The following is a 72,089-nucleotide window of genomic DNA, read 5'->3' on the forward strand; positions in this document are numbered from 1 at the left end:
TCTAAGTCCATCCATGTTGTTGCAAATGGCAAGATCTCATACTTTTTTATGGCTAATATTCCATAACATAAATATACCACATCTCCTTTATCCAGTCATCTTTCTACAGATACTTGGTTTGCTTCCATATCTTGCTATTATAAGCAATGACACAATAAACATAAGGGTGCATATATCTTTTCAAATTAATGTTTACACTTTCTTTGGGTAAATACCCAGTAGAGGAATTACTGGATCATATGGTATTTCCATTTTTAATTTTTTGAGGACTCTCCATACTGTTTTCTATAGTGGCTGAACCAATTTAATTCCCACCAACAGTGCATGAGCGATCCTTTTTCTCTGCAACCTTGCCAACACATTATTTCTTGTCTTTTCTTTTTTCCCTATCTTTTTGAATCTAGCCATGCTGACGAGTGTGAGGTGCTATCTCATAATGGTTTTTATTTGCATTTCCCTGATGATTAGTGATGTTGAGTGTTTTTTCATGGCTATCTCTATGTCTTTTTTGGAAAAATATCTATTCATGTCCTCTGTCCATTTTCTTTTTAAAGATTTATTTATTTAATTTTTTATTTTTTAAAAATTTCTTATTAACATAATGTATTATTTGTTTCAGGGGTACAGGTCTGTGATTCATCAGTCTTACACAATTTATTTATTTTAGAAGGAGAGAGAGAGAGCACTAGCAGGGGTGGGGAGGGGGGAGAGGAGGGAGAGGGAGAGAGAGAAAGAAGCAGATCCCATGTCCAGCACGGAGCCTGATGCAGGGCTCGATCTCATCACCCTGAGATCATGACCTGAGCTGAAATCAAGAGTCGGAGGCTTAAATGACTAAGCCACACAAGCACCCCTGTCATTTTTAATCAGATATTGTTTGGTATTGAGTTGTATAAGTTTTTTTTTTTATTTCACATATTTTACATATTGACCCCTTATTTATCATTTGCATATATCTTCTCCCATTTAGTAAGTTGGTTTTTCATTTTATGGTTTCCTTTACTGTGCAAAAGCTTTTTATTTTTTTGGAGTCCCAATAATTTATTTTTGTTTGTGTTTCCCTTGTCTTAGGAGACCTACCTATAATGGATATATTTTAAATCAATAAGCTAAGTTAGCTAGAATATGCATTCCTGAAGAAATTCTTATCACTAAAACTTTATCAGGTCTGGATTAATCAATATGTTCAATCATTTCTTAGCTTTTTTTTTTTTTGAGAATTGTACATGTGCTGACATTTCTAAATCCTGAGATAGAGTGAATCAGAGTAGCATTTTTTTTTATTTTTCTTTCAAAAACCTTACAGTCTAGTGGCACAGACATGCAAATAAAATCATGAAGTATCTATGATATAGGATATTTAACACTGTGTAATACAGAGTAGGACATTCTACACATAGTAGAAGGGAATGACAATATCCACCATGTAATGATACACCATTGTTCAATTTTTAAAATATATTTTATTTATTTATTTATTTGAGAGAGAGAGAACGAGTGGAGGGAGGGGCAGAGGGAGAAGCAGATTCCCTGAGGATCAGGGAGCTTGACACAGGACAGGATCTCAGGACTCTGGGATCATGACCTGAGCCAAAGGCAGACGCTTAACTGACTGAGCTACCAAGGCAACTTCCCATTGCTCAATTTTTTTAATAAAAATAAGAATAAGCCAGGAAAGAATGCAGAGCATCCAAAGTATATTCTGGTTACAAGGAAAGGAAGAAGATGAGTTTATAGTTGTTTGGTTTCTCAAAATTATATTGTGGCTGACATAGAATATATAAAACAAAATGCTGGCTGGAGAGGTAGGCAAGGACCATGCCACAGAAGAACACATACACCAGGCTTAAGAGCTAGGAGTTCATTCTAGTGGCTGATGTAAAGAGTTTTAGGGAAGTTCATTGCACCAAGTTTTTACCAAGATACATGTTTTTACCAAGAAATTTCTGAAAATTTAAACAGTATTTATTGCATGCTCCTACTAGCCCAGCACAGATTTCAACATGGCAGTTGGGTTGCCTTCTCTACCTTTAGTTTATCAATATCCTGATTAAATTTATCTTTAAAAATAGTGAAATGGAAAATAAATGGTATTAAATACTAGGCTAGAGAGGCTTCCTACCCTTGGGTAGTTCCAAGGAATAGAACTGTGGTTTTTAATACAAGAACCACGCATTGTAATTCACCATATCAAGAGATTATGAAGAAAAACCATATAGCCATCTTTTGTGATGAACTAAATCTTTTCTCCTAATTTCAGGAATATAGAGGCCAAGAGTAGGCAAGCCTAATGTTTCACTTTGGCATATAGATTATTTTAAATAAAAATTACTTAAGAAACAGCCAGTGCAAAAAGAATACTCTGACAGAAAGCAAGAAATAAATCTTCCATGTGAAAGGTATCCACCTTGTACCAGGAGGTAAAGAGATCCGTATCATCGGAATAAGGAAGTTCCTTAGAGTTCTTTTGTTTAGAGATCCTTATTAATCGAAACTCCCAAACATAAGTTTTCTTTGTTCCTGTCAATTCTTCACAGATTCATTGTTTCTTTGTTTAAAATTCATAAAAACTGCCTGCCTTGGTGATTTCTTTAGGGTCTCAATTTCATTATTTGGCGTCTGTGTGTATGTAATTAAACTTGTTTTTTTCTCTTATAAATCTGTTTCATGTCAATTTAATTCTTAGACCAGCTAGAAGCATCTCAAAGGGTAGAAAAATTCTTCCTTCTTAACAGAAACAAGGTATGTAAGCTACTTTTATGGACCCTATGAAACATGGCAATGGAGGTCTTAGTTTGTGAATTAATTCAAGTAAAAAAAAAATAAATTGTGTGTATAAAATCCATGGTTGTACGCATTAAAAAATAAAAAAAATAATCCACAAAAATTGCTATTGGAACTAATGGGCATATGTAGGATGCTTCAGGGTACTAGGGCAACATACAAAAATACATTTTCAATTCATTTGGAAACTAAAGCTAAAACCAAACCAAACCAAACAGCAACAACAAAATAAGAACAGAAGAAGTTTATTTTCCATAAGCCATGAAAAGCCTGAAATACCAATATAAATAAATCAAACAGGTATGTAGGTAACTTTTACTCTTAAAATTATAAAATAGTAATGAAAGACATCAAAGAAGGTCTAAATAAATGGAAGGATATTCCATGTTCATGTATTGGAAGGCTAATGTTGTTAAGATACTAATTGTCTCTCAAAATTGATCTATATATTAAATAGAGTCTCAATAAAAATAATTTACAGATTTTGGGTTTTTAAGAAATGATGAAATTACTCTAAATTGTAAATAGAAAAGCAAAAGGACTAGAAACTACAAAACTAAGTAAAAAATAAAGTTGAAGGACTTACACTAACTGCTTTTTAAGACAAAACTTGCAGATATCAGGAAAGTGTAGGAATCATGAAAAGATAGACATGTAAGCTATGCAACAGAATAGAAAATCCAACAATAGACCTATGTATATTTGGTCAATTGAATTTTTTTTTTTTAAAGATTTTTTTATTTATTTATTTGACAGAGAGATAGAGAGCACAAGTAGGCAGAGAGGCAGGCAGAGGGAGAGGGAGAAGCAGACTCTCCACTGAGCAGGGAGCCCGACGTGGGGCTCGATCCCAGCACCCTGGGATCATGACCTGAGCCGAAAGCAGCCGCTTAACCGACTGAGCCACCCAGGTGCCCCTGGTCAATTGATTTTTAATGAAAATACAAAAGCAATTCAAAAGAAAAATAATACATTTTTTAACAAATGATGCTGAAACAGTTGGATATTTATATTCAAAAAGAGAAAAAATAGATACCTCTGGAACTATAATAAAAGATCTAACTTTAAGTCATCAGAATTCTGGAGAGGAAAAAGAGGTCAGAGCTGAAGAAGTAGTAGAAGTAATAATAGCTAAAACTTCCCAAATTTGGCAAGAGACATAAACCTGCAGTTTCAAGAAGATAAGAAAATCTCAAAAAGGATAAACCCAATGAAATTCACACCAAAATACATCATAAATAATTAAACATCTGAAAGGTAAAGACACGTGAAAAAGGACTTTGAAAACATCCAGAGAAAAATGACACTTTATCTATAAGGGAAAATCAATTCAAATAACAGTGGATTTCTTATCAGAAATTATGTAGGTCAGAAAGAAATAGGAGACTATCTTTCAAGTGATGAAAGAAAAAGGATTAATTCCTTAAATCGGAAAGTCACAGAGTTTGAGGCAAAGGAAGGAAGGGAGGAAAGAAGAGAAAAAGGAAGAAAGAAGGAAGGAAGGGAAGAAAGAAGAAATAGGAATGTTTAGTATCAATTACTGACTTTTTTTCTATTAGAGTCCAGTAATTATTTATTTTATTAACCCATTTTTAATTTTTACAGGATCTCAACAGTCTTAGAATCAGTTTATCTAAGACTTAGGTCTTCCAGATTGCCATGCTTCTAAATGCCTGGGACACTTTAGATGTGTATTTAATTTAGATTTTATTTTATCATAGTATATTCATATACAAAATTAACATTTATATCCATATAATTCTAAAATATATTACAAAAACACCAATTTCATCCTCATCTCATCTACCTGCAACCAAACTCTGTTTAGTTCTTCAGACCTATTTTCAACTTTCTTTCCAGGTTCTATTGATATTAGTTTTAATATGTAAATAAACTGCTTACATTGCCACCTTATTATTTTTTTTCTAAGTTTCAGATTGTTGAGGATTTAACTTTTTTTTTTTCAAGCTCCTTCGTTTTATACACACATACACCTCCAATTCCCCTTGGTTAGGTCAATATTAACTGCTTCCATTATCATTATGACATAATCCCACTATTTACACTAAGTCAGGCTATAGTATACTGTTATGACTTGAATTGTGTTCTCCCAAAGGATACGTTGAAGTCCTAACCCCCAGTACCTTGGAACATAAACTTATTTGGAAATACAGTTTTTGCAGATGTGGTTAAGTTAAGATGAAGTCATTAGAGTGAGCCTTAAATCAATATGACTGTTGTCCATATAAAAAGCAAATATTTGAACACAGGTAGAAATGTACATAGAGAAGACAAATATGAAGAGACACGGGGAGACAATGGTCATCTACAAGCCAAAATTAAGGAAGAGGCATGGAACAGATTCTTCTCTATTTTCTTCAGTTGGAGCTGGACTTGCATGTACCTTGATTTCTGATTTCTATCTCCCAGAACTATGAATAAATTTCTGTTGTTCTAAATTATCCAGTTTGTGGTACTTTGTTACTGAAGCCCTAGGATACATAATGCATACCTTACAATTATATTTCCTTTCTACAAAATATTTATTTTTCTGGAGTCTCTATAATTATCCTGTCTCATTTACATTTTTTTCTCTTCCTTCATTTTTCTAAATACAAATCACTAAAACAACCCTAAACACAGGTAGTGCATTTTTTTCATAAAGTTCAGACTCAGAATTTAAAATTAGAACTCGTATTTAATAAAAACTGCATTTAGATTGGAAAAGGCAGAGTAGCCACCAGCCAGTAGCAGTGCAATCATCTCAATTTATTTCCATTCACATGGGTACAACCCTAGACCACCAAAGTTTGATTTAGATATAGTAACTAAGGAGCTTCTTACTGACAATCAGGTTGGAGGAAGGAGACCTTCTGATATCTTACAGAAAAGAGGGGCGGGGGGGGGATAGTGCTTACAGTCATTTCAGAAAACTATACAAATGAGGTATAGATGATATCCTTGAAATCCCCTGGTTAGCATAGGCTAAAAAAGATATTTTAGTAATTTCCCAGAAATGCCTATAATTCCACAGATACATATTGCTTTGAGATACCAAATAGTGTTATGGAAAGTCACCAGACTAGAAAACTGACCTGGGGACAATGTGTTGTTCTTGTGAGACCCACATTTATGTTTACAACACATTTATGAATTTTGTTGAGAGTTTAAATTTGTCTACTACACTATAACCTTACCTGAATTTGAAGAAGCTAATTTTTTCATAATATCTGACCTGAAGGTTTACAGACAAAATTTATGTAATGTAACTGATCAAATGTGTGAAAATGTGTGGGGATGATCTTTAAAATTGGTTTATAGAGGAGAAGACAAAAGGACAACCCTTATGTATTAATTAAGATATGCAAAAACTTAAATTTAAGTATGCAATCTAGAGTGGACAATACTATATATATATATATATATATATATATATATATATATATATATATCCATTTTTGCAATATAGCACCAAAACATATCTGATTAAAAAATGGACAGAAGACTTGAATAGACATTTTCCCAAAAAAGACATAGAGATGGCTAACAAACATATGAAAAGTTGTTCAACATCACTAATCAGGGAAATGCATATCAAAACTATAATGAGATATCACTTTACACTTGTCAGCGTGGCTAGATTCAAAAAGACAAGAAATAACAAGTGTTGGCAAGGATGTGGAGAAAAAGGAACCCTTATGCACTATTGGTGGGAATTACATTGGCTCGGCCACTATGAAAAACATTAAGGAGATTCCTCAGAAAATTAAAAATGGAAATGTCATATGATCCAGTGATTCCACTACTGAGTATTTACCTAAAGAAAATGTAACCAATAATTTGAAAAGATATATGTACTCCTATATTTTTTGTGGCATTTTTTACAATAGCCAAATATGGAAGCAACTTGGGTGTCCATGGATAGATGAATGGATAAAGAAGATGTGGTATGTGTGCATGTGTGTGTGTGTGTGTATAATATATATTCACAGAATATCAAAGAAGTCTCTGCTCTCCCATATTCATTACAGCATTATTCACAATAGCCAACATATGAAAACAACCCAAATGTCCATCAATAGATCGATGGGTGAAGAAATATAATAAATCTTATTTAGCCACGAAAAAGAACAGAATCCTGCCATTTACAACAATAATAGAAGTTGAGGGCTTTATGTTAAGTGAAGTAAGCTAGACAGAAAATGATGAATACTGTATGATGTTACTTATTTGTGGAATCTAAAAGAGCTGAACATGTAGTAATAGAGAGTGGAATGGTAGTTATCAAGGAATTAGGAAAGGGGGAAAATAGGGAGAGGTTGGTAAGAAAAAGTAGAAACTTTCAGCTATAAGATAAATGAGGTCTGAGGATTTAATGTATAAGGCACTGCAGGACACAGAGGTGGATAAAGAAAAGTCACTGTACTTACGCAATTTGAATTCTAGTTGGTAATATTGCAGCAATGATGTTCAAATTATTTTTGCAGCTTAAAACTAAATACATAAGAAACATAAAAATAATCTAATTTAAGTTTACTTCTTTTTAAGGATTATAATCCTTTAATATATAACACACTTTAATATTAGATGGTGGATGGGTTAAATAGACATCTTGTATTTATTTTTTTAATCAATAGAATCAGACTTCTTTTTTTCTAAATTTATAGAACCAAGATAGAAAAAGCAGATGCTTGGGCGCCTGGGTGGCTCAGTTGGTTAGGCGACTGTCTTCGGCTCAGGTCATGATCCTGGAGTCCCGGGATTGAGTCCCGCATCGGGCTCCCTGCTCAGCAGGGAGTGTGCTTCTCCCTCTGACCCTCCTCCCTCTCATGCTCTCTGTCTCTCATTCTCTCTCTCTCAAATAAATAAATAAAATCTTTAAAAAAAAAAAAAAGAAAAAGCAGATGCTTTAGATACAATCTTAATATTTTGTTGAGGAAAGGGTTTTTCTTACTTTTGATAACCTTTTACAATTAAATAGCTTTAAAATTAATAAAGCATAGGGTAATATGACCACTAAAGTAAATGACATGCTTCATATCCTGTACGAACTAAGCGTTAAGGAAGAGGGCACAATTTTTCCCTTTATTTTAAAATTATCTGCTTCATTGGGTAAGTGAACAAAATTATTGATCGGATTTCTCAGATGAGCATTTTTACACATGCAAAAATAAATGTAATAAAATATATTCACTTCTATGCAATTATTTTAAATATTATGGGTTTTAGAACTGCATGTTAAAACCATACATATATTAGCTTATGTAATAGCCATGAAAAGAAATTCAAGACCAGAGGCCTCACAGGTATATGAAATAAATGGATCAGGAAGCTCTAATATACAGTAAAGGTTTAAGCAATTGGTAATGTTGATAAAGAGGTTGAAAGGAGACATGAAAGGATTTCTCTGGTTTATCAACCTGTGCGGCAATAGCACTGTGTCTACTTACATTGTTCAAATAATAGTTGTAGGGGGCTAGCAAATAGAGATGAGAGAAGGTGTAAATCTTGCCTCCATCCACCATCTCTCAGACCAGGCAACACCTTTCTATATATAAAATCCTGGGCTTGTGTCTAACTGTAGAGCATTTCTAAACTCTGCTGGTTGTTTTCATCATGGTCCCCAAGCAAGACTGAAAAATACAGTCTTTCTTTGTACCTGGTCCATGTTCATTATGTCTTTCAAGTGTAGACAAGAGTTCAGGTTTCTTTTTACTTTTTTTCTATTAAAAAAATAATAGGATAAGCCAACCACAAATGGGCCAATAAAAGCATGCTTATTTTCTAGAGGAGATATTTACAGAACCATGTTCACTGCAGCATTATTCAAAATAGCCAAGAAATGGAAGCAACCCAAATGTCAACCAACAGATGAATGGATAAAGAAAATGTGGAATATACATACATTGGAATATTATGCAGCATTTAGAATGAAGGAATTTCTGTCACATGCTACAATATGGATTAAGCTCAGGGACATTGTGCTAAGCAAATTAAGCCAGTCACAAAAGGACAAATACTGTATGAATCCATTCATAAGGTATATAGGAAGCAGTCAAAATGTAGAAACAGAAAGTAGAAAAAGGGCTGGGGGGGGAGGGGAAATGGTGATTTACTATTCAATAAGTAGAGAGTGTAGTTTTGCAAGATGAAGTTCTAGAGATCTGTTGCACAATGATGTAAATATTCTTAACACTACTGAACTGTGTAATTAAAAATAGTTAAGATTGTAAATTTAATGTTATTTTTACCACACTAAAAGATGCTTACTTTCTGTAAGAGTAATTATTCTATGATTAATTTAATTACTTCAAAAATTATGTTTTCCAGATTTATTATATTTTTCAGTGATAACCAAAATTGGCAGCCAGAATTCTGTGTATGTCTAGTTTATCTTGTTGTCTGTCCCAAGTTTGCTTTAACAGCTACTATAACAATGAGAATAGAGGGGTTTTACATTTCTGAAACTTCACGTCTGATTCTTAGCCCAACTTATTAAACTTCTTTTCTTTTTTTTAGGGGGGAGGGGTAAAGGGAGAGGGGAGAGAGAATCTTAGGCAGGCTCCACACCCACTGTGGAGCCCAATAGGGAACTCCATCTGATGACCCTGAGATCATGACCTGAGCCAAACTCAAGAGTCAGAGGCTTAATCAACGGAACCACTCAGGCACCCCTCAACTTATTCGACTTCTAATATTATTACCTTGTGCCTGCATTCATGCAACTCCAAGATTGCATTTCACTAAAAATAAATGCTCTCAAAATGATAGGTGCTGCTTTAGCACACAAGTAAAACAAACTATTTTAATTGAAAATTTTTAAATTGTTTAATGAAATCATGAGAAATAATAACATTAACTTGGTAATAAAGAATTTAGCCTCTAGCGCCATCCCAAATCACTTTCTGCAATCTGTGAACCTATAAAGTTACTCCTCCAAATATAAATATTGTCATTTAGAAAGTGGCATAAAAATAAATACAGAAAAATGAGCCAAATGCTTTTTATTCCCAGACAGCTACATCAATATGCTGGAGACAGTATCTGACTTTGAAGAAGAGAATTTCTGGAACACATAGATAGTTATATTTTAAAGAGTAGTGCTTACATTTCCTCTTGGTAAAGGATTGATAAGGAAATCTTAAATGTGTATTGATGGACTAATACTTGATTTTCAGGATATTGGTAAAAGAAAATGTTAAATATTTTGCACACATGATTTCCTTTTCTTAGATTAAATGAAAATAGTGTTCTTATTAAAAATATTATTAAACATGTATTTTTGTAGTACACAATATGCACTTAGATGATAATCATGCACTTAAAAAAAGAAAAAAAATCTTGAAATTTGTATCTCTGAACTCTGCATCTGTAAGTGACAAAAACTCAAAATAAATTTGTTAGGCCAAAATAAAACTGAAAGAGAATTTTCCAGCTTCAGTGGGAGATATGCATCTGGCTTCAGGCATAAATGATATAAGGAGGGGTGCCTGGGTGGCTCAGTCGTTAAGCATCTGCCTTCGGCTCAGGTCATGATCCTGGGGTCCTGGGATCGAGCACTGCATCGGGCTCCCTGCTGGGCGGGAAGCCTGCTTCTCCCTCTCCCTCTGCCCCTGCTTGTGTTCCCTCTTTCGCTGTGTCTCTCTCTGTCGAAAAAATAAATAAAATCTTTAAAAAAATAAAAATAAAAATAAATGATATAAGGAGCTCAAATGGTGTTTATCTATCATCTAACCATCTATCTCTGGTTGAAAAAATATTTGCATTCCCATGTTCAATGTAGCATTATTCACAATAATCAAGATATGAAAACAACCTAAGTGTCCTTCAACACATGAATGAATAAAGAAAATTTGTTGTACAATATACAATGGAATATTATTCACCCAAAAAGAAAAAGAAAAAGAGAGAGAGAGAAGGAAAACACCCTTCAGTGACAATATAGGCAGAACTTAAGGGTATTATTGCTAACTGAACTAAGTAGGGCAGAGAAAGATAAATAATGAAGATTTCACTTATATGTGGAAACTTAAAAAATAGCCAAAGGCATAGAAGCAGAGAGGGGAGCCTGGGTGGCTCAGTCGTTAAGCGTCTGCCTTCAGCTCAGGTCATGACCTGGGATCGAGCCCCGCGTCGGGCTCCCTCCTCAACGGGAAGCCTGCTTCTCCCTCTCCCACCCCCCCCGCTTGTGTTCCCTCTCTCATTGTGTCTCTCTCTGTCAAATAAATAAATAAATTCGTTAAAAAAAAAAGAGTGGTTGCCAGGGGCTAGGGGATAGGGTAATTGGGGAGATGTTGGTCAAAGGGTACAAACTTCCAGGTCGAAGATAAATAAGTTCTGGGCATCTAAAATATAGCATGGTGATTCAGTTAGTTAACAATACTGTATTGTAATCATGAAAGTTGCTAAGAGCATAGATCATAAATGCTCTCACTACAAAAAATCTAGTACTTATGTGAGGTGATGAATGTGTTCGTTAACCTTATTGTGGCACTCACTTTACAATATATGCATGTCAAATCATCACCGTGTCTATCTTAAACTTACACATGTTATGTGTCACTTATACCTCATAAAACTGAAGGAAGAAATGAATAAATAAAAAAGAAATAAGGAAGACCTAAATACATGGAGAAATATACCCACTTAATGCTTTGAAATACTTAACATATTTTTTATTATGTTCAGTTAGCCACTGTATAGGACATAATTAAAATAGCAATTTTCTCCAATTTGATATGTAGCTTCAAAATGTTCCCATTTGAAATTCCAGTGGTTTTCTTTTTATATAAATTAATAAAACTATACAGAATGTACATTGAAATGTAAATGACCTAAATTATCTAAAACAATTTTGGAAAAAAAACACACAATTGGAGGATTTATACAACCTGATTTCAAGGCTTACTTTAATGCTACACTATCAAACCATTGTGGTAGAAGTAAAATTTATGTGATTAAAAAGTGACCAATATCAGGAATGAAGAAAGGTATATCATTGCAGATTCTAAAACTAATAAAAGAATAATAAATAAAAATTATGAACAACTTTATGGCTAATACAATTGATAACATATAATATTGAAAAATTGTTTGAAAGGTAAATTATCAAAACTTATACTGGAAGGAATAGAGAACTGAATAGTCTATATCTTTGTAAAATATTCAATGTGTAGTAAATACATTTCCACAAAGTACACTCCAAGCCAAGGTAGTTTCTGTGGGAAATTCAATTAAACATTTAAGGAAGAAAAAAATAACACTTTTACACACTTTCAGAAAATACAGAAAGGGTTGATACTTTCCAAGTATTTTATAGTGCCACATAATCCCAATACCCAAACAACAACAAAAAAAGAAAATTAATAATAATAATAAAAAATTAAGACAAACAAAACAAAAAACTCCACTAGAGGTAGACAGTTTAAAAAAAAAAATGTCTGCATTCCCCAAAAGTCACAAGCCATAAATATAATCATGATATTGTAAATTATTAAATAAAACTTAGTGGAGAAAGATTAAAAAAATTATGGAATAATATCTCTCAGGAACATATATGCAAAATTCCTTAAAATAATTTAGATACTTGAATCCAGTGATATGCAAAAAAAAAAAAAAAAATGTATCATGACCAAGTAGTATTTATCACAGGATTTCATGTTTATTTTAAAATGGGAAAATATGACAATATTATTCATTGAATTAAGATAATTAAAGGAGAAAAATCATGTGATCATCTCAATAGAAGCAGAAAAAGGTGTTTAAAAATTGTGATAAAAGTCATCATAAATCTTAGAAGAAAATACTTTCGATCTCACAAATAGAAAAAAATAAAATACAGATAACATTTTATTCTAATGTTGCAACTTTAGACACTTTCTCTTGAGAATGGGAACAAGGCAAAAATATCTGCCCTCATCACTTCTGTTCAACATCTCATTGGAGGCCTTAGCAAGTGCAATAAAGCAAAAAATATAAGTAAAAGGTATAATGATTAAAAAGAGAGATATAAAACTGGATTTACAGACTCAATGATTTCATATATAGGAAATCTGAAGAAATCTAGATATCTACTCAGATTATGAGTTAAAATTTTAGGGTTGCAGAATATAAAGTCAATGTATAAAACTATTTTGTTTTTCTATAATCTAGCAAGGAATAATTGGAAATTAAAAATTTTGTATGTTATTTATATTTCACCAAAGAAAAAAATATGTGAAGTATATTTGAGGAAAGATATGCTAGACAGTGACATTACAAATTATAGAACATGGTTGATAGGGATTAATAATAATCTAAAAAAATGGAGAAAAATACCATGATTTTGCATTAAGAAAGGTTTATTTATATTTTTTTAGCTGAGCTTTACACCGAACGTGGGGCTTGAACTCACAACCCTGAGATCAAGGGTCGCATGCTATACTAAGTGAGCTAACTAGGTACCCCCTATTAAGGTAGATTTAATATAAATCAAATCTCTGCTTCCTTTTTTTTTTTTTTTGGTAGAAACTGACAAGTTGTTTATAGCATTGATATAGAAATATAAAATACTTAAAAAGGCAAAATAACTTCATAAAGAGAACAAAATGGTAGTATTTATTTTGTCTAATTTCAAAAGTTAATGTGAGTGTTGGCATAGGAATAGATAAATTGATCTCTGAAACAGAATAGAGTACATAAATAGATCAAAGGCATCTAAGGAATTTAATGAGGAAAGCAAATCTTTTCAACAAACGATACCAGAAAGCTGGATATCTCTATAAGAACAACTAACAAAAATCTTTGATTCCTACCTCACACTACAATTTAAGGTGAATCATAGCCTTATATAAACATTAAAAATATGAAATTTCTTTTTTTTTTAAGATTTTATTTATTTATATGACAGAGAGAGACACAGCGGGAGAGTGGGAGAGGAAGAAGCAGGCTTCCCGCTGAGCAGGGAGCCCTGACCCAGGACCCTGGGATGATGACCTGAGCTGAAGGCAGACGCTTAATGACTAAGCCACCCAGGTGCCCCAAAAATATGAAATTTCTAAAATTAAACTAAGGGAAATATTTTTGTATTGTTAGTGTAGGCAAATACATTCCAGGACACAAAATTAATGAAAAACAGAATGGGAACATCACAGTTTAGGAAATATGTATGTATATGATACAGAACTCATCTGTACTATATAAAAACCTCCTACAACATAATAATGGGAAGGCAGTCCACTAAAGATGGGTGAAATACTTGCACAGATATTTCACTATGGAAAATATATGAAGAGCCAGTAAGCACATGAAACATGTTCAACATACTTAATCATCAGCATATACACAGTGAAAACAAAATCATGTACCACTGTGTACCCAATAGAATAGCTAAAATTTAAGTCTGACAACATCAAATAATAGTTATGTTGTGGATCAACCAATACTCTCATGTATAACTGGTGGGAGTGTAAGACAGTAGAACCACTTTTGAATACTGTTTATCAGTTTCTTATAAAAGTAAACATACTAGAAGAAACTCCACTTCTAGTACTTAACCAAAAGAAATAAAAATGTATACACACACACACACCCTTTAAATTTTTTTCAATTTAAATTCAATTAATTAACATACAGTGTATTATTAGTTTCAGAGGTAGAGTTCAGTGATTCCATCCATGTCATTGTAAATGGCAAGATTTCATTTTTTGTTGGCTGAGTAGTATTCCATTGTGTGTGTGTGTGTGTGTGTGTGTGTGTGTGTACATATTACATCTTCTTTATTCATTCCTCTGTCGATGGACATTTCAGCTCTTTCCATAGTTTGGCTATTATGTACATTGCTGCTATAAAAATTGTGGCGCAGGTGCCCCTTTGGATCACGACGTTCGTATCTTTGGGGTAAATACCTAGTAGTGCAATTGCTGGGTCATAGGGTAGCTCTATTTTCAACTTGTTGAGGAAACTTCATACTGTTTTCCAGAGTGGCTGTACCAGCTTGCATTCCCACCAACAGTCTAAGAGAGCTCCCCTTTCTCTGAATCCTTGCCAACATCTGTTGTTTACTGACTTACTAATTTTAGTAATTCTGACTGGAGTGAGATTGTATCTCATTGTGGTTTTGATTTGTATTTCCCTGATGCCAGATGATGTTGAGCATTTTTTCTTGTGTCTATTGGCCATTTGTATGTCTTCTTTGGAAAAATGTCTGTTTATGTCTTCTGCCCATTTCTTGATTGGATTATTTGTTCTTTTGGTGTTGAGTTTGATAAGTTCTTTATAGATTTTAGATACTAGCCCTTCATCTGATAAGACATTTGCAAATATCTTCTCCCATTCTGTCGGTTGTCTTTTCGTTTTGTTGACTGTTTTCTTTGTTGTGCAAAAGCTTTTTATCTTGATGAAGTCCCAATAGTTCATTTTTGCCTCCTTTCCCTTGCCTTTAGAGACGTGTCTAGCAAGAAGTTGCTGCAGCTGAGGTCGAAGAGGTTGCTGCCTGTGTTCTCCTGTAGGATTTTTTTCATTTTTTAAAATTTTATTTTATTATGTTATGTTAATCACCATACATTAAATCATTAGTTTTTGATGTAGTGTTCCATGATTCATTGTTTGCGTATAACACCCAGTGCTCCATTCAATACGTGCCCTCTTTAATACCCATCACCAGCCTAACCCATCCCCCACCCCCCTCCCCTCAGTTTGTTTCTCAGAGTCCATAGTCTCTCATGGTTCCTCTCCCCCTGGATTCCTATCTCACATTTAGGTTTTTCATCCATTTTGAGTCTATTTTTGAACACACACAGACTTTTACAAGAAAGATCATATCAGCATTATTCATACTAGATCCAATGGAAAAACCATCCAGATATTCTTCGACAGGTGAAGAGGTAAAGAAATCATGGCCTTTTTGTAGGATGAAAAAGTGCTCAACATTAAAGAAGAACAAACTATTGAGTCTCTCTCTCTCTTTTTTTAAAGATTTTATTTATTTGAGAGAGAGAAGGAGAGAAAGAGAGTGAGCATGAGTGGGGGAGGGGCAGAGGGATTAGCAGACTCCCCACTGAGTGGGGAACTCTATGGGGGGGGGCCTTGATCCCAGGACCCTGAGCTCATGACATGAGCCGAAGTCAGATGCTTAACCAACTGACCCACCGAGATGCCCCTACTGAGTCTTGAAACATGGATCAATCTCCAAAACATTATGCTGGGTGAAAAAACTAGACACGCAAAAACATTGAATGATTCAATTTATGTGAAATTCCAGTGAATGATACTGAACTAATTTGATAGAATTCAGAAGAGTGGTCACCTGGGACCAGGTTTGTGATTGGTGGTGATGGGTAGTGAGTAAGGGTAGCTGGAATACAAAAAAAGCGCAAGAGAACTTTGTGGGGTAATGGAAATAGCCCATATGTTGATTGTGATAGTGGTTACACAAGTGTGTATATTTGTCAAAACTCATTGAATATTCCACTTATAATCTGTGCATTTCACTGTATGTAAATAATATCTCAAAAATATGAATAGAAATTTAACATTTTTGAATATAACATATATTCTGTATACCTGTAATGTCTGCCCTTAAATGCTTCCATGGATGAAAGTTGTCTAGTAAATTGTAGTCAATTAAAATAGTATATGACAGTCATATCCTTAAAAAATTTTACTTTACTTTCTTTTCCCTGTTGATGAATTTAAATAGTCGCTATATAAGATAGTGGTTATTTATAATCAGTGACATTCTTTTCATCTCTAAACCTATGAGATTTACACTGATTAATGTTCAAAGATATTTGAATGACTTTGGGCCGACCCTAGCCTATCAGTGGTGATATCCAGTGATCAGCATGATTTCTCAGCCTGTAATCCATCACCTTGAAAAACATAGTACATGATGCAGAGCTGATTTACTGTCACAGCCACTTCAGCACTTCTCCACCATCCCCTAAGTGAAACTTCTGGAAGATTGATAGAATAATATATGTTGAAGCATATGCAAAGCTGAATCTCACAAAACAATTATTTTTAAAAAGAGAAAGTAACTAAATTTTCCATTTTTAAATAAAAATGCCTGATTGAAATTTTTTGGAAATCATCTTAATTTGTTGATACATTGAACTTATTGACATTTTCTCATTGAATATTGACAGTATTCATTTCTCATTGACATTATTCATTTTTTTCTTCTCTGCCTCTATGCATTCATGAAAAAAGTAAAAATGGATAACTCTACTGTCCTGAGGATAAACCAATAAAAATGTATAAACATTTTCTTACACAAAACTTACATGTGGAGGCAGCATAACATAGTGATTAAAGCACAGCATGTAGAGTAGGATTGCCCAGCCATGCCACTTTATGATATGTATGATATTAGTGAACTTACCTAACTTTCTAAACCTAATTTCCATCACACTGAAGAGGTGATAACTGTCTACTTCATAGGGTTGTTGTAAAGAATAAATGAGAAAATGCATACATACTACATCCAGTGTCTAAAAGATTTTTTTTTTAGCAATTCTTTTTTTATTATGTTAATCACCATACATTACATCATTAATTTTTTTTTAAAGATTTTATTTATTTATTTGACAGATAGATAGAGAGCACAAGTAGACAGAGAGGCAGGCAGAGGGAGAGGGAGAAGCAGACTCCCCGCTGAGCAGGGAGCCCCACGCGGGGCTCGATCCCAGGACCCTGGGATCATGACCTGAGCCGAAGGCAGACGCTTAACCAACTGAGCCACCCAGGCGCCCCTACATCATTAATTTTTGATGTAGTGTTCCATGATTCATTGTTTGCATATAACACCCAGTGCTCCATTCAGTACATGCCCTCTTTAAAAGATTTTAAGCACATAACAAACGTTAATGTTTATTATTTTCTGTATCTTTTGTTTGTTTGTTTTTAGGTTTTCAAGAGGTTCCTCTGGTATGTAGCAACACCAGGCAGAATCACAGGCTTCCTGAAAATGTTGATGTTAGATTAGATTCTTCACACATAAAGTAGATTAAAAGTTATTTTTCCTAAGACAGGCAAAGGCTTAAAAGATACTCCATAGAATGAGTAATTGTCATAAATTGCCTGGCCCACAACAGTCACTTTTGTTTTGCTCACTGGTGATTCTCAAGTGTCATTATAGAGCAATTACTGTAATATAGTAGATTTCAATGTATATACATTGCAATAAGTATTTTTGAATAAGTAGATTATGATTTGGGGGCTCTGGAATTTGTCTACACTAGTCACAGTTAACATATTTTACTACAAAAGCTTTCAAGTATTTTTAACAGTGAAATGAATTTATTGTAAAAGTATACTAAAATTATTTTATTTCTGAGCTTTCAAAACCTGGATCTTTGATTAAAAATTGTATAATTTTTAACCTGATTGCTATGAATATAATGTTAGACTAAAATCATTTCCCTTTTTAGAAGAAACAGTCAATTTGATCAGAATACTATCAATATAGGGTAACAAGAATTCATTAAGGCATTTTACAGAGACCCTCACAAAAGCATCATATAGTGCAAAAGGAAAAGGATTTGATGAATTCCAAACTCATATCACTGTTCCATACTTTTAGTTTGTTTCCCACAATGCCTCTCCACTTGCATATATATGCCAAAAGTACATAAAATCCAATATGACAAAACCTGAATTCTTTTCTGTTGAGATGGTCATCAAGAGGACATAACCCCCAGTTGACCAGCAAGCTGAACCTAGGTAGTTAGAGGCTTATTATTCCTACCCCTATCCTTGGAATGTATACCCCACCTATTATTACCATACTAGCAGCCATTTTTTAAGGACATAACCTTGAGAAAATACTGTGTTATTGATACCATCTGGATGATATATGTGACTGAACCCAGTTAAGGCTTTTATATAAACTTTTGAGATAAAGTGGGCAGGTGTGGAGATCTCCTGCCCAAGTCAAGACAAGACAAACTTCATATGTAAATTCCCTTGCTTATTAAGGCTGCCACCTACTAATCTGGAGTGATCTACCTCTTTCTTGGGTCTTTCCTTGCCCTCTGCATAGCCAGTTTATGAACCAACCCTTTCCTTAACAAAACTTATCGTCCACTTTTCTCTTACTCAGCTAACTATCTATCCAGTTACCCAGATGGGAAACTTGATATTTATCTTAGATAACCTTCTCTTCTTCATCCCAAGCATAGTGTAACTCCAGGCAATTTTGCTTTTGTAGAGCCTCTAGAGTTTCCCATCCTTCTTCCCCTTCCATCACCCTAGTTTCAGCCCTCACGTTTCTTGCCCAGATCATCGTAAAATAGTTGGATAGTATTTAGTGCAGATGTATACTCAACTACAAATGAAAAGATTTAACAATTTAATTAAAATGTGTAAAAATTAAAAAAATAAGACATATAATTTATGCTACTGTTTGTATAAAAAGTAATAGTAAAATATTAAATTATGTATAAAATTATTAAAAATGTATAAAAATATGCATGCACAAATGTGTGTGTGCACATTGGAAATGTCTAACATGATTTATATCAAACTGATGACAATGGTTACTTGTGAGAACAGAAATCCTGATATGAGGAAAGTTGAAGAAATATTTTGAGCAGGACTTTTTGTTGTATGACAATTTTTACTGTAAGAATCTAGAGTCCAGTCTCTTAACCAACCTCCAATTAAACAGTTCACTGAATTAACTGATGTCTTTTTCTGACAATCATACTGAGCTATGGTCATTACTCACTGAGTCCTCTCTTCTAGCAGGTCATTCTCTATTGTGTTTAGGTAATTCTAATCCCATGTGTTGAGTCATTTCCTTACTTGCAGTTATCTGTTTTGCCAGTAATGTTTATTGTAATTGTATAACTCAGTTACATATTATGTTAAAAGATAAAATATGGCTGCAAAAAGAGTTCTTTCCATGAAAAATAAGTTGAATATTTTGAAAAAACTCAATGCAAATAGTTAAAATATTTCTTTCAATTTTGATATGGGTGGTTCAACTATTAGGAAATTTTATGAACATCTAGGAAGAAGTTTCAATCTTAGCTGTAGATGACTCAGATAAAAGAAAATGAAACAGAAATCACAGACTATCATGGACATGACTTATGCAGATAGTCAAAAGCAGCTCCACACATAGAAAAGGCCTTGGAGGCACTCCTAAGTTTGAGGAATTCATGTACATTTATTTTTTAACTTTAGACAAAATGTTTATTGCACATGCTTTTTTGATTTATGATGTCCTTCTAGTGATTGCTTCAGCTAATTAGCAGACCTCCAATCCAAACTATGTTAGATAAACCAGTTATAGGATATATATTATCTCAACATTTGAAATCAATTTTAAAAATATATTGAGGGGCGCCTGGGTGGCTCAGTCGTTAAGTGTCTGCCTTCGGCTCAGGTCATGATCTCAGGGTCCTGGGATCGAGCCCCGCATCGGGCTCCCTGCTCGGCGGGAGGCCTGCTTCTCCCTCTCCCACTCCCCCTGCTTGTGTTCCCTCTCTCACTGTGTCTCTATCTGTCAAATAAATAAATAAAATCTTTTAAAAAAAATATATTGATTGATAGCATATGTTCAGTTTATGATTTAAAGTGCTGTACAACCCTTATTTTTAATAAATTCATACAAATATATTTATTTGCAATAAATGGAAGTTTCAATGGTAGAATGTCAAAATATTGAGGAAAAGGTATGAGATTGAAAAATATATTTGGCACATATTAAACTATATCAATTTTCATCCCTGATTTTATTGATTGAAGCATATGGAATACATTTATATAATTTACCTCTATAATCAATATAAACATAGGTGATTTGGGGGGAAAGAATAAGAACAGAAGATTTAGAATCTATACTTTTGCTGATTTTATTTTTTATTTTTCTTCTATTTTGAAATAATTTTAGATTTATAGAAGACTTGCAAAGATAGTCCAGAGATTTTCCATATCCCTTTCACCTAGCTTCACCCAATGTTAAAAACTTACATAATCATGACACATATATATACAACACTAAGAATTCACATTGCTAAAATCCTATTAATTAAACTACATGCTTTATTTATATTTCATCAGTTTTTCCACTAACGCCCTCTTTCTTTGGTCCAAGGATCCAATCCAGGATATATTGCATTTAGTCTTCAAGTCTTTTTAGTGCCCTGGTATCTGTGACAGTTTCTTGCCTTTTCCATGTGTAGACTGGGATTATAGTTTTTGGGAAAAATTCCCTAAAGGTAAAGTGTCCTCTTCATCACATCATCTCAGGAGGTGCAGGATATCAACATGATGTTCACTTTGATCACTTGGTTAATGACACCTCCAGGTTTCTGAGCTGTAACATTACTATCCTGACTTTTCATACCCTTTGTGTGAAAATGAGTCACCAAGTGCAGTCACGTTCCAGGAAAGGGGAATTATGCTCCCTCCACATAATTATTGGAAGAAGTACTGCAGTATCTGTGGACAGGTGTTAAAACCACCACAAAAATTAAGAAGCTTTTTAAAAAAGATACTTAGATGGTAGGCAGCTATGCTTTTATTAAAGTGCTTTGTCCATTAATTTTAACATTCATCAATGGAACTTGCCTGCAACATTTATTTCTGTGGTATTCTAATGGTGATTTTCTTTTTAAAGATTTTATTTATTTATTTGACAGAGAGAGACACAGCGAGAGAGGGAACACAAGCAGGGGGTGTGGGAGAGGGAGAAGCAGGCTCTCGCTGAGCAAGGAGCCTGATGCGGGGCTCAATCCCAGGACCCTGAGATCATGACCTGAGCCGAAGGCAGACACTTAACGACTGAGCCAGCCAGGAGCCCCTAATAGTGATTTTTTATGTTCCTCACCCTTCTCTGTTTATATTTTAGAATTTTTTTGTAAGGAAAAGTTATCTCTTCTACTCCACTTATTTACTCAGTCACTCATTTATATCAGTGTAGCCTCATGGATATTTTATTTTATCATCAGGTCATAATCCAATCTACATTATTTATTTTGTTGTTAAAACTTATCTAGTTTGTTCCATTAGGATCTTTTTCAGATTGTCTCATGCATCTTTCAACATATTCCTGTCTTTTTTTTTTTTTTTAATTTTCTTTCTTTTCTTCTTCTTCTTTTTAAAGCACTTTCTGGCACTATAAGATGCCCCAGACTCATCCTATGGTTCCCCTTGGTCCATTCTACCTAAAACTCCTCTAGAACCCTCAGTTTGTTTCTCAGAGTCCATAGTCTCTCATGGTTTGTCTCCCCCTCCGATTCCCCCCCTTCATTTTTTCCCTTCCTACTAGCTTCTTTTTTTTTTTTTTTTTTTTAGCATATAATGTATTATTTGTTTCAGAGACAGGTCTGTGATTCAACAGTCCTACACAATTCACAGCGCTCATCATAGCACATACCCTCCCCAATGTCTATCACCCAGCCACCCATCCCTCCCACCCCCCACCACTCCAGCAACCCTCAGTTTGTTTCCTGAGATTAAGAATTCCTCATATCAGTGAGATCATATGATACATGTCTTTCTCTGATTGGCTTATTTCGCTTAGCATAATACCCTCTAACATGCAGAAGAATGAAACTGGACCATTTCCTTACACCACACACAAAAATAGACTCAAAATGGTTGAAAGACCTCAATGTGAGACAGGAGTCCATCAAAATCCTGGAGGAGTACACAGGAAGAAACCTCTTTGACCTCAGCACAGCAACTTCTTCCTAGAAACATCGCCAAAGGGAAGGGAAGCAAGGGCAAAAATGGACTATTGGGACTTCATCACGACAAAAAGCTTTGCACAGCAAAAGAAAAAGTCAACAAAACCAAAAGACAACTGACAGAATGGGAGAAGATATTTGCAAATGACATATCAGATAAAGGGCTAGCATCCAAAATCTATAAAGAACTTATGAAACTCAACATCCAAAGAACAAATGATCCAATCAAGAAATGGGCAGAAGACATGAACAGACATTTTTCCAAAGAAGGCATCCAAATGGCCAACAGACACATGAAAAAGTGCTCAGCCTAAAATTTTCTTATGTATCATCTTTATACAAAACATCTCTCTCCTTCTTAAATGCCTGACAACTAGTGATCTTTTTTACTCTCTCTAGAGTTGTGCCTTTTATAGAATGCCATATAAATAGGATTTTTAAATATATGGCTTTGAGGGTCTGGCTTTTTTACCTACCAAAAAGTATTTCAAGAGTGATCCATTTCATTGTCTGAATCAGTATTGCTGACTATATTCCATTCCGTTTTATGGATGCACTCTTTTGCCTATCTACACACCTGTTCAAGGACATCTGGGCTGCTTCCAGATATGAATGCATAAACAAAGCTGTATAAACATTCACATAGGTCTTTTTAAACAGATATATTAAGATGTAATTCACACATTAAAAATTTGCTCACTTACAGTTTACAATTTAATAGTTTTTAGTATATCCAGAGTTGTTCAACAGTCACCACAATCAATTTAAGAACATTTTGGTCATGACAAAAAGAAGATCTGTACCTATTAGCAGTCACTCCCATTTACTCTCAATGCCCCTGCCCTCAGCAACCACTAATCTACTTCTATCTCTCTATATTTGTCAATTCTGGACATTTCATGTTGTATATGGTCTTTTAGCTGGCTTCTTTCACTTGGTATACTATTTTCAAGGATCATCCATATTGTAGCATATATCTGTACTTCATTCTTCTTTATTGCTAAATACTGTCCATTTTATGGTTATAACACATTTTATTTATCCATTCAATTGATGAGCATTGTGTTGTTTCCACTTTTTGCCTATTTTGAAAAATGCTGTTATAAACTTTCATGTACAAGTTTTTTTGTACAGACCAGAAGTTCTTATTTGAATATAAAACTAGGAGTTGAGTTGCTGGGTCATATGTGAACTTCATGTTTAATATTTTAAAAAAGAAACTGATGAACTGTTTCCAGTGTAGCTGCACCATTTTACATTCTCATCAGCAATATATGAATTATATTGTTCAATATTGTTAATATATCAATTATTCTTAATTTAATATAACAGTTCCATACAATACCAATCAAAATTCCGGCAAGTTTTTTGTAGTCTGAGTATAAAACCCATATAGAAATGCAAATAAACTAGAATAGTCAAAACAATATTGAAAAAGAAGAGCAAAGTTGAAGAACTTACCCTACATGATTTTAAGGCTAACTGCAAAGCTATAATAATCCAGAACTTGTGGTGTTGTTAAAAGGAGAGGCACATAAATCAGTGGAATAGAATAGAGAGCCAAGAAATAGACTCACATGAATACAGCCAACTGATTTTTAAGAAATGTGTACTGAAAATTCAGTGGAGACTTGTCATTTCAACAAATGATGATGAAAAAATTGTGTGTTCGTATGCAAAAAAATAAAAAGGGAAAATCAACCTTACATCTTTTTTCTTTTCCCCCACATTCACATGTGATTTCTTCTTTTTTATTTTTAATTTAGATTTTAGTTAGTGAACATACAGTGCAATATTGGTTTCTGGAGTAGAATTCGGTGATTTATCACTTACATACACCCAATGCTCATTACAAGTGCCCTCCTTAATTCCCATCACCTATCTAACCCATCCCCCATCCACCTGCCTCCATCAACCCTCAGTTTGTTCTCTATCCTTAAGAGTCTCTTATGGCTTGTTTCCTTCTCTCCTGTTTTTCTTTTCCCCTTCCCATATGTTCATCTATTTTCTGTCTTAAATTCCACATAATTGTGAGATCATATGGTATTTTTCTTTCTATGACTAATTTCATTTAGCATAATACACTCTACCTCCATCTACATTGTTGCAAATGGCAAGATTTCACCTTTTGATGGCTGAGTAATATTTCATTATATATATTTATATAAATATGTATTATTTATATATTATATATTTCATTATATATATATATATTACATCTTCTTTATCCATTCATCAGCTGATGGATATTTTGGCTATGTATCTATATAAGTATTTCAATTCTTTTTATTTCTGAGTAGTGTTACATTGTATGGATATAGGATATTATGTCTAACTATTCATTACTACTATGAGCTTTCAGTATATAAACCTAGGATTTTGTTTGCTAAATTTATTCTTAGTATTTGATACTTTTGTAAATAAAGTGTTTTCTTAATTTTATTTCTAGATTATTATTGGTAATATATAGAGACACAATTTATTTTTTCTGTTCTGTAATTAAATTTTTAAATATATACCTTATATCTTATTACCTAATATATTAATTATAATAATTTTATCTTGGATTCCTTAGAATTTCTACATAGAAAATCATGTCACTGGTAAATAAAATCAATTTTACTTCTTTTTAACTTTGGATGCCAGTTTTGTTTTTTTTTAACCTATTGCATTTTCTAGAACTTTTGGTGCATTATTGAACAGAAATGGTAAATGCAGACATCCTTAGCTTGTTCCACATATTAGGGATAAAGCATTTAGTGTTTTGTAATTAATTATGAATCTAGTGGTAGGTTTCTATACATGTCCTTTCTCAGGCTGTGAAAGTTCCCTTCTATTCCTAGGATACTGAGAACTTTAAGCATGAACTGAATTAATTCTCAACTATTGAATTGCTTCTATAAGCATCATTTTGAAACTATTTAAAATGTATGTATGACTTATTGTTTGCTTATGAACTGGATTACTCCAATATGCTACATTTTTCAAGTTCTTAAATATGCCTATATAATTTTATGCTTGTTCTTTTTTAAATTTTAAAATAATCACAAACTTACAAAATAGCTGAGGTATAGTACAAAGAAAAAGGGATTTTGTTGTTGTTGTTGTTTTAATAAACCAAATTAAAACAAATTGCCACCTTGATGCCCCATCATCCCAAAATGTTTTAGCATGTATTTCCTATAAACCAGGACGTTTTCTTAATATAATCTTTGGCATCAGAAAATTAGAAAATTAACACAATATATTATTGCCTAATCCTCAGGCACAATTCAAGTTGTGGTAGTTTCCTCAATAATGTGTTTTATAGCAAAACATCCAGTTCAGTCACGCTTTGCATAAAGCTCTCATGTCTCATTCCCATGTTTTGTCTGGAAAATCTTCTTTCTTTGACTTTCATGGTAGTGACACTTTTGAAAATTATAAGCCAATTATTTTATAAATCGTCCTTCAATTCATGTGTGTTTGATGTTTCTTCAGCAGGAGTATCACAGAATGAAAGATTTTCTTCATGAAACTTTTTATGGATTACAGCATATTTTGGAAATCACTTATATTTGGACAAAAAGATTCCCCAGAGTGCTGGAAATTATCATGACGTCTTAATTATAATCGCTGTTTATTTCTCTTTTGCTATCATCAATTAGGTTTCCATTTTTTCATCAATACATATAAAAACCTCTGAATCAACTATTAATTAGCTATTTCTTAAATTTTTTTTGTTTCATGTCACAGATATACTCATATATTAACCAATATCAGACTATTGCAGAATCAGGTAAAAATTACATTTTGAATAGTAATTGAATAAAATCAATCATATAACATACATAGTTATTTTTGTTGTTATGGAAGTTGTTTCAATGTTTTGTTGTTGTTACATGCTCTCACAGAAAACCTTTATTTCTGGAAATGAATCATAGTCTTGATGTTATCTCTGCTGGAGCTGTTTTAATGAAGTGTCAAACGTACATTTTAGCTTTCCAATAGATTCATCTTAGAAAGTGTGGGAATGCTGAACAACAGTCCCAAAAAGAATTTCTGAATAGTTGCTGTTCTCTAACCAATAGCAGGGATATTCCTAGACAAAAATTATGCAAAAAAGAAACCCATTGTTATTGTTTAGACTTACAAAAAGCATTTTGTTCATTTGACATATTTTCGGCATGATTTTATGTAGTAAATATGTTAGTAAAAAATAACACCATGTAAACGAAGTTTTGCAGAGTTTATTTTATCCATGTAAAAGGGAAATTAAAAAAAATTTCAAACTACAAATTTACAAGTCAGAATTTATAAATAAATTAGAAATGGTCTCTGATTTAAAAGTTAGATATTCCTAATTAATTTAGGAAACAAAATTTCCTAAGAGTTCAAAGTTACCTTGTTTTTATAAAAAACATACATATATACACATACTTATATGCATATTTACATATATTATATATGGAACAGAGGCACATACATACACTTACTCAGTAAAGATACATTCAGGCAATAATTTATACATTCCAAGTGGCTTAGTGTGAGTGTGCATATGTGTTCACTCACATGTGCTAGCCCACATGTATGTGTGATTGAATGTAGGGCTTGGAAAATATAATTATTTAGATAAACGTTTTACATTTACACAATTAAGGCAATAAATTATAAGCTAATATATAATTTTTTTTTCTAAAAACATGGAGTTGTGCCTGAAATTATGTTAAATGTCCACATGGAAACAAAATTCAGGCAATTTCAATGAACTGTTCTTTCCACAAAATTTCAAACATTTAGATTTGTTTTACCAAGATATAGCCGGATAGTAATACTATTAAAGATACCAAAAAAATTGTTAATCTAAGCTCACCCTAATGTAAAAATTTAGCCTTTTTTTCCCATTTGTTAAGTGGAGAGATATAGTGCCTATAAAAATAATCTATTCACATTTAGCATATTTGTTTTTATGAGAAAATCTGTGCTGCATTTGTTGGGTGTTTTGGTTTTCTCCGTCTGGTAGGCTTCAGCTCTTTCAGATTTCTGGAAAAGTATTTTCCTTATAGATAACCTAATGGCATGTTAGTTGCTTCACATTGCTGAAAATAGTTTGCTTGCCTAAAGGATTTAGCTAATACATTCGAATTCATCTCCTATCACATCTATAATCCTTTGGCACTTATCCTTTCTGTTACCATTTTAGTAGTCAGCAATCTTTGACCAATTATTGCTTTAAAAATAACATTATAGCTCTCCTCAACTCTACAGAAATATTCTTTAAGGCAGACTATATCTGTCAACCCTTTACATTCAGAAGGCTCAACAAGGTTAAAGATGGGTGACATTGCCAGTGTCCCTTTCTCAGGGGCAGCCACTAACCTCCATACTGTTAGAAACAATGCATGTGCAAACACAACAAAAACACACGATGAGAGATGCAACTTCAAAATCTTTACTTCTTATATGATTATATAAAACGAGCTTCCTCAGATTTTCTCAGCTCTATCTCTGTCCCAGACATGAGATAGACATGCTTGGTCCATCTCAACCACTGCTCTGGACCCCTTGTTCTCAGCACTCTTTCTCCAGAGGCCAACATCAGGGAGTCCAGGGTCTCTCCTGCTACCATCATTTTGGTGTGGGGGGGTGTCTGCCCAGTAACCACCAAAAAGGCCAGGTGAGTCATTCTAAAAATTCCATAAATATCCATGTGGCAAATTTTGACTAAGGGGAAATAAGAAATAGGGAGTGGAGTTACTGGAGTATAAATTATCTATCTATCCTCCCACAGTGACTTTGCAGCTTGTCTTGAAATTGTAGCTACTCTGACAATGAGTCACCTTCTTGGCTTCAGTATTTTCCTCACTCACGCAAACCTTGAAAAGTTGTACCACCTGGAAAAGCATTAGTGCTCATACCTTTTTTTAAGACTCTGTTTCTTAGGAAAGGTAAAATAAGTTTTAAGGGCTGCTTATGTGCTTTTTGAAATTGTATTATAAGCTCAGGCTCTGTCTGCAGATTTGAATGATCTACCATTTTGACTAGATGTTTAATTATTAATGTACATGAATATTTTAGTATACTAATCTTCATCCAACATATTCACTCAAATAAGCAAATAGTAATTGAATCATTATTCAATTATCATTTTTCCTGATTGAAGATATAACTCAATTATAAAGAAACAAATGTGAATGTCTGATTCATCAGGCACACATACATGTGTCTTGTGCTAGCAACAGGATACCTTGACTCTTGATTCAGAAAGTAATAATGGTTGCCTTTGGAAAAAAATTATAATCATAATTTGATTCCAGTGGCTTTTGAAAGAAGGTTTGTGTTTTGTGACTACAAGTTTCTTCCTTCTATATTTGAGATGTGAAAGATGGTAACATTATTTATATTGCAGAAGTTAGTTTTTCTTATAATCTTAGGAGGTAATTTCAGTAAAGAAAAGAGGCAGAATAGCAAATAGTCTATAATTCAGTTGTCATTTTAAGACCTTTGTAGGTCCTACACATTTTTAAAGCTTTCATTTTACATCATAGAAAATATATTAAAAATTAGCTTCCTAAATATATTTTTGCTAGAGAAGATGAAATTATTTTTACAACTTGTTCTTTAAAAATATTTTAGTGTGTTTGACTGATTTTTTTAATTCTTTATAAGCAAAGAAATTCTTCATAAGCAAACCCCCCCCCAATTTTTGGCAACTATGGTAACATATTTATGAATTCCAGTAATTAATGAAGTTGACATAATATGAAAATTATTGAAATTAATTTATTTATTAAGTGGGTTATTTTTAGTAATCTGGAGTAAATATATGTTTTATGTCAATTATTTAATTAAGCCCCTGAAAATTTCACTGGCTTTACCCAGCATTCTTATATAGTGCCAAATAGATGTTAATCATTGCCTGATATTTATGATGAATAAACGTTACTGAATAGAGGGTAGATTTTAGTATTTAGATTGTAATTTGAACAGATTTTACTCCTGTATAATATGAAGGATTGTGTCCCTTTATATCTTTGAGGATTTGCATAAAGGATGAGAAAGACCAGGTTCATACATTCCAGAGTACAATTAAGGGGAGAAACTTACCTCAAAATACTATCATCTTTGTAAAGTAAAAATGAAATATTGTTCACATCAAATAAAGTTAAAAAAATGTATAGAATTTCATTGCTTAATTATTTTCCTGTGAAAACCATGGATTTATTCATAGTTAATCTTGAATTATAGCAGCTAGCAAGAAAGTCGATAATCGAACATGTTTTTATTTACTTTCATAGACTATTGTAACTTGGCATGTTCTGTCAAAGTGCTCATGAAAATAAGACTTTGACGACACAGCATAGCTGTTCCAGATGATTCCTACAACATCTGAAAGTATTAAAGGTTGGTAACACATGAAAATCTGAAATGCTATCCTGTAAATTTTATGGTTTTTGGTGGAAAATATTTACGATGTTGTAAGCCTTTGAAAGAAAAGCAGCCAAATCCACGGCTAATTGTTCTCACTTTGTCACTTTGCACTAGCATGTCCTTCACTCAGGCGCTCCGATGTGAGTCCCATATGTTATATACAAGCATAGCCTGACTCCATGTGCTGAGGCCATTCTGAGCAGTCAGCTCCACTACCAGCAGGTAATATTCAAAATATGACCCATTTGTGGGGGAAAAATATGTGAAGTAAATGGAAACAGTCTAAGGTTTCTCAGTTTTTGCACTAAGTGACATTTTAGGTTAGATGATTCTCTGTGCGGGGGACTGCCCTGTGCATTGTAGGATAGTTCAGCAGTCTCTACCCAGTAGATGCCCGTAGCACCATCCTTTCAAGTTGTGACAACCAAATATGTCTTCAAACACTGTCAGATGTTCCCAAGGGTGGGGGGTAATCTGAACTGAATGACAACCACAGAATTAGCCACATCATGTGGTGCAGGGCTATGCGCCAACCTGTCATTCAAGGGAGTTTGTGGTCCCCTACCCCTTGATTTTATGTACTTAGCACTTCAGCTTCCCACTGGGACTATAGCTGCCTAAGAACCCTTTGACTCTGGTTCTAGAATAGTATCTGCTGGAGCAGTAAAAGCTATGAGTTTTGAACTCCAAGAGATTTAAACTTGTTCTGGAAACTCCACTAACTATTTTATGATGTTATGGACTGAATTATGTCCCCACCCCAACAATTCATGTGTTGAAGCCCTAGCTGTTAGTATTACTGTATTTGGAGAAAGGACCTTTTAAAAGTAATTAAGGTTAAATAAGATTATAAGGGTGAGCCTTAATCCAATATAATTAGTATATTTTTTAAAGATTTATTTATTTATTCGACAGAGAGACTATGCACTGAGGGAGGGAGGGGGAAAGAGAGAGGAAGAAAGAATCTTAAGCAGACTCTATGATGAGCATGGAGCCCCACTCTGGGCTCGATCTCATGACCCTGAGATCACGACCTGAACCAAAACCAAGAGTCAGACACTTAACCGACTGCACCACTCAGGCGCCTCTAGTATCCTTATACAAGAGGACTACAGACCAGAGCTCGAGCTCTGTCCCTCCTCTCTCTCCCTCCCTCTCCCACTGCCATGTGAGGACACAAAGAGAAGGCATCCATTCAGAAGCCCAAAAGGGAGCTTTCACCAGAAATTGATCATGTTGGCACCTTGATCTCAGACTTCTAGCCTCAGAACTGTGAGAATAACTTTTTGTTGTTTAAACCACCCAGGCTATGGTATTTTGTTATGACAGCCCAAGCTGACTAAGTCAATGTCTTTGGACAAATTACTTATCTCTCTAGTTTCAGTGTCTTCCCCAGTTAAATGGAAGAAAGTAATAAAATATTCCTCATGTGATTATTATAGTGGTTAAATGAGACAAATACAGATAAGAGCATAGCATAGTCTCTGCGCAGAGTTTGCACTCAATAAGTACCTTGGTCTCTTCCTCAGAATCAAGATTATATTTTAAAATTATTATCAATAGGATTTATTGAGTTTAGTTAATGCAAATCTATGTTTCATATGTTTTCCTTTCAGTGTCAGGGTGACTTGGTCTTGACCAACTATGCCAACAATGATGCTGGCTGGAGTTAATTTCTTTGAATGAAATGATTATCCAGAACTAAGATGATGACAAAGACATCTCATTTCAAGGATTTCCTTCCTTCCATACCTATTCCTGTTTTTTAACTCAAGCCTTGGGTTAGACATTTTTCCTTAATAACTCCCTGAACCATATTTGAGTTTGCTAACTAAATGTGTACCCTGGGGCACCTGGGTGGCTCAGTCGTTAAGCGTCTGCCTTCGGCTCAGGTCATGATCCTAGGGTCCTGGGATCGAGCCCCACGTCGGGCTCCCTGCTCAGCAGGAAGCCTGCTTCTCCCTCTCCCACTCCCCCTGCTTGTGTTCCCTCTCTCGCTGTGTCTCTATCAAATAAATAAAATAAAATCTTTAAAAAAAAAATAAATAAATGTGTACCCTATGTTGTACACACAGAGCTGCCCTCATGGGTAAGTCAACAACAACATCTGCTTCTGTAAATCAGTGTGTCAGTGGACTCACCCACATTCCTGAGGCCCCAGAATGTTTCATGCACGTGCTAAATTTGTATAACTAGTTTTGAAATGTAATGCACCAGAATGTGTGTTTTGACCATTAGAACAGTGTTCCGCGAATCTGCTTCTCAGATTCATAATATTGTTTTAAAATGCATAAAGCCTAATACAGATTGGAAGGAACCCAAATTTTAGTTATTATTATATTTTAATAAATTTAATATGTTCATATCCTTGCTCCTTTATTAACTCATTAAATAACAGGATCTCATTGAGAGTCTAATTTACTCCTGCAATTACCCCAGAATAATTCAAGATATTTGCAACATGCTTTGGAAATATCTGTGATTGTGGCTGGTGGAAATTAACAGACATTGTTAACACTGCGTTGGGTTGTTGCCAACATTCATAATTGAAGCAAATGTGAACTTTACCTAGATGTTAGTGAAAAAAATAAACTATTTTTAAAATACAAACCCACCTAGAACTCTACATTTGTTGTGAATTCAGCCCATGGATTCTTTGGGCCCCAGGGTATGATCTGTTGCACTAACACAATTTGACATTGCTTCACAGAGCACTTAGGTAGAAGGCGTATATTCCGAATGGAAAGTCATCTCTCTACTCCCAGATCACTTAGAAGTAGAGCTGTTCTCAAACATTTCAGTCAGGTTTATTCAATCCTTACGGTTTAGATGCAAGTTTCATTTATTCCCATTTCAACTCTCAAATAGTTAAATAAAACTAATGCAGATTGGGGTTTTCAGTTGCAGACCCATTTGTTCTCTCTTTAGCTGAGCACTCCTGATAGGAACGATTTCCTCTCTCTGTGGAGTGAGTCTATTTGCTTGGGTTGATTGATATCTCTACAGACAGACTTCCTTTGAAGTATCGCCTGCCCTATAGCCAGTACTAAAAAGCTGGAAATGAAGTCCAGCAGGAGTTATCCCAGCTTGTTTCTAGCAAAACCATACTAAGAGATAGAACATCAAAAGTGAAAATGGGAACAAAGGAGAAGGAGGAAAAAGGTAGTCCACAGCCTTTTATCTATTGATGGGAATGGCCATTGTGTATTGAAGGTTTGACTCCAAATGTTTGAAACAGTAACATTGAATACTTTCCAAATTCAGTCCTTAAAGTCTTAACTTTTACCTCTGGAACTGTGTTCTTATTAGTCTTCCCTCCACTTGGCAGTAAATTAGTAGTTCCCAGAAGTCTGAGCTGAGATTTAAAGTACTTAATCTTTGTTTTGCCTTCAAACCTGTGCGACTTCAGAAAAGTTTGGAAAACTTAAGGTTTTGGAGCCTCTGATGCTGCATGCAGAACATGAGGGATGGAGACAGGTGAGCCTTGGATTTCTTGGAGCTCTGAGACTCAAATTAAATTACCAGTAGACCTGATTGCCTCCTAAGAATGGAAGCAAAACTTAAGGCTCTCAAACAATGGAAGAAAAGCACTGAGGATGTTAGGGACACATAAGGAGAAAGGTCTAAAGTAATAGATGGCAAACATGCACGTGAGGTAGCGAAGTATGTTTTAAAAGTTGTAAGTGTTAGGCTTGAGTAAAAAAATGTGCTCTCCAGACACAGAGAAAATACTTGATTACAGGTCAGTTTAGGATTCTTGCTAGTTTTCCTTCTTACAAGGAATTCTATGCATTCTTTTTTTTGTTATTATTATTATGTAATGTTAATCACCATACATTACATCATTAGTTTTTGATGTAGTGTTCCATGATTCAGTGTTTGCGTATAACACCCAGTACTCCATGCAGAACGTGCCCTCCTTAACACCCATCACCACGCTAACCCATCACCCCACTCCCCTACCCTCTAGAACCCTCAGTTTGTTTTTCAGAGTTCATAGTCTCTCATGGTTTGTCTCCCCTCCAATTTTCCCCCCTTCATTCTTCCCCTCCTGCTATCTTCTTCTTCTTTTTTTTTTTTTTAATCATATAATGTATTATTTGTTTCAGAGGTACAGGTCTGTGATTCAACAGTCTTACACAATTCACAGTGCTCACCATAGCACATACCCTCCCCAATGTCTATCACCCAACCACCCCATCCCTCCCGCAACCCTAAGTTTCTTTCCTGAGATTAAGAATTCCTCATATCAGTGAGGTCATATGATACATGTCTTTCTCTGATTGACTTATTTCGCTCAGCATAATACCCTCCAGTTCCAGCCACGTCGTTGCAAATGGCAAGATTTCATTCCTTTTGATGGATGCATAATATTCCATTGTATATATATATCACATCTTCTTTATCCATTCATCTGTCGATGGACATCTTGGCCCTTTCACAGTTTGGCTATTGTGGACATTGCTGCTATAAACATCGGGGTGCACGTACCCCTTCAGAGCCCTACATTTGTATATTTGGGATGCAATTGCTGGGTCGTATGGTAGCTCTATTTTCAACCTTTTGAGGAACCTCCATACCGTTTTCCAGAGTGGCTGCACCAGCTTGCATTCCCACCAACAGTGTAGGAGGGTTGCCCTTTCTCCGCATCCCCGCCAACATCTGTCATTGCCTGACTTGTTAATTTTAGCCATTCTGACTGGTGTGAGGTGATATCTCATTGCAGTTCTGATTTGGATTTCCCTGATGCTGAGCGATGTTGAGCACTTTTTCATGTGTCTGTTGGCCATTTGGATGTCTTCTTTGGAAAAATGTCTGTTCATGTCTTCTGCCCATTTCTTGATTGGATCATTTGTTCTTTGGGTGTTGAGTTTCATAAGTTTTTTATAGATTTTGGATACTAGCCCTTTATCTGATATGTCACTTGCAAATATCTTCTCCCATTCTGTCGGTTGTCTTTTGGTTTTGTTGACTGTTTCTTTTGCTGTGCAAAAGCTTTTTATCTTGATGAAGTCCCAATAGTTCATTTTTGCCCTTGCTTCCCTTGCCCTTGGTGATGTTTCTAGGAAGAAGTTGCTGCGGCTGAGGTCAAAGAGATTGTTGCCTGTGTTCTCCTTTAGGATTTTGATGGACTCCTGTCTCACAAGGGTGGAATTGCCCCGCCTTTGCCAGTTCGGGCTAAATAATCTGCTCAGGTGTGCTCTCGGGAGGTTTTGTTCCCTGCAAGCTTTCAGTACAGATTTGGAGAAGGAGAGTGAAAATGGCGGCCTCCCAATCTCTGCCTGGAGGAGCCGAGGACTCGGGGCCCTGCTCCTCAGTGAGCCCCCAGAGAAAAGCCGTCAGTCACTCTTGTCTCCCTGGTCTCCAGCCGCACTGCGAGCTCACCTGGCCAGTGATGGAGCATTTCTATCCCTGGCGCACGAGCCCATGTGGAGTCTCCAAACCTAGCAGCTCCTTGTGGTGGGCTCCCACACTGCTCCTCCCAGGGGAGGAAGGGGAGTCTCCCCGGATCTGCTGCTTGTTGGGTCCCTGCTGGAGGAGCAGTGGCCTGACCATGCTGCGGATTATGGTTTATGGCAACCCCGAGCTGAGAGCCCGCGCCTTGGCTCCGTCTCTGCAGCCGGCTTCCCCGCTCCAATACCTGGGAGCTCTGCCGCACTCAGACAACCCCGGTCTTCCTGTGACCCCGAGGGTCCTGAGACCACCCTGTCCCGCGAGGGTTCCACCTCCCGCTTAGCCACTGGAGCGACGTCCCTCAGCGGAGCTGACTTCTAAAAGTCCCGATTTTGTGCTCTGCGGCTCTATCACTTGCCAGAAGCGCCCACAGAGGCCCCCTCCCCCGCCATCTATCCTCCCTAATATCACCTCAGATTCACTTCTTTGCACATCCTACCTTCCAGAAAGTGGTCACTTTTCTGTGCAGAGAGTTGTTGCTTTCTTTTCTTTGATCTCCTGTTGAGTTTGTAGGTGTTCAGAATGGTTTGATCCCTATCCAGCTGAATTCCTGGGACCAGACGAAATCCAGGTCTCCTATCCTCCACCATATTGCTCCTCCCCCCCATGCTTTCTTTATTATTGTATCCATGCTTGGGTTTTCCTGTCCTAGCTCCTTGAGGAAAGTAACAATGTCTTATTCATTTTTGCCTCCTTAACCTTACACATCATCTGGCATATTGTGGGAGTTTAGATACATATTTGTTGAATTAAACTGAAAAACTGTATTTTGATCTCCTATTAATGTAAATGCACTATACTAAATGCTGCAAATTACTAATTCCAATTCTCAAAAATGTTTACTACTCCTTTGTATCATTTTGACATTCCTTTCAAAAACGTGCATGACTTAATAAGTATAAAACACCACTATGTGATAAGAATGCACTCAAAAACTAATGGAAACTCATGGATTGGAAGAATAAATATTGTGAAAATGTCAATGCTACCTAGAGCAATCTACACATTTAATGCAATCCCCATCAAAATACCATCCACTTTTTTCAAAGAAATGGAACAAATAATCCTAAAATTTGTATGGAACCAGAAAAGACCCTGAATAGCCAGAGGAATGTTGAAAAAGAAAAGCAAAGCTGGCAGCATCACAATTCCAGACTTCAAGCTCTATTACAAAGCTGTCATCATCAAGACAGTATGGTACTGGCACAAAAACAGACACATCGATCAATGGAACAGAATAGAGATCCCAGAAATGGACCCTCAACTCTATGGTCAACTCATCTTCGACAAAGCAGGAAAGAATGTCCAATGGCAAAAAGACAGTCTCTTCAACAGATGGTGTTGGGAAAATCAGACAGCCACATGCAGAAGAATGAAACTGGACCATTTCCTTACACCACACACAAAAATAGACTCCAAATGGTTGAAAGACCTCAATGTGAGTCAGGAGTCCATCAAAATCCTAGAGGAGAACACAGGCAGCAACCTCTTCGACCTCAGCTGCAGCAACTTCTTCCTAGAAACATCGCCAAAGGCAAGGGAAGCAAGGGCAAAAATGAACTATTGTGACTTCATCAAGATAAAAAGCTTTTGCACAGCAAAAGAAACAGTCAACAAAACCAAAAGACAACCGACAGAATGGGAGAAGATATTTGCAAGTGACATATCAGATAAAGGGCTAGTATCCAAAATCTATAAAGAACTTACAAAGTCAATACCCAAAGAACAAATAATCCAATCAAGAAATGGGCAGAAGACATGAACAGACATTTCTGCAAAGAAGACATCCAAATGGCCAACAGACACATGAAAAAGTGCTCAACATCGCTCGGCACCAGGGAAATCCAAATCAAAACCTCAATGAGCTATCACCTCACACCAGTCGGAATGGCTAAAATTAACAAGTCAGGAAACAACAGATGTTGTCAAGGATGCAGAGAAAGGGCAACCCTCCTACACTGTTGGTGGGAATGCAAGGTGGTGCAACCACTCTGGAAAACAGTATGGAGGTTCCTCAAAAGGTTGAAAATAGAGCTACCATACGATCCAGCAATTGCACTACTGGGTATTTACCCCAAAGATACAAATGTAGGGCTCCGAAGGGGTACGTGCACCCTGATGTTTATAGCAGCAATGTCCACAATAGCCAAACTGTGAAAGGGCCAAGATGTCCATCGACAGATGAATGGATAAAGAAGATGTGATATATATATACAATGGAATATTATGCATCCATCAAAAGGAATGAAATCTTGCCATTTGCAACGACGTGGCTGGAACTGGAGGGTATTATGCTGAGCGAAATAAGTCAATCAGAGAAAGACATGTATCATATGACCTCACTGATATGAGGAATTCTTAATCTCAGGAAAGAAACTTAGGGTTGCTGGAGTGGTGGGGGGTAGGAGGGATGGGGTGGCTGGGTGATAGACATTGGGGACGGTGTGTGCTGTAGTGAGTGCTGTCAATTGTGTAAGACTGTTGAATCACAGACCTGTACCTCTGAAATAAATAATACATTATATGTTAAAAAAAAAAAGAAGATAGTAGGTAGGGAAAAATGAAGGGGGGGGATATTGGAGGAGGAGACGAACCATGAGAGACTATGGACTCTGAGAAACAAACTGAGGGTTCTAGAGGGGAAAGGTATGGGGGGATGGGTTAGCCTGGTGATGGGTATTAAAGAGGGCATTTCTTAATTACACTCCTGGGTATTTACCCCAAAGATACAAATGTAGGGATCTGAAGGGGTACATGCACCCCGATGTTTATAGCAGCAATATCCACAATAGCTAAACTGTGGAAAGAGCCAGGATGTCCATCGACAGATGAATGGATAAAGAAGAAGTGGTATATATATATATATATATATATATATATATATATATATATACACAATGGAATATTATGAAGCCATCAAAAGGAATGAAATCTTGCCATTTGCAATGACGTGGATGGAACTGGAGGGTGTTATGCTGAGCGAAATAAGTCAATCAGAGAAAGACATGTATCATATGACCTCACTGATACGAGGAATTCTTAATCTCAGGAAACAAACTGAGGGTTGCTGGAGTGGGGGGGTGGGGTGGGAGGGATGGGGTGGCTGGGTGATAGACACTGGGGAGGGTATGTGCTATGGTGAGCACTGTGAATTGTGCAAGCCTGTTGAATCACAGATCTGTACCTCTGAAACAAATAATGCAATATATGTTAAGAGAAAAAAAATAAAAAGAAGATAGCAGGAGGGGAAGAATGAAGGGGGGGAAATCGAAGGGGCAGATGAACCCTAGAGATGATGGACTCTGAGAAACAAACTGTGGGCTCTAGAGGGGAGGGAGGTGGGAGGATGGGTTAGCCTGATGATGGGTATTAAAGAGGGCACGTTCTGCATGGAGCACTGGGTGTTATGCACAAACAATGAATCATGGAACACTACATCAAAAACTAATGATGTATTGTATGGTGATTAACATAACAATAAAAAATTTAAAAAAGTGGGCATGTATTGAATGGTGCACTGGGTGTTATATGCAAACAATGAATCATGGAACGCTACATCAAAAACTAATGATGTAATATATGGTGATTAACATAACATAATAAAAAAATTAAAAAAAAAACTAATGGAAAAAGAGAACATATATTGTTCCTATATTCCTGTATAATGTTTACATCATATTCATTGCTTAGCATATAATTTGTGGGTTTTGAAATGTTCATAATGCAAGCAATAACAGACAAGTTTCTTCAAAACAAAAGTCAACTTATTTTATTAGTTGTTTCAAGTCATAATTCAAAATTCATGTCTGTTTTCAAGGGCATCAATTTTACTTAGAAATAGCAGAGAGAGTGCACAGGTTCTGAGTCCAAGATAGAAAGCTGATTTATTGCTGTAGCTTCATTGTCTGTAGACTTTCTTCTCTCCTGTATGACAGTGTGAGCATTTAATTTGAAATGAATTCCTTAATCGATAGGGATCATCTTTAAGAACGTCAATCAAGGTAGATAGAACAGGGTTACCCAGTGTAATCTTAGAAGGAATATACTGGAGGACTACCTGCTTATTTTCACTCTGAACTTTGGCCCCAAATTTCTTTGAGTTGGAAGCATTCATGCATTGTCTTCTATATGTCTCCAGTTTTTACCCATTGTGTGCAGAAGGTGCTATGTTTTGATAAATAAATGATCTTTACTGGAATACATTTTTAAGGAGACAAAAACTTAATTCAACGAGCCTTTCAAGTTCCTATATGCCAAACTTATCAGTCTGTACATTCCGTATTAAAGCAATAAATTATATTTTTTTCTTCTGGCTTATAGTCAACATTACAATTTATCAATTGTTAAAGTATACAGTATTTTTTATTGGTCTCGGGCACTTTTCTTTGCTAAGCATTCTTGGGTTCTTTATTTCCCTACATATGGCCCTGTTGACACCTTACTTGACACCAGTTCTTTAAATTACCTGGATTGTCATGTAGCATTTTCTGCTAATAAGGAGTTCCAGTTGTGAATTCTGACTCCTCCTGCTATCCACGGTCTCTCTGCTCAGCCCTGTTCAGTCGTTGTGTCTGTACACTCAGGAGTCTCCTCCTGACAGTACTGATTTTTAGCTGACCCGCTGTACTAACTCTCATCTAAACAGGACTTTTACAGCAGGGAGCACTGGGTGTTATATGCAAACAATGAATCATGGAACATTACAGCAAAAACTAATGATGTAATGTATGGTGATTAACATAACATAATAAAACAAATAAAATAAACAGGGCTCTATCTGATTTATTTTGGAGCAATCAATTTGCTCCGTTCCTTAGCATGTTAGCTTCTGTGCCAGTACAAGGACAAACACTTCTGGGGATTATATTCTTAGGGTATAGTAAATTTAAAAAGAAGATTGATATATTAAATACATTATCTATCTACAAAGTATACACTTATTAATACACAGATTACATTTGTATATAGATATTTACATTTATGTATTTATATCTCCTTGTTAATTTATTTTAAATTTGTGAAGAAACTCCTTTTTTTCATAGTCATAAAGAGCAGGAATGCATGAATCAAGTTTATGGATATAATCAAACAAAGAAGCTTTGTATGTTTTAAATATTTAAGCATATTTTTTATTCCATTAGAGCCTCTAATGAAGTGAGGTTTAGTGGATATAATGAAAAGGTACATAATATGGGGAAAATAATTTCAGTATTAAAATAAATTACATATATATAGGAAATCTATTGATGTGAAAGGGAAAGCTTATTAAAATGAAGTCTACATATGCCAATTAAGATTATTTATGTGATTAATTTTACCTACACACACATACATATATCTAATATATATAATTGTAGTGAACTCTCTGGAAATGTTTGCACTCACTTGTCATCTATGGAAATTGTAATTACAGAGAATTTTCAGTGTCCACTATGCATATCTGCATTTTTAAATGTTTTATAAAGTACATACACTATTTAAAAAAATTAAGAGCAAAAGCTATAAATCTGCTGATTTCACTAAGTAATCTCAAAGCATTTATATCAAAAGATCTAGAATGTCTTTAAAAACTTCAAAAAACTACTTCCTAGAAAATCAGTTTAGTTTGGCTTGTGGTAACTAAAATATTCCCTAAAACCACACAGTAGAATACACTGAGCATTCTTTCTGAGACTCCATTCAATAGGTTGTCTGGATGAGACAAAAAGGAACTAAGGTGTAATAATGCTTACTATGAAACTAAGGATCAAATATTCAGTGTAATGACCTAATAAAGATAACAATAGAGAATAGACCTTAAACCTGAAGCCCAAAAAGAGCTTCCTCCCTCATCACCCTTGAACTGAAGATAGTTGTTGGTACCAACCTGACTTACCCACTGAATCCCAAACAGAAAAGACCAGAGGCCTGGGTGCGGGCATATTCAAAATACAAGATATTCAAGATACATGGCCAAGTGAATTAACCACTTTCACTTCAGTGAGAAATAATGGCTGGAAAGAAAAAAAGAATATTTCTAGTATTTGTTCCAAGAGTATCTTGGAGATGTATAATGATGTTTGCATGTTATAGGCTATGAAAAAGCCCTCACAGAAAATCCAACCAAAACCAAATAGGACTCTATTTCAGTGTCCCCCCACTTGTTTGGCCTACAGAACATCTAATATATATATATATATTATTAACTTTTGTATTGGAGAGACATTTAGTGAGAATAAGGTCTAAAAACATTTTTTAAAAAATAACTTTAATGAAACCCCTATTTTGCAATAAAGAGTAAACACTATTATTAATGAGGTTTATGGTATCCAGAGGGTTGAATGCAAATTTTAGGGAGTCAATGTTATTGAGAAGAGTAAAAACATTTTAACTGTTTTCAAAATAGACTTCAAGAATTCCCTGCATTTTTGTGAAAGGGCTACTCTTTTGCTCACCCATGAGTATCTCTTGAATTCCTAACACAGGCTTACCACATTAACTTCTCATTCTCTGGGGGGGAAAAAAAAGATAGCAACAATATCCTTGTTAAGAAGTTCTAGAGAGAGGGTGTGGACACATACAGGCAGGCACAAAAATGCAATCCCTTCTGCCAACTGTGAATCTAAATGCTACTGAATGTACTTAAGACTTTTGTCAACAGAAGCTTTCTACACATGATATATTTAATTGGAAAACAAAAATAACAAAGCATGTGACAATCTGTTTTGTCTGTGGCTAAGGTGATACATACATCAGCAAGCTACTGCACTGTTTAATAGTACACTCTTGAACTTTCTCTTCAGATTTTATTTTGCTTAAGGAACCAGGCAGAAGCTATGCTATGCCTAGTTGTAACAGGTTATTTGAAAATGGAGAGACTCCAAAGTCCCCAGTGTACCCTCTCTGGCTTGCCAATGTATCTGAAAACCATGATTTTCCTGTTTTGTTTGAAGCATTATCTCTAGAAAGCTGCTATTAAAATAATATATAACCTTGTATTGAGTTGAGGTTATCCATTATATGTAATCAGGGTATTTGCAAGCATGAAGCCATCTATATTAGTGGTACTCAATCCTTAGGATACATTAGAATTAGCCATGGAACTTAAAAAAAATGTTGCATCCCATGCTGGACCAACTGAATCTGAATCTTTGGGTTTGAACCCAGGCATTTCTTTAAAAAGTCTCTCTTCAGGTGATTCTGACTCATATTGAAGGTTGAGAACTGCTAAAATGAACAAATTCCATGTGCTTCTATAATACTAGCACTGCTCTTTTCTCAAGGACAGCTACATAATTTGTAGGGCCAACTGCAAAACGAAAATGCAGGGCCCCTTTTCAAAAAGTAGAAAAAATGCAATCAAAGATACTAAAATATACAGTTTCTGTTCTGTCTTTTGACTTGTGATGTTTTGTGTTCTGCTATTTAATGTTGTTCTAAATAAAAAGAAAAAAATCATTAGCATGAATTTTGCTATTTATCTGTATATTTTGCAATTCCTGTTTTAAATACAAGTATGAGAGCATACAGAATCACCAACATTGCACAATTCATATTTTGTATTTTGTACATGCATATGTTATACTGTCTTACCAAAACAGTGGAATCGATACAAAAAAAACCAGCTTAAATGTTTTTATCTTACTTCTTGATACTATCACATTCTACAGATATGCTCTACCTTCAGCTTATCAATAAGCAAGGGAGGAGTTTCCTTTTCTTCTATGTCATCATCTTCAGTGTAGGCGTTTAGCTAAATATAGGGAGGTGACATGAGTAAGAAAGATTATGATGGGGTTCCTTGGTCATTCTTGCTTCTTGGAGAGCCAGAACATTGCCTTCTTTTTGTGTTCAAAACAAACTTTGGTTCGAATGGCCAAGTGTGGGGAATCTTAGAGCTCAGAGCCCCTGCTTTTTCAGCCACAGCTGTGATACTACATGCTCTGAATCTTGCTGTCCTACCACTGATTGTGGGTCCACTGGGATTCTATGCTCATGAGGCATCATGAATATTATATGCAAATGTGCAAGCAAGAAATTGTAGAAGCTATGCATATTGTCCATGTCACTTCTGCTCATGCATGCTCCACTGGCCTATCAGACTTCACTTCAAAACAAGAGTTCCAAGATAAAATGATAAAGTGTTCCAAGATGGCAACAACAGAGCATTAGACCAGGGATGGGGCCTTTTGAGCATGAGCTCTGTACACCTGCACATGTGGTAGATACGTGAAGCAGCCTTGCCCTCACTCTCCAGAGTGGATTCCCCACAGATCAAGCACTGGTACAGTGAAAGCTGTGCACTGGACTTGAGTGAAGCTCTAATTATAATGACTTTGGTTAAGTATCTTAAATTCCCAGGGCCTCAGGTGTTTTTTTTTTTTAATGTTATGTTAATCCCCATACATTACATCATTAGTTTTTGATGTAGTGTTCCATGATTCATTGTTTGTGTATAACACCCAGTGCTCCATGCAGAACGTGCCCTCCTCAATACCCATCACCAGGCTAACCCGTCCTCCCACGCCCCTCTAGAACCCTCAGTTTGTGTCTCAGAGTCCATAGTCTCTCATGGTTTGTCTCCCCCTCCGATTTCCCCCCCTTCATTCTTCCCCTCCTGCTATCTTCTTCTTTTTTTTTTTTTCAACATATAATGTATTATTTGCTTCAGAGGTACACAGAGCCTCAGTTTTTAACAAGAAGATAACATAATCTTACGAATAGGTATAGAGGAATAAATCATTTCCTAAAGAAACCCAACTTTGCTTTTATTTCACCAGCTTGCGTTTTCTAACCACCTGGGCTATGGTAATTGGCAGTGCCTTTGCTTAGACTGAATTTGAAGGTCCTAATACTCTCAGGTTTTGGGCCCATCATCTTTTTCTGCCTTGGTGCCTGGATGTATTTTCATTACTCTGCTCTCAAACTACTAAGGGTGAAAGCAAAGCTTCTGAGCAAAGGGGTACTTTGAAGATTCTTTTTTTTTTTTTTTTTTAACATATAGTGTATTATTTGTTTCAGAGGTACAGGTCTGTGATTCAACAGTCTTACACAATTCACAGCCCTCACCATAGCACATACCCTCCCCAGTGTCTATCACCCAGCCACCCCATCCCTCCCACCCCCCACCTCTCCAGCAACCCTCAGTTTGTTTCCTGAGATTAAGAATTCCTCATATCAGTGAAATCATATGATACATGTCTTTCTCTGATTGACTTATTTCGCTCAGCATAATACCCTCCAGTTCCATCCATGTCACTGCAATTGGCAAGATTTCATTCCTTTTGACGGCTGCATAATATTCCATTGTATATATATGCCACATCTTCTTTATCCATTCATCTGTTGATGGACATCTTGGCTCTTTCCATAGTTTGGCTATTGTGGACATTGCTGCTATAAACATCGGGGTGCATGTATCCCTTTGGATCACTACATTTCTATCTTTGGGGTAAATTCCCAGTAGTACAATTGCTGGATCATATGGTAGCTCTATTTTCAACTTTTTGAGGAACCTCCATACTGTTTTCCAGAGTGGCTGCACCAGCTTGCATTCCCACCAACAGTGTAGGAGGGTTCCCCTTTCTCCGCATCCCCACCAACATCTGTCGTTTCCTGACTTGTTAATTTTAGCCATTCTGACTGGTGTGAGGTGATATCTCCTTGAGGTTTTGATTTGGATTTCCCTGATGCCAAGCGATGTTGAACACATTTTAATGTGTCTGTTGGCCATTTGGATGTCTTCTTTGGAAAAATATCTGTTCATGTCTTCTATCCAAGTCTTTCTTTCCATTTAGAAACATCCTCTGTTATCAAAATCAAAAATATGCATATATATGCATATTTATACATATATATTATATGCACGCAGACAAAGGCTTATATATTCATATACACTGATCATGCATTTGTTTTCAAAACCATTTTTCACCCTTCCTCTGCTCTGCTCTAAATCCCTGGGGCTGAATTTTGCCCATTTTGTTTCCTCAGCCTCCTTGCTGGGTTCAGCCAACAGGAGGAGGTGGTGTATTCAATGTTCTATTTTTCTGCGTTGAGTAGTATTATCAGCAGTGGATGCACCTCTCTCTCTCTCTCTGTGGCCAGTTCCAGCTCCCCTCAGGCAGATCCACTGAGCTTTCTGCTCCTCCCCAGTGGCCTGGCTCCTAGGCTCCAACAACTCTGCTTGCTCCTTTTGTTCTTCTAGCTCTGAGGGTAGAGACGATGTACTACCACTGATGACGCTTCACCTTCTCTTTTTTGTTCTCTCAGCGATTCCAAATACCTTTGTAACTAAACTCCCATATAAAATTCCCTTGTTTGAATTATCTAGTATAAGTTTTGTTTTCCTGGTCAACACTAGTGTACTAGTCAGGGTTCTCCGGAGAAACAGAACTGGTAAGAGTCTACCTATCTAGGGAAATTTATTATAAGGAATTCATTCACGTTATTATGGAAAGTTTCAAGTTCTGCAGTCCAAAGGCCTGAGGAACAGAAGAGTTGATGGTGTAAGTTTCAGTCCCAGCCTAAAGGCAGGAGAGGACCAATTGATGTCTCTTCTCAAAGACCATCAAGCAGGGAGCCTGGGTGGCTCAGTTGGTTAAGCTACTGCCTTCGGCTCAGGTCATGATCCTGGAGTCCCGGGATCGAGTCCTGCATCGGGCTCCCTGCTCAGCAGGGAGTCTGCTTCTCCCTCTGACCCTCCCCACTCTCATGCTCTCTCTATTTCATTCTCTCTCTCAAATAAATAAATAAAATCTTTAAAAAAAAAAAAAAGACCATCAGGCAGAAACAGTGAAGTGTCTCTCCATCAGCCTTTATTTATTTATTTTTCTATTTAAGCCTTCAAAGGATTAGATGAGCCTCACTCACCACATTGGGGAAGGCAAGTCTGCTTTACTCAGTCTACCTATTCAACCTCTACTCTCATCCAGACACACCCAGAATAATGTTTAACCGAATATCCGTGCACCCATGATCCAGACAAGTTAACACATAAAATTAACCAGCGACCTGGCATTGAATCCCAGTGCCCTCAGTCTCACCTGGCAAAAATCAAAGGGGAGAGATGCCAAGAGAGGAACTCAGTTGACTGCCAACAACAACTGTTGTTCGTACTTCATTATTAAAACCTGGAATTGAGATTCAACAGTCTTGCACAATTCACAGCGCTTACCAGAACACATACCCTAATGCAATATATGTTAAGAAAGAAAAAAAGAAGAAGAAGAATGTAGCAGGAGGGGAAGAATGAAGGGGGGGAAATCGGAGGGGGAGAAGAACCATGAGAGACAATGGACTCTGAAAAACAAACTGAGGGTTCTAGAGGGGAGGGGGGGTGGGAGGATGGGTTAGCCTGGTGATGGGTATTGAGGAGGGCACGTTCTGCATGGAGCACTGGGTGTTATGCACAAACAATGAATCATGGAACACTATATCTAAAAGTAATGATGTAATGTATGGGGATTAACATAACAATAAAAAAATTAAAAAAACAAAACAAAAAACCTGGAATTGAGAATCCAATAGCAGCCCCTAGTCACACCAGTCATCAGGGAAGGCCGCGAAATGCAGCGCCTTAAATAAAACACTTTTCTTTTGCTCTAGGCAGTTTTTAAAATTGTTTCAGTTTCTCTCTTCTCCCCCCCCCGCCCCCCCCGCAATCAGTTCATTTGTCTTTAGTTTTCCTTGGTTTGTAAAGCAAGTTTAAGGGAGAGAACAATCTTGGGGTGATTTTCATGTTCAAAAAAATACTAGGTATTTCAAAGTATCTTGCTGAGACAATTTGACCACTGAGATTTGTTCTCTCTTGTTCTCATAAATTGCTAATGACACATATATTTCTTACTATCACTACTCATTTTTTATTCCAATTCCAATTCTTTACTCTGTCTTTTGTACCTTGTAGATTCAGGTGAGACTGAATGAGTCTCATACTAAAGATATATTTAATAATTAGATTGGATATAATAAAATTTTACCAAATCAATCTTATTAGGATTCTCAAATTTAATAGCATTGTAAAAAATATAATTGTATCATAATATAAACATGAAATATATAAACATGAAACTCTCCAAACTTTATTATAAATAAAATTTGCAAATCATCAGATTTAGGACATACTAGCAACATATACATACTGAATGAATTTTTACCTAAAATTATAAAATAGAGCTATAATAACATCAATTTCTTAAGCCATTAAACCTTTTCCACAAAAAAAAAAATTAACAGAGAAGTGATGGCTTTAGATAGTATCACATTCCCCTCAATCTCATCATTTTGTTAACATTATCTTTGTTTTAGAAATCAACCATACAATATTTTAGATCGACCAGTAAAGGCATTTGCTTTGACCCCAACACATTGGTGTCCAGATTCTTTTCTTATTAATCATAATAAGTTTAAGTACTGGATCCCAAATGAATCTATGACATATGGAAATCAAGGGAATAAAGCACATGATAGTATCTGACTTTAAGGTGTTCACTGGAAAATCCAGAATGAACTTGTTTTACATTAGATTATCACCCAAATAAAATCCAAAGTTCCCTTTGTGGTGTGTTTATAATGTGGGTTTAGTCTGACCCACAGAGTATCCATTAATTTTCTACAACAAACTTGCTGCAATATTTGGAAAAACTTATGTTCTACTATTATTATTACCAGGAGCTTTGCATTCTCTCATTGCTGGCATGTTCATGCCAGTTAACAATAGGACTTTCCTGATTCTGGGTTTCATTCCTGAGCAACCACAGACATGCTTTTCTGAGGAAGGGATATGTACTTGTTTTTATAGAAACCTGAAAAATTATTTTTTTCTTTATATCTAAAACAGAATATTTGTCCCCTGGAAAGAAATAACAGAATAACATGAAAGACCAAGCAACCAAACAATTACTTCTGGCACGTTCTGCTTCTTGGGAAGAAGAGTCCGTTGGTTTCCACACTGAAGTGTCCCAGGCCACACTTTCAAGGCAGGAGTCAAAGACCTTTACATCAAAAGTAGTAAGTGGCCCTAGCAGTGAACGGAAGCAATAGAGACTGAAAGAAATGCTTCCTTAGGCAAGGACTGATAATTCTATCAGTCCACCAATTCATGTTTTTTAAGATTTATTTATTTATTTTAGTGAGAGAGAGGAGGAGGGGAGGGCCAGAGGGAGAGAGAGAGAGAAACTCTAAGCGAACTCAGCTCTGAGTGCAGAGCCTGAGGCAGGGCTCCATCTCACGACCCTGAGATCAGGACCTGAACCAAAACCGAAAGTCCGACGCTTAACCTACTGTGCCAACCTGGCGCCCTCAGTCCACCAATTCTTAAGCATGTCCCTGTATGTAGGTCTAGGTTTCACAAGGAACACCATACTTCATAGTATTACTCCTTGCTATTCAACCGGGACTGAAATTCTCAGCCTAGGTGCTACTTATTCAAACACACCTGTCTATTGACATGCTGTCGATCTTGTAACAAAACTATATTAAGGGTTAAAATTCCACATGATTTGGAGCACTGTATTGTAGCCCATACAACTTTGATTTCAGACCAAACTACTCTACTTTCAGCCATGTAATTTTCTTAAATTTAATTTAATTTGTTTTAATTAATTTAGTTAAATTAAAACTTAAATTTCTGAGTTGTAATTTCTTTAGATTCTTACAGAATAGTAGCACAATTATTTAATAACTATTCACTATATACTGGACATGTTAATTACTTTCTATGATGTATCTCACTGTTTTTCCTCACAGCCTTGTTAGCTCCTGGTATAGGAGAGAAAATTAGAGGAACAGAAAGGTAGTGACTTACCAGAAAGGTAAATAGAATATAGACTCTATGAATAAGAGTTTTGTAATCAGAGTACCTAGATGCAAAATCAGTTCAACAACAAAAAGACCATGTACATTTGACCATGTTCATAATCTTTCTGTGCCTCACTTTTCTTTTTCTGTTTTTTTTTTTTTAAGATTTATTTATTTATTTTAGAGAAAGAGAGAGAGAGAGAGCAAGCATGCCAACAGGGGAGGGGCAGAGGGAGAGAGAGAATCCTCAAGCAGATTCCCCACTGAGCACAGAGCCACCCTCGGGGCTTGATCCCAGGACCTTGAGATCATGACCTGAGCCAAAATCAAGAATCAGCAGCTGAACTGACAGAGCCATCCAGGCTCCCCTGTGCCTCACTTTTCTTATCAATAGAGTGGTTTGAAAATAATAATGCTTACTTCACTGATTTGAAATTAAATGAGTCAGTACATGTGAAAGACTTATAAGAATATCAGGCATAGGGGTGCCTGGGTGGCTCAGTTGTTAAGCGTCTGCCTTCGGCTCAGGTCATGATTCCAGGGTCCTGGGATCGAGCCCCGCATCGGGCTCCCTGCTCAGCGGGGAGCCTGCTTCTCTCTCTCCCTCTGCCTGCCTCTCTGCCTACTTGTGCTCTCTCTCTATCTCTCTGTCAAATAAATAAATAAAATCTTAAAAAAAAAGAATATCAGGCATATATTAAACACACAGGAAATATGACTCATTATTATTATCCAAGATCATATAGCTAAATAGTGACAGAGTGAGGAGTTAAATCTCAGTCTGACTGAGACAAGGAAGGGGGTAGGTGTCATCTCATTTAGGGACATGTGAATAGCACTTTGTCTCCTCTAACTCCCAAGTGATCAAAAGAACAAAATATGTCCAAGTTTTATAAATTGCGAAGTCCTTTGCATACATAACATGATATGCTTAAATAAATGTGTATAAATGTGGAAGATCATCTTTCTGATTAAATGTTGCTATTTAACTATTTATTATTATCATTATTTTAAACTTTCCTCTGCTTTTAATGGGCTTGTGGCAGGATGTAAACTGTTTCCTGTTTGGATATGAACAATTCAACTTTTTTGTCATTTCCTTTGCTCATTTTTTGAGCGAGAGACCTTCCCCAGCATGAAGGTCATGTATCACTATCTCTTCCCGGCCACTGTGCTCTTTGGGGGATGTCTACGTTTCATCCAGGAGTGGTTTGGGTTCTAGTGTATGTGGTACTTCCAAGAGGGCCAAGAAGGTTATTTGGGAGGTGGAGAATGATAGGACTGTCATGAGGCACATAAAGGAAGGACAGAAAAAACCCAAGGAAACTGAGAAGCAAAGCACAGGGAGGGCAGCCCAGATGCCAGAAGCCCCAAACAGCCAGCCCCTCACATGCATTTTCATAGAATCTACTCTGCATGGCCTGCTACCTTCTCTTCCTCTTTCCTCTGCCCTGAGACAGCTCTTCCCAGATAAGTCCTGAGGCCATGGAGCCGCACTGGTCCACAGCTGAGGAAGTCCCCCTTTGCCGTGTGGTTTCCATCAGTGCAGTCACCCCTGGGCCCTTTGCAGCCAAAGAAGAAGGAAGGGGACCATGGAGGGAAGATTTCCTGCTCTTGTTCTTGAGAGTAAAGCCAATTTAGAGAATAAATAGATAAAATCATTCAATTTCAGGAAATTGACAAAAATGTGCATGTAATTGACTTTTTCTCATTTCAAATAAAGTCATTTGAATTTTTCATCTGGAGAATCAAAAATTATATTAAGACCTAAATACATTTTTAAAGAAAATCCTGTATTACATTCAGTTATTGTCTTTAATTTTTACACTTTAGTTCATTTTTTCCCCCAAACTAAAATCTAATACCAAACTCCTCTTGTTTTCCTCATTATTAATAATGATTATAATAGGGTCCTCATTGAGCATTTATAAGATTCAGATAGTATATTGGGCATGTTGTGTATTTTCTTTTATCTTAGTTTTGTTTTTTGTGGGTTTTTTTTGTAAAATTTATCCTTGTTTTTTTCCAGTTTTAAAGTCTTCCCATTGAGCATTCTCCTCATTCTAACTCATCTTTGAAATAAATTTTGGATGCATTAAATTGATTTTTTAAAAAGATTTTATTTTATGTATTTATCTGGGAGAGAGAGAGAGAGGAGGGACAGAGGGAGAGGCAGAGAATCTCAAGCAGAATACACACTGAGCACTGAGCCTGAGCAGGGCTGACCACAAACCCAAGATCATGACCCCAGGCAAAACCAAGAGTCACTTGCTCAACGGACTGAGCCACCCAGGTGCCCCACATTAAATTCATTTTTGTCTGTTTTTAACTTTTATTAATTGTATGTGCTTTCCCCAAAGGAATACTACTTATTGTTTACTTTGCTCATCATTAACTACATTTTCTCCTTTATGAAAGAATCTTAATATCTTATTCTCTTTTAACTATTTTACTTGTGTCTTTATGCTATTGAACATAACCATTTTATGTGTAACATCATTATGACATTGTTTACTGTAACTTTGATTCTACCTTTTTCTACTGGGAGTTATTATTTTATAATGAGTTTGAACACGAACAAGTAACGTGATATACCTTTAATTCCTTTCAAACTTGTACTCTCCTTTTATTTTTCAAAATAATTGAAATTATTGTCCTCTAAATTTCCATCTTCATTGTTTTCATGTTACTCATACATCACTTTATGCCTCATATTAGTATTCATATTAGAAGTCGCCCATTTTCCCCCTTTTAGCACCTTTTTATCATATCATCTTTGTAAACTGTCCCAACTTATTTACTCTTATTAACCCTTCTCCAAGAAAACCTAATTTTGAGTAACTTTTATCTTGTGTTGGCCCTTAGTCTCATTGCCTTTATTTAAAACCCTTGTTCACTCTGAAAAACAAACTGAGGGTTCTAGAGGGGAGGGGGGTGGGAGGATGGGTTAGCCTGGTGATGGGTATTAAAGAGGGCATGTTCTGCATGGAGCACTGGATGTTATAAGCAAACAATGAATCATGGAACACTACATCAAAAACTAATGATGTAATGTATGGGGATTAACATAACATAATAAAAAAATTAAAATTAAAAAAATAAAACCCTTGTTCACCTTCTCTTTCTGTTATAACTACATTGTATTGTTATTTGTTTATATTTATAGTGCTGTTATTGATATGATACTGCTGTTTAAATCTCTGCATTCAATTTTGTTCAATTTTGAAATATGCACAAGCATGTATAGATTAGAGATATGTGAATATAAAATCATACTAGATTGAAAGTGTAATTAGGATGCACATGCATACATATACATATATATAATTTCCATTTGGGAAACATCTCTTTGAAAAGATCCTTCCTATTTAGCTATCTTTGGTGTATCTTTAATACACTCCCATGAGCAGACACTGTGTATCCAGATTTTACATATCAAAATAAATTCAGTGACTATATTTATTATAGAAGACATCTGGCCAGCCATTTATCATGATCAAAGATGCATAAAATATATCCACTATTCATAAGGATCTTTAAATACATTTGAGATTTTCAGATATGTGTGATGGATTAACTTACATCATCAATCATTCATTGGGAATCCCCAGATGAGTGTTAATGAGATATTTATTCTTCTGCAGTCACAGAAAGGTTAGAACTCTCTGCTCAGGAGGTGGCCAAGACAAATTTCACTGAGTCTCTACAATATAAAAGATGTGGAAAGGCTAGGGCAAAGTACACAAACTCAAAGTCTTTCAGAAACCAGGCAGGTAATATAAATGCATGGGATACAAGAGGTATAAGGAAACTAGTGTTGTGCTGTTTGCATTTGCACTGAGCCAAAAACATGTCATGACACACTGCTGTTGCAATTTTCTTATTGTAAAATAAAAAGCAGACCCATAAAATCACACAGAAGAGACTATATTTAATGAATTTTTAACCACAAACATATGAAAAATACAATGTCAACCAACCCCCTCCATGTGCCCTGTCACAACAAAGACCCTTCTTCCCTCCAGAAGTAACTACCATATTGATTTTCAAAAGGCAACCTCCTTGGTATATTTATAATTTTATTATCCAAGTGTAGATTCCCAAGCACTATAATTTAGTCTTGCTCATTTTTAAAACTTGATATACCTTTTATATCTCTTTAATCTATTGGTTCTCCCTCCAACTCTGTTATCTTTATAATTTATCTGTTGAAGACCCAGAGCTTTGTGACTTATAGATTTTCCCAGTCTGAATTTTACTGTTTACATATTCATGGAATAGTTCACCATATTTCTCTGTCCTCTGTGTTTCCTACAAACAGCTGGATCAAAAGGTTGATCAGAATCAGATTTAATCATGTTGGAGAGATTATAGGTGATTTGTTCTTTCATCAGGGGCTTCTGAAGTCTGGTTCATACTTCTAAAAACATTTATTAGAAACCATTGATCCTAAAAATCTAAGTCCATTAATTCATTTGAGAGCTGTAAGATGATGATATCTAACTCTAACATTAAATTTAAATTCGTAATTGGCACAATTTCACAAGGAGACAATTTTCTCCGTGTAAAACTGAGTAACCCAGTCATAGCATTTGTAGAGGAAGTGCAGAGTAAATGATCCTTCACTTTATTTATCCAGTTTTCAAGACAATTTCTTGGTTCCATCATACTCAGAAGATGACCAATTTGTTTAATTTATTTTCTATCATTATGATCTCATGGATTTAAAAACATTTGGCGGTTTCAACAAATTACAATTGTTAGCTCATTGAAGCCCAAGTTCCCTCATCTTGCTGAATGGGACTTTCTTCAGTTTGACTCATTTGTTTTTTTTTATATTATCCTAGTAAACCTGGGAGCATTCTTTCCTATTTGGTATATCACTATGTCCCAGAATCATCTTGTCTATGTCCTAACACAGAAATGGAACTGGTTATTTCTCAAAGAAACTTTAGGCTTTTCTTCCTCCCTCCTCCCTTCCTTCTTCCTTCTTTTTTTTTTTTTTTAATAAGATTTTATTTATTTATTTTCTTTGAGAGAGAGAGAGCGAGCATGTGTGCACATGAGTGGGGGGAAGGTCAGGGGGAGGGAGAGAATTTCAAGCAGACTCCATGCTGAGTGCAAAGCAGGGGGCTCTATCTCACGACCCTGCGATCATGACTTAAGCCCAAATCAATCCTACCTTTATTGCTTAACCGACTGAGCCACCCAGGTGCCCCTCCCTTCCTTCTTTCTAATGGAAAATGTCACTTGAAGATGTCAATCCGAGTGCTAGAATGCTGTGGATGCTCGTTTCTACAGGATTAGTCATTATTTCTTGGCCTTTTTAGTGATACAGTTGTGAAATACATAGTTTATTCTGATATTTTCAGTTCAAATTCAGGTCTACAGACTTTTTACTTAACCACTTTTGTATTACATCTGTGTCTTCTCTGGTTTGTATCAACATCTCATATTAAACATAAACAATCTCATTTAATGATATTACCACCAGTAATTATGATTACTAAAAACAGGATTACTAAAAACTTTAGTTTTTGTTATGTGAATATATTGCCTTCATTTTTCCCCTTTTATACATCTCCATATAAATATTATATACATACCCTTTCCCTTTAACTCTTATTTAGTGTAAATTTTAGATGTAACTATATGTTCTCATTACAAGGGCTCATGTTGAGGTCTTTCTAGTTATTTTATTGCCTGCAGCTAATTACTTAGTAGATTCCTTAAGAAAGGCTCATGGAATCAAAATTCTCTGAGATCTTCCATGTTGTTAACTGCTTGTACCCTTTATACTTAAGGCTCAATTTTGCTGGATATAAAATGATTGTTTTACATTTTCTCTATTTGAGTACTTAAAATATTTTCTTCATTGTTTTTCTGGCATAAACCATTTCTGTTGAAAAATCTAATGAGACTTTATTGTACTCCTGCATAGCTTTTGAATCATGTATGCTTTTGCGAAATACCCAGGGGATCTTTCTTTCTTTTTCTTTCTTTCTTTCTTTCTTCTTTGTTCTTTCTTTCTTTGTTCTTTCTTTCTTTCTCTTTCTTTCTTTCTTTCTTCTTTCTTTCTTTCTTCTTCCTTCCTTCCTTCCTTTCTTTTCGATTTATTTTATTTAAGGGGGGGGGCAGAGGGAAAGGAAGAGAATCTGGAGCAGACTCCTCGCTGAGCACAGAACCTAATGTGGGGCACAATCTCAGGACCCTGAGATCATGACCTGAGCCAAAATCAAGTCGGATGCTTAACTGACTGAGTCACCCAGGCGCCCTTTTTTCTCTTTCAAGTTCAATAATTTTACTAAAATATGTCTTAGTCTTGGTTACTGGTGAATGATATTCCCAGATTCATGTAGTGCTCTTTAAAACATAGGTTAGATATTAATCATTATAATACTTTAGGGAAAGTTTTCTTGAATTATCGATTTTAATCGATAATTAATCGATAATCGATAATGTGCTCTAATCCCTTGTTTTGTTTTTTTATGTTAGAGATTCTTGTCATCTCTTTGTTCAATGTTTACCTTCATTAATTGTTACTCTCTTGAATCTTTAAAAAAATATCTTCTTTTATTTTTATTTTTAAAAATTTTCTTTGTCTCACTTTGTATTTATTTTGAGGTATTAAACATTATGATTATTCAATTCTGAGTTCTTTTTAATTTATTCTTCATATCTGAAATGACTTTTGCTTTTATTTCTAATTCTTTCATGAGTTTTTTCACCTCACTTTTAAGTTTTCTTTTCAGAAAAACTTTTCAGGTTTTGAACATATTTTTCTTTCATACTTTCTTTGTGTGTAGACATGCTATCCTTTTTCCTTCCCACTGTTTTTTTCTTACACCAACTTTTTATGGAGTTTGACTACAATAATTCTTTGTAATTTTTACATGAATTTTACATGAATCCAGTTTTCCTGGATTTTTAGGAGGAGACATTGTTCAAATTGTTTTTTTCTAATTTAGAAAACTCTCTCTTACATCGTTTTATATAATGCTTGAAAAAATTGTAACTCTCATTCTATTCTTCCTCTTTGCTTCTCTTTACTTCCTGAATAATTTAATCCAACATTTTTCCAGTGAGGTCAAAAAGTGTCAGTGGAAAAGTTGGGAAAAGTCTCATATTTTATCCTCTGCAGCTTAAAATATTTACCCAGTTGTTCATAACTACATAACTTACAGTTGTTTCTGGTTGGATCATTACTTTACAGTATGTTACACATTTATTTTAAGTTCTTGTAATCTTAGACCAAGAGGAACATTTGTCTTCACAGCCAGTATTCATTGTAGATACACTTGTTCAAAGCAAAATAATTTTTGCATTAAAATGATTTCTAGATTATGCACTTTACACTATATTTTTATAACAGTTTCCCTATATTAGCATATGTAGAGATTGGAAATTACATAAAAACTGACTTTTTAAATGAGTAATTATAGTGATAACTCACTGAACAATTTTTGTACTTATAAGTAGAACTGAGATTTTAAGACATGATTTTACTCTCACTTCTTGCCTATCTCCTTTCACTTTGTATGCATTTATTAATAAGACTTTAATAGAGTAAAATTTCATGAAGTCACATGTCAGATTTGTATAATGTAGTAGACAATTCAGTCATAATGTTTGAAAAAATGCAGAACAGTTCTTCAAATGAACACTGTTCTTTATTGACTGTTAGGTTATAATGTATAAAATGAAATCATTACTGGTGAACAGATTTCTGTGGGAAGATGATATCTTATAGTTTAAGCACTTTCCAATTCAGTTCTGAAACTTAAAACAGAAAAATAAGATGGAGATCACAGGAGAATAAAATATTAATGTGGAACTCAGTCTCTCAGATCCCAGGTGTTTGAAGATAACCTTGGTAAAAGAAGTATTCAGGGCACCTGGGTGGCTCAGTTGGTTAAGCAAATGCCTTCTGCTCAGGTCATGATCCTGGAGTCCCTGAATCGAGTCCCGCATCGGGCTCCCTGCTCGGCGGGGAGTCTGCTTCTCCCTCTGACCCTCCCCCCTCTCATGTGCTCTCTCTCTCTCTCATTCTCTCTCTCTCAAATAAATAAATAAAATCTTAAAAAAAAAGAAGTATTCAGTCATGATTGAATTCATTTGCATTTATGGGTTAGGCCTTCTACCTTAGTATCTGGCTAACTTGAGACCTTTACAGTGGTGGTTCTCTATGATTCCCGGTACCATCATCCTTCTGGTGGAGTTATTTCTATTCCTCAATACCAGATAGTCAAAATTGTAAAATATTTTTAGAAAGTTATTCAACTACTTAATGAATGATCTCCAATTAACAAATAGATGTTGATTTAAAAATGAATAAAACTATATTTCTTATGGAATTAGAAAAGATCATCCCATTTTTAGTTTGCAATGTACCTATTATATCTCATATAATGATGATGAGAGAAATGGTATTACAGTCATTATTATCACTATAATTTTGGAAATCTTCTATTCTTGTTATTTTGAAGCATGTGTTCTACCTTGGGGCATCTGCCATTGATAATTAAATATAGTAGGCTGCTAATAATGTGCCTAAACACATATTATTAGTCATAATAAAGGTAAACCCATTTTATTTTTATTTTAAAGATTTTATTTATTTATTCATGAGAGACAGAGAGAGAGACAGAGGCAGAGGGAGAAGCAGGCTCCCCGCGGAGCAGGGAGCCCGATGCGGGACTCGATCCCAGGACCCTGGGATCATGACCTGAGCCGAAGGCAGAGGCTTAACCGACTGAGCCACCCAGGTGTCCCAAGGTAAACCCATTTTAATAGTTTACTTCACCGAAATAAGTTAATGCAATGAGGATATAGATTACTAAAAGCAATTAGATCTGTTATTACCACCTACAGAGCACTAATACACACCACAGCTGTGTGTGATATCCCTGAAGTCAGCTATAACCTAAAGTTCAGAGGAGAGTCATAATGGAAGGAGATGGAATTTCCATTGAAAATTAATTATTACAGAGGAGTCATCCTAATAAAATCTAAACATTAGTTAATACAAATCAGGATCATGCTAAAGTCATTAGCATTATCAGACAATGAATATAGATAACTATGTCTGCCTTCCAGTTATCTAATCACCTTTCCAGGTAGTATCAACCACATATATTTGTATATGTAATGATAACAGTATACAAAATATTATGTCTACCACCTTTCTACAACTGAAGTTAATATACTATCTAGTTTCCAATAAAATGAATACTTTGCAACTTATATATCTAATATAATAACTAAGTATGCTTCCGTCTTAGGACCCTTGTACTTCCTATTTCCTTTGCTAGAAATGTCTTTCACCTCATATACACATAGATCTTTCCCTCATTTTCTTCACATCTTGTTAAAATATCTTACCAAAGAGGTCTTTTCTGATTACCTTTTATAAAGTAGCATGCCCTTCATCCCCAGCATCCTCCATTTATTCTTTTCACAGAACTGATATAAGACACACATTTTTTTAAATTAATGTCTTTCCCCATTAAATGTAATGTTCTCCATGTCTCCACTGACTGGAACACTCAGCAAATATTTATTGAATGAATGAATAAATAAATAAAAGTTTGAATGGATGACTTTTTTATTAAGACATGTAAACCTCATCATTATAGTTTCAATAAGTTTCTGATTGTAACAATTGGAGATATCCTACTTAATTTATATTGATAGACCGATATTAACTTAAAAGAGAGATTCTTTATTTCTATTTCTGTATTTTCATTTTATTATATACTATATGCACATACTTGCCTATACATAAGAATGTTCTCAAAATTCAGTAAGAGGAGAATCTAAGCAGGTTTTAACTTGATAAAAGACTTTCTTCCCTTTCACTACTTTTCCTGCTCTGATTTTTCTGTTTCCTTTGAGTCAAAGAGCCACGAGGCCTATAGAAGCTTACAGGCAGGTGAGGCAAGTGTCCCTGAGACCTTGGTGCAGTTCTTTCTCCCTGCTGGGTTCTACAGTGAGAAATATAAGGCATCTGGTGGTATGTAAATATGTGAAACATTTGTGTGTATTACTTTATGTAAGTAAAGTAATAAATTACTTACACACAAGTAATACACACAAATATATACACAAGTAATACACACAAATATTATATAAATATATAATATTAAAATTATAATATGTCCATGCCAACAGGGGTCTGACAAAATAGTGTTTAATGTTTAGAGAGTTCTCTTTAAAGCCACAAGTGCTAGCTCTGATAACCTAGTTCTACTGAACACTATGTGCATGACTTTAAACAAATTGCCTGCCAGTTGAGCTTCTGTATTCATTTCCTATTGCTGTTGTAACAAATTACCACAAACTTAATGTCTAAAATGGCACAAATTTATAATGCTATAATTCTAATGTCAAAAGTTCTAAAGTCAAGGTGTCAACAGGGCTGTGTTTATTCTGGAGGCTTTAGGGGAGAATCCATTATCTTGCTGTTTCTAGCGTCTGGCTTCTAAATGTCACCTGTATCCTTAGTTTCTTCCATCTTCAAGGTTGACTACAAAGCATCTTCAAATCTCTCTCTCTTTCTCTCTGACCTCTGCTTCTGTCTTCACATCCCCTTTTCTAACTCTAACTCTATTGTTTTTTTTGCAGTCATTCAGCTCTTTTAGAATTAGGGTAATGAAACTCTAGAAATATTGTTAACCTGCTCGGAACAGGTCAAATCCCAGAGAAGAGATCTATTCTATTTCTTGAAGTCAGTTAGGATGCAATGCAGGTTAAAATTCATTTAAAATCCCTAAACAGTAAATTTGTCAGTTTCCATATACTAAATAGCATCCTAGATGTGATTCATTTGGATTCTACTACTACTGAAGTTATAACAATTCCGGAAAACTAGGCTGAGACTTTCCATTGCTCTTGCTACAGAAATCTCACTTTTCTCTTGAGGAAACAAACAAGTTTGCATGTAGAGATGTTTAACCCACTTAAGGTGAAATAAAAACTGTGTGCAAACACCTTTCTATAAGATGATTCCCCATGGGATTCTCTGACCAGTAGCCAAACCCAAGTCCATCTGCCCGATGCGCAGCAAAGTCAATCTCAGATGTCAAGTTTGGAGCAACGGAAGGGTTTATTTGAGAGGCAGCCGAATGAGGAAGACAGCAGGGCAAGTCTCAAATCTGCCTCCCTGAAAGGGGAGAGAACAAGTGTTTCTTTTTTTGGTTTTTTTTGTTGTTGTTTTTTTCTTTTTACAATCACAATGGTTGAGATTACATAGATATTGATAAAAGGGCGGGGAAATTTACAACCATTGATGAGGAAAGATGGAGCATGCGCATTGCACAAACCTAGAAGTAACCGACATCCCACGTTCACTGTGGGGTGGAGACAACATCAGAAGGAGGCAAAATTCAGCCACTAATGTCAGGAGGTTGTCTGAGGACAAGGAGAGGGGTTGTAGGCATGCGCCAAAAAGCTGGTATAAACTGGATGGGGTCTTGGGCTCTTTATCACAGGTAAGGAATGCAGAGCCTAGGCTGAAACCTTATCAGTTGACCTTGAGTCCAAGCTTCTGCAGAGGCAGCTAGTGGACTTGTTAGTAAGGTCTGAAAAGGCACAATAGCTGATTAGGGGGAAACAATTCTCTGAAAAACAAGCTGTAAACTTTTCGCTGGTTTCAATCTCATTAACCCTATGAAGCATGGTTTCACCAGCGCTTTATTAGCTTAGTTCAAGTTTCTGAATGTAATTGAGAGAAAAAAGATCGATTTATATTGTTATTTAATTCATGCTTTTTACCCTTTCAGATTGGCTTCATGCTAATCATCACAAATTAATAATGTTTATAAATTATTAGAGATTCTTTTATTGCTAAATATGTTTAGGAAAACAATTTAAATAAAAATACATTGTTTAGCACACATTTTTATGTAGATATTATCTTTAGGCTACAGTTTTTGTCCCTTCAAAAGTATTTTTTATATATGAATTAGTAATAACACTTGCTCAGTTTCCTTTCAGAATTCTTAAAAAAAAAAAAAGAATTCAAATAGAATATTCTGGTTAATGATATAATAAAAAATAAAACTTTAACAAGTGTATTACCCAGGTTAGATTTCATTTTTATTTATCTGCTCTACTGAATTACTGAACTCTACATCTGAAGCTAATGGTGTACTATATGTTGACTAAATGAATTAAAATTTTAAAAAATGTAGGTATGCTTGAATTCAATTGCTATATAATTTGATTTTTCACATTTTCTTTGTCAATTAGAACTTCTAATTCTAATTTTTAAATTCACCTCTTTCTCTTAAATTGCTTATTTAATTGAATATTACACTATCATAGAGTTCTATATACTAATTCCAATTATAAGATTTATAAAAGCTTATTTGTGTCTAGAGCCTTTTGAAATTTTATTAAAGCTAAGAATTCTCTCCTCAGGGGCACCTGCGTGGCTCAGTTGATAAAGTGTCTGCCTTCGGCTTAGGTCATGGTCCCAGAGTCCTGGGATCAAGCCCCGCTTTTGGCTTACAGTTCACTGGAGAGCCTGCTTCTCCCTCTGCCCCTCACCCAACTCTTTGCTCTCTCTCTCTCAAATAAATAAATAAAATATATATATAAAAAAAGAATTCTTTCCCCAGGGAAATGCATATACATGCAAAAATATTACAAATAGTTCCAGGGGTTCAAGGAGTTCTTGAAGTCTATTCATGAACTTTTGGGAGAGAATTTTATTTAAGGATTAAACACTAGAGAAAGAATCATTAAAAACTGAGAATAAGAGACATCACCTAACACTATCATTTGTTTTCAAATGTTCCTAGTAGTAGGAAATTAAACAAATTGGAAAACTATAATAATTGGAGGGAGACAAAATTACTATTTTTTCAGACATCATGATTATGTACTCAATCCCAAGAGAATCTTGAATTATTTTGAAAAATTACAATTAATGAGTTCAGGTAAGCATCTAGACACAAGTAATATATGCAAAAATTAATAGTTTTCTTATATCCCAGCAATATCTGGGTGAAGGTATAATAGGAAAGAGATAGTATTCCGTTCAAAATATTAATGAAAAATGTGACTCCAGGAGCATGCAACAGGAAATGTACAGGAGCTGTATAAAGAAAACCACAAAGTTTACAGAGAGATATAAAAGTGGATTTTAACAAATGGAGTGACATAGCGTACTCCTGTACGGGAAAACAAAATAGTATATTTATTTATTTATTTATTTATTTTTAATAATTTTTTTGTTATGTTAATCCCCATACATTACATCATTAGTTTTAGATATAGAGGAAAACAAAATAGTTTTATAAAGATAACAATTCTTCAAAATTTAGTAAAAGCTTAAAGCAGTTTTAATTAAAATTCTAATGACGTCTTTTTGGAACTGAAAAACATGTTTCTTATATTAATATGAAACTAAAAATAAAAAAAACTGGGAAAAACTATGAATAAATTAAAAATATATTAATGATTACAGACATCCTGTCTGAGATAATACAATATTTTATACAACTGTAACAATTAAAACAGAGTGAACAAAGTGGTACTAACAAAAGAATCCATGGAGAGATCAATGGAATTGAATATTTAGCCCTGAAATAAAACCGAGTACAGTGTGACCAAATATATTCTTTGAGATTTTCTTAGGCAGCCTTTTTCTTTTATTATGTTTTGGAGGAAGATTGGATTGAGAAAAAGGTCTAAATCCAAGTAATTTTGGAAAACTCTAGATAAACATAATTTAAACACTTTATGTTATCATACATAAAAAATAGAAACTATAAATCTTTAAGAGAAGAATACAGTTAATAATTTTTAGCAAATAGAAATATTATTTATAGGGTATCTTCCAAGATTAGGAACATACTACAGAACACACTGTCTTGGAATTTATGTGACATGATATAAAATAAATTATTACAATCCAATTATTTTGATTTTAGGAACATTGGTAAAGGGGCTTCTGGGTGGTTCAGATGGTTAAGCATATGCCTTCAGCTCAGGTCATAATTCCAGGGTCCTGGGATCGAGCTCCACATCAGGCTCCCTGGGAGCCTCCTTCTCCCTCTCCCTCTACCGTTCCCCCTCCTTGTGCTCTCTCGCTCTCTCTGTCAAATAAATAAAATCTTAAAAAAAAAAACTGGTAAATTATTTGGATGGGAAAGTCAGAAAATAGATATTTAACAGATTTGAGACTGGAGAAAAAATTCCTAAAGATAGTAATAATGGAGAACATAACTAAGAGAAAATCCATTTTCCATTTGACCACTTAAAAATAATGAATTTTTGGACAACCATATAAGCCATGAACATTTTTTTTTAAAACTAAGAAATGAAATCATAATAAATATAAAAAAACAAAGGGTAACTGTTCACAATCTAAACATCTAACTTTAATAATAATGGCAGCAAATGCCTTTCTTAGTATTTTACTTAATTTAATTAGGAACAATAATCCCAAATGGAAAATTTTTTCAAGTTTTTATTTAACCGTTGATAAACCAAATTAAAAATAACTCAACAGTAATTTTTTTTAAAGATTTTATTTGTTTATTTTAAAGAGAGTGAGCAGTAGGAGGAGCAGAGGGAGAGGGACAAGCAGACTCTACACTGAGCATGGAGCCCGATGCGGGGCCTGATCTCATTACCCTGAGATCATGATCTGAACCAAAACCAGAGTCAGACTCTTAACCCACTGAGCCACCCAGGCACTGCAACTCAGCAGTAATTTAAACATTGCTTTAACTAGAATCATTATTGCTCCTGTTATTAGAACATCACCATTTTAGTCAAAATGGATCACAGAAAGAGATAATTTCTGGATTTTTTTCCTTAGATTTCTACATGTAATCAGGATTTTGTTGTTGTTAACATTATTATCTTTATCATTAACATTACTCTCATCATTATCATCATCATTTCTCATTTTGGCTTTCAAAATAAATCAGATAATGCCTAGGTAGATGGCATATTTTTATTAAACTTCTTATTAAATTTTATTAATAATTACAGGTAACATCCACAATAGATGCATCCATGTTGATTTTTTTTTAATAAAGACATAGATTTTACTTGTAAGATACCAACTTTCCCTTATTTCAACTATTTGTATAATGGAGTTTAGTCCTTCTATACCAGTGATTTTTTATAGTGATTATTTAGAAAAGGAACAAAGATCTATCAAAGAGATGGTATGTTTTATCCTGTGCTCCTATCTAATTTTATTTTGGTTAAATATAATAATGTTTAGGAAAAGCTGGTGAGTTGTCATCATGACCATAAGGATATGACAAAAACTGAATAGTAATGCATTGATATATTGAGGATACTTTAGTTTGATCTCAGGCACTGAAGAAATAATATGTAATTTCAGATGAGCAGCTAAACAGATGGATCCCAAATTAAGAGAATAGATTATTTTATGAGCCAAAATGTTTTGACAATTGATTTTTTTGATAGGCTCATTCTAGGGAACCAAGAGATAATAATCTGTGCCAAAAAGTTATTGCAGTGTTTTCATACTGCCCTGGATGATTTCTCATTTATAGAAATCATTAGATTCATATTGTTGAGGTTTATATTCTCACTATTAGTTGATAAAAGCTTAATTCTATACTTCATATTCCTGTAAACTTCTCAGCCTAACTATACAAAGGTAAAGCAGTACTTCAGAAATGTAATTTTTCTTGTGGTAAAGGAACATTTGTTAAGATTAATGAAGGCCAGGCAAGTTCCATGCCATGACAACATATAAAAACTGCTGTATTCGCTAACTATAACATTCAGGTGGCATTTCAGTCTCCTGTTGTCAAGAGTAGATGGGGTATCAATTAGAAGTTGTATTCATACTTTTATGCAATGGATAAAGTCACCTTCAAAGTCCACAGGTGTACAATTTCCTGTGTTTTATGTATCATAAATCCTTTAAAAAATGTATGTGTTGCCTCAACGAAGTGGGTTTAGAGGAAACATACCTCAACATAATAAAGGCCTTATATGAAAAGCCCACAGCTAACATCATACTCAATGGGGAAAAATCAAAAATTTTCCCCTAAGGTAAGGAATAAGAAAAGGATGTCCACTCTCACCACTGTAATTCAACATAGGAAGTCCTAGCCACAGTATTCAGATAACAAAAAGAAAAAAAAAGCATCCAAATTGGTAGGGAAGAAGTAAAAGTTTCACAATTTGCAAATGACATGATACTAATATAGAAAACCCTAAAGACTCCACCAAATAGCTACTAGATCTGATAGATGAATTCAGTAAAGTCGCAGGTACAAAATCAATGTGCAGAAATCTGTTGCATTTTATACATTAATAATGAAGCAGTAGAAAGAGAAATAAAGAAAACAACCCCATTTACAATTGCACCAAAAATAATTTAGTTAGAAATAAACCTAACTAAAGAAGTGAAAAGACATGTACTCTGAAAACTATAAAACATTGATGAAAGAAATTGAAAATGACAGAAAGAAATGGAAAGATATTCCATACTCATGAATTAGTAGAACAAATATTGTTAAAATGTCTATACTACCCAAAGAAATCTACACATTTAATGCAATCCCTATCAAAATACCAAGAGCATTTTTCACAGACGTTTAGAACAAACAATCCTAAAATTTGTGTGGAACCACAAAAGACCCCAAATAACCAAAACAATCTTGAAAAAGAAAAGAAAAGCTGGAGGTATTACCACTCCACACTTCAAGTTATATAACAAAGCTGTACTAATCAAAATAGTATGGTACACAAAATACACAAAAATAGACACATAGATCAATGGAACAGAATAGAAAACCCAGAAGTAAATCCACAGTTATGTGGTCAATTAATCTTCAACAAAGCAGAAAAGAATATCCAATGGGAAGAAGACAGTCTCTTCAACAAATGGCATTGGGAGAACTGGACAGAAACATGCAGAAGAATGAAACTAGACCACTTTATTGTACCATACACAAAATAAATAAATAAATAAATCCAAAATGGATTAAAGACCTAAATGTGAGATCTGATACCATAAAAATCTTTGGAGAGAGCACAGGCAGTAATTTCTCTGACATCAGTCATAGCAACATTTTTCTAGAGATGTCTTCTGAAGCAAGGGAAGTAAAAGCAAAAATAAACTATTGGAACTATATCAAAATAAAAAGCTTCTGTGCAGCAAAGGAAATAACCAACAAAACTAAAGGCAACCTATGGAGTGGGAGAAGATATTTGCAAATGACATATCTGACAAAAAGTTAGTATCTAAAATATATAAAAGAACTAATATAACTCAACACCCCAAAAAACCCAAATAATCCAATTAATAAAGGGGCAGAGGCCATGAACAGACATTTCTCCAAAGAAGACATCCCAATAGCTAACAGACACATGAAAAGATGCTCAATATCACTCATCACTAGGAAAATGCAAATCAAAATTATAAGGAGGTATCACTTCATACCTGTCAGAATGGCTAAATTCAACAATGCAATAAACAACAAGCATCGGTGAAGATATGGAGGAAAAGGAACCTTTGTGTACTCTTGGTGGGAATGCAAACTGGTGCAGTCATTGTGGAAAACAGTATGGAGGTTACTAAAAAAGTTAAAAATAGAACTATTCTTCAATGGGGCACCTGGGTGGCTCAGTCAGTTAAGCATCTGCCTTCGGCTCAGTCATGATCCCAGAGTCCAGGGATCAAGCCCCACAATGGGCTCCCTGCTCAGTGGGGAGTCTGCTTCTCCCTTTGCCCCTCCCCCTACTCATACTTTCTCTCTTTTACTCTCTCTCCCAAATAAATAAATAAAATCTTAAAAAACGAAAAAAACTATCCTACAATCTAGTAATCATAGTACTGGATATTTACCCCCAAAATACCAAAATACTAATTCAAAGGGATACATGCAGCCCTGTTTGTAGCAGCATAATTTGCAATAGCCAAATTATGGAAGCAGCCCAAGTGTCCACTGGTAGATGAATGGATAAAGAAGATGTGGTATACACACACACACACACACACACACACACATACACACACACACACACACAATGGAATATTATTCAGCCACAAAAAGAATGAAATCTTACCCAGTGAGATGGATGGAGCTAGAGAGTGTAACGCTAAGTAAAATGTCAGTCAGAGAAAGACAAATACTATATGATTTCACTCATATGTGGAATTGAAGAAACAAAACAAATGAGCAAAGGGAAAAAAAAAAAAAAAAAGAGAGAGAAACCAAGAAACTGACTCTGAACTATAGAATAAACTTATGGTGACCAGAGAGGAAGTGGGTGGGAGATGGGTGAAATAGCAAAAGGGATTAAGAGTACCCTCATCATGATGAGCACTGAGTAATGTATAGAATTGTTGAATAACTATATTGTACACCTGAAACTAATGACACTGTATGTTAACTATACTGGAATTAAAATAAAATACTTAATAATAAAAAAGACTGTTGTAAATTCTAAAAAAAAAAAATAGATGCTAAATGAATAAATGAAATTGCATTCCATCTCTGAGTCACACAGCTTCCTGTTACAATGTGTGTGTGCATGTGTGTGTGTGTATGTGTGTAAAGCACTTTCACACTAGGATATGTTTCTATTACAATCATCATTAGGTACATGAAAGAGTTTGGGCTCAAAGAGTTTAACAAGTTTGCCTAATGTACTGGGGACAGCGACAGTCTCACATCCTCTTAATTCCCAACCCCCTGTATCTTCTCTGTTTGGGACTCCAACATTATACCCTGCAAGGGAAGGGATTTATAGATTGTTGTTATTGTTGTTCTGTTTTGTTTTTATTCCTCTGTTTGCTTTGTGTCACTCCCTCCCCTCTCCCTCTTATCATATTGGCTTTAATACAATTAAGGATTAAATTCAAGTCAATAATTTTTTTTTTTAAGATTTTATTTATTTATTTGACAGACAGAGACACAGTGAGAGAGGGAACACAAGCAGGGGGAGTGGGAGAGGGAGAAGCAGGCCTCCCACTGAGCAGGAAGCCCGATGTGGGGCTCGATCCCAGGACCCCGGGACCACGACCTGAGCCGAAGGCAGACGCTTAACGACTGAGCCACCCAGGTGCCCCAATAATTTTTTTTATTATGTGGTGCCAAGAACTATGCTAGGCATTGATGGTGCAATAATGAGTAAAACCTCTCTTCTAACAACTACACTTTCCCTGGAGAACAGAACCATTCCCCAATAAGATGCACTTCCTTACATATTTGCTTATAAACTGGATAACACAGCGTCTCCTCACAATGTCTTAAGAAATAGGTATTCTTATTTTCTTCTTTTTGTACATAAGAAACCTGAGTCACCAAGTGGTTAAATAAAATATTGCTAAAGTAAGTGCCAGAGATACTATTCATCTGAACACTATAGTTCTAGGGCCTTCTCTTGAAACTATTATACTATAATGCATCTCAATTGAAATGCATACTATTTTGTAAAATTTATATTGAAACATTTAGGTTTAAGGAGAAGTGATCTCAGGGACACTTCATAAAAGAAATAAAAGTCAAGATGGACCTTAACACATGAATTTGACAGGCAGATACAAGGCAGATAAGAGTATTGTATAGAAACCACACCATGGGAAAAAGCATCAACCCATGGGAAATATATGACTTCATAAGGACGGAGACTGTCTGTTGTGCATTGCTAGATCTCCAATGCCTAAACTAGATGCTGAATTATTGTTAAATGGCAGCAGGAACAAAAACTGTATGCCATTACATTTTATATTGTAAGCCATAAACAAAATTGTTGGTAGTTTTATGTGCATGTTAAAATGCTCACTGCAAGCATAATACGCTAAACTATTTTAATATTATATTCTGTCTCCATTAAGTACAATTTGAAAATAATTTTTCCTAAAGCCCTCTCTCTTCACCTATAACCATCAACAACAACAACAAAATGGAAATACCAACTATATGCAAACATAGCCTTTATGACCTTAAAGTTCTTACTATGCTATGCTCTTTTGTATGTTCTTCATAGTACATGTTCTTATGCAATTAATGCACTTTTTAAGGTTCTATCTTACACATTCCCCCAACTTTTTATTATCTGGGAAAATATCCTATGGAAAGCTAATGAAGTTATGAAGATAATATCTCAAACAAAGGCAAATTTGCAATGTAAGTAATCTGTCATCAAACTTTTAATGACAATTAAGGTAAATCATAAATTCTTGGTAAGAACATATGTTGGGTACAGCAACTGAACTTTTATAGAAATGGGTCCTGGATAAATGACCCAAAACCATAATCAAACTTAAGTGGCATGGCAATGGTAATTTTTTAAAAATACAACTTTAGGGGCGCCTGGGTGGCTCAGTCGTTAAGCGTCTGCCTTCGGCTCAGGTCGTGATCCCAGGGTCCTGGGATCGAGCCCCGCATCGGGCTCCCTGCTCCGCGGGAGGCCTGCTTCTCCCTCTCCCACTCCCCCTGCTTGTGTTCCCTCTCTCGCTGTGTCTCTCTCTGTCAAATAAATAAATAAAATCTTTAAAAAAAAAAAATAAAAAATAAAAATACAACTTTAGTAAACTATCATCACCACAATTAAAAATATATATTTATTGTCAAAAAAAATTGTCAGACCAAAGTAGCCCATGTAGTTGATCAGGAAACTGCTGGCCAAGAATTGCTAGGGTCATGTTTGCTAGTACAATAGTATCACAGGCCAATGTTACATTGGAAATGCAACACTAACAATTGGTACATGGACTTCCCAGTGAAGATGTATTGGTCCTTGGAGTTCTGAATTTTCACAGCACCGAGAACCCCTAACATGTAAGTGACTTTCAGAAGGTCCATCTTAAAGATCTCCTTGTCAAAGACTTGCGGTACCAGGGAGTTGCCTGTTTCATTCCTCCCTGGAAAGGGCTCTTCAGTTTTATACAAATTGTTCTTTTTTTAGATGTGCTCAGCTGTTGATTTGTGTAGAAAAATGTCAGTGTTTCAAAGATGATTCCATAATGATTAATGAAAATAAAACTAGGAATAGATGAAACATGAGATGACTTTTATATTCCAAGTCATTAGTAGCCATATAGGGAGTTCTGAAAGGCCCATTAAAATAGATTATTATAACAAGGCAAATTAATGGTTTCTAAATAAACTTGATGAGTTATATGAGAAATTCATTACCAAAAATCATTTTTCATATCTGAATAATAAATTATAGGCTATGTACAACCAATTTAGATCCATTTTTGTGATGACATATTTGACCTGCCTTTGTTTATGGAATAAATGCAGCTGCTAAATGTGTTTATATAATAACTAATTAATGGTTGATGGTCCATCAACTTGATCTATGAGCTCTGTTGTAAAGAAAGCAAATAGAAACTACCAAATTGTGTGCCATGCTCTGAAGTAGCCAAAATTATATTCGGGAAAATATGCTGAAAGAACTTTTTTAGCAGTGTATATTTTATTATTTTGCACAATAATATGCAAATCAAATAGCTCACATCAGAAGTGCTGTTTTTCCCCAAGTACATTGATTACCAACAGAATCCTTACTCATCTCTATTGAAAAGTAATACACCTTACTTTCAAAATACTACTTTAAAATAATGTATTTTGAGGTGAATAAATTTTAGGGGGCAAGTGAAGTTAATGGAGAAAACTTTTTTTATAATAGAAATTTTATACATATACTGGATTTATGCATGTTGACATTTTTTCTATTCAAAATAAGCATATGAAAATTAACTTTAAATTTCTATTTAAATCATGGCTGGAGAGCAGTCATTTGTCTCCTCTTCCTTCTGAAACCTCATTGTTATTCAGTGAAAACTACACTAAGAAATAATCTCCTAAAGCCTAACAAGAAGCATATGATGTGGTAATCAGCAGAGGAGAACTCAATAAATTTCTGGAAAATGGAATATAGAAAGTAAATTGATGGATGAAATGATGAAAATAAGCCACTACCTAGGATTAGTATTTGGTTGAAATTCATAGCTGGGGTGAAAATGCTTTGAGACCCCTGGTCCAGGAAATGGGCAGGCAGGGGGTACTAAAAAATGAAGATTGATCCTATATTTAACTATGAAACAACTAGGCAGCTCAATCATCCTATATACCTTCATTAATATGAGAGCAGAACAGGCAATTTCTTACTCCCTGGTCAAAAGATAAAGGTATTTCCTCTTAAGAAATTTAGTGAACTATTTTGTTTTTAGGAATGGAGTTTGCACTTCTGAGTTAAGTGCTCTTTACTCTGGCATTACCTAAGTACCACAATAACTTAGTAGGAAACACATCAACTGTTTTTTTCATTTGTTGCTATGAACATTCAATCAGTTAAAACCAGCAGCAGGGAGGAAAATAAACTAATAAACAACCAAAAATCTAAAGGAAAATCTTAATTCCATAAGGGAAGGAGGACAATAATTGGGCATGGAACAATATCAATAAAAGAAAATAAATCATAAAAGGTAAAAAAAAAATTGCAAGATCTAATTATAATTGAAATTTAATAGAGAGCTTGAAGACAATGTTTTTTGGGAAGTTACTTCTTCTGAGCAAGCAAGCAAACAAACAAAATAAAAAACGGAAAATAACCTGTGATTCAGGACTCAGTGAATGGAAGGCAAGAGTGTGGTGCAGTGAAATCTAAGGATGACAGCTGTGCTGTAGGCCGAACCTGAAAACAGACCCCAGTAGAGCAGGAGTTTGAAGTCTAGGAGGGAATGTCACTGGCAAACAGATTAGACGAGCACATGAAACTCTGGATAGAGTAGATATACTGTGGCTATGAGAAACATTCATTACACTTTTGTTAATAGAAAAGAAAGGCAATTAAAAGCCTTTCTTTCACGAATTGTGTCTTTGGTATTGTATTTAAAAGGTCACCACCAAACTCATGGTCATATAGATTTTCTTGTATGTTATCTTCTAGTTTTATAGTTTCACACTTTATATTTAGGTCTATACTCCATTTTGAGTTAATTTTTGTATAGGGTGTAAGGTCTGT

Source organism: Phoca vitulina, unplaced genomic scaffold (genome assembly GCF_004348235.1).
Source record: "Phoca vitulina isolate PV1807 unplaced genomic scaffold, GSC_HSeal_1.0 scaffold29, whole genome shotgun sequence".
In the NCBI taxonomy this organism is placed as follows: Eukaryota; Metazoa; Chordata; class Mammalia; order Carnivora; family Phocidae; genus Phoca; species Phoca vitulina.